The sequence below is a fragment of the Cotesia glomerata genome, linkage group LG6 (assembly GCF_020080835.1).
Source record: "Cotesia glomerata isolate CgM1 linkage group LG6, MPM_Cglom_v2.3, whole genome shotgun sequence".
In the NCBI taxonomy this organism is placed as follows: domain Eukaryota; kingdom Metazoa; phylum Arthropoda; class Insecta; order Hymenoptera; family Braconidae; genus Cotesia; species Cotesia glomerata.
This window is the reverse complement of record NC_058163.1, coordinates 6,872,253-6,944,341: the sequence shown is the minus strand read 5'-3', so window position 1 is coordinate 6,944,341 and position 72,089 is coordinate 6,872,253. Positions and strand designations below refer to the sequence as shown.

At 32.4% G+C, this 72,089-nt stretch overlaps 5 protein-coding genes and 1 long non-coding RNA gene across 6 annotated transcripts; 2 read left to right on the top strand and 4 right to left on the bottom strand.

Moving 5' to 3' along the window:
- Positions 1–237: 237 nt before the first annotated feature.
- Positions 238–4,653, bottom strand: LOC123267319 (CCR4-NOT transcription complex subunit 6-like). The gene is made up of 5 exons (XM_044731885.1): positions 4,539–4,653; positions 2,963–3,344; positions 2,014–2,399; positions 365–682; positions 238–278 (listed from the first exon to the last, which is right to left on the bottom strand). Exons 1-5 carry the CDS (start codon positions 4,651–4,653, stop codon positions 238–240), a joined length of 1,242 nt encoding a protein of 413 aa, XP_044587820.1.
- Positions 4,654–18,434: 13,781 nt separating this feature from the next.
- Positions 18,435–23,648, bottom strand: LOC123267318. Its single transcript, XM_044731884.1, has 3 exons — positions 20,580–23,648; positions 19,329–20,538; positions 18,435–19,279 (listed from the first exon to the last, which is right to left on the bottom strand). Exons 1-3 carry the CDS (start codon positions 23,646–23,648, stop codon positions 18,486–18,488), a joined length of 5,073 nt encoding a protein of 1,690 aa, XP_044587819.1. The 3' UTR covers positions 18,435–18,485.
- Positions 23,649–41,187: 17,539 nt separating this feature from the next.
- On the bottom strand, positions 41,188–44,603 carry LOC123267316 (protein PFC0760c-like). Its single transcript, XM_044731882.1, has 4 exons — positions 44,474–44,603; positions 43,430–43,819; positions 41,306–41,620; positions 41,188–41,213 (listed from the first exon to the last, which is right to left on the bottom strand). Exons 1-4 carry the CDS (start codon positions 44,601–44,603, stop codon positions 41,188–41,190), a joined length of 861 nt encoding a protein of 286 aa, XP_044587817.1.
- Positions 44,604–44,913: 310 nt separating this feature from the next.
- On the top strand, positions 44,914–46,793 carry LOC123267315 (suppressor protein SRP40-like). The gene is made up of 6 exons (XM_044731881.1): positions 44,914–45,079; positions 45,152–45,586; positions 45,650–45,928; positions 46,005–46,163; positions 46,240–46,461; positions 46,546–46,793. Exons 1-6 carry the CDS (start codon positions 44,914–44,916, stop codon positions 46,791–46,793), a joined length of 1,509 nt encoding a protein of 502 aa, XP_044587816.1.
- Positions 46,794–46,960: 167 nt separating this feature from the next.
- Positions 46,961–47,364, top strand: LOC123266634. The gene is made up of 3 exons (XR_006509822.1): positions 46,961–47,018; positions 47,110–47,222; positions 47,311–47,364. It is a non-coding gene; the product is annotated as an uncharacterized LOC123266634 (long non-coding RNA).
- Positions 47,365–56,330: 8,966 nt separating this feature from the next.
- LOC123267314 lies at positions 56,331–68,645 on the bottom strand. Its single transcript, XM_044731880.1, has 7 exons — positions 68,613–68,645; positions 64,867–64,938; positions 64,584–64,787; positions 57,014–57,103; positions 56,885–56,930; positions 56,693–56,719; positions 56,331–56,362 (listed from the first exon to the last, which is right to left on the bottom strand). The coding sequence occupies exons 1-7, from the start codon at positions 68,643–68,645 to the stop codon at positions 56,331–56,333; spliced, it is 504 nt and encodes a 167-aa protein (XP_044587815.1).
- Positions 68,646–72,089: the final 3,444 nt, after the last annotated feature.

Below are 72,089 nucleotides of genomic sequence, written 5' to 3'. Positions count from 1 at the left end.
ACTGGGGCTTTGACCCGACTTAAATACTATGTAATTCTAAATTTTTAAAGATCGAAAGATAAAATGAATTAGTATAATATAGCAAGAATTGCTTTTTTTCAAACTTTTGATATATATTTAAAAAAATATAACAATTGTTACTATTTTACTTAAGATCATAAATAACAACATTTACACAAAACAATTTAGACATATTACGTTAAATTAATATTTTTATATTTATATTTAAATTAACATTCAAGCATTCAATTGAAAAGCCGCTACCACTGGGAAATGATCTAAAAGAAAAATTAAAATTACAAGCAAAAAGTTTCTAGGCTTTCAATAATTGAATTACAAATCCAAGAAACGGAATTATACATACCAGAAGGAACAAAAGGGTGCGGACAGCCCACTACACTAAACATATTGAACCATTCTTGCGGAATGGGGCCGTAGACGCCGAGGCACACCAAATTGGAGGACGAATAAAATATATAATCGATCATCGCCTTGAATCCGTATGTGTAGTTAGTATACGGCATAATCTGCGGACTGCAGGCTGATGATAGTTTTAGCGGGTGGGTAATCCCGCCGTAACATTCCCTTCCCAATATGTTCGAAATCGCATTGAAATAATTAAAACCGTGAAGCTCCGGATGATTTAGCGGCAGCTGTCCCGTTGATAGGAACTGGAATACGCCTGAAAACATATTTAATGTGAATAATTAAACATAAAAATTGATACACTGTCAAAAAAAATCGGAGTGAGTCCATACGGTGTACGGTGTTGAAAATTCCGGTGTTAAATTCAACACCGAAATCGGTATAACAGTAACACAGTTCGCGTTGTAAATATTTTTTTCGGTGTTAACTCGGTGTTATAAATTTTCCGTTTGATAATTAAAAATAAATAATCAAAAAAAGTTAACATTTACTTTAGAAAGTTTAAAATAATAAAATATTAAGTAGATAAAAATTTTAGAACATCATATAAATAATCGGAAATTTCAAAATAGTGCATTTTAGTAATTATTTCATAACTTTTAAGTATTTTTTTTAAGATTTTCGGAATACTTCTAAGATAATTTTAGAATCAATACAATTTATTTAAAGCAATTTAGTTAAAATTTTGTCCTTAAATCTTATGGAGAACCTTTTTTGAATAATCTTAAAACATTTTTTTAACTATTTGAGAACATATTTTGAATACTTTTGAGACATTTTTTGGATATTTTTGAGACAATTTTGGAACATTTCTTGGACAGTTTTAGAGTGTTTTTACAACAAATTTGAAACATTTTTAGAACAATTTTACGATAATTTTTAACGTTTTTTAAATGATTTTCATAGAGATAATTTATTTTTACACAGCTGTAGATTTGTCCCGAAATTAATGAATGAAAAATTTTTTGGACAATTTTAAGACGTTTTTGGAACAATTTAAGAATTTACGAATTACCCATTTACGGTGAAATTCGAAGAATTTTCTTTTATAGTGATAATATAATGCTATTGTGTAAGCTATGGGAGACTATGTGTTACATTATGAGTTTATGTGCAAATGAAATATCTGATAAAAAAAAAAAACAAAGTTATCAAATTATTAATTTATCATGTTTAAAACATCCATTATATTATGAGAAAAATCATGGTTACGATAAAAATAATTATTATATAGTTCCTAAACATTTAATATTGTAAATATTATTTAACTTGTTGTATAACATTCATTAAATCGATTTCTGCGTAATTTTATAAATTGAAAATTCTTAAATAAATGTTACTTGTCTCATTTTGATAAATATTAAATATTAATTGTGTTTTATGGATCATGTAATATTCACACTCCGATACGGTGTAAATTTATTCTACTGTTACACCGGTTTAACACCGTATTTTTAATACCGCAATAGAGCACCGCTACACCGGTGGTAATACATAGGTGTTACATAACGGTGTTAAAATGAGTCCATTTTAACACTGCTTTTTTTACAGTGTATCAATAATAATTGACCAAACTTAGAGACTTACCAGAATTCGTCAGTGAATTGAAATCACCGCAGAGCAGCACCTTGATGTCGTAAAATTGGAGGATTTTGTCAGGCCGACTAAAAGAACTTCTCAAGCTCTCTACCATGGAGATGATTTCCCTGATCATCATCATGGATTGCATAATCTTTACGTCTGGAAACTTTGGGTCCCAATGTAAGTGAGTGTTTGCCACTATGACCAACTGCTCGACATCACTTGGATGAACTGGAGGCCCATGAGTCCAGGCAGCTGCCGTAGTTTTTAATACAGCCAGTAATCCAATATTGTCGCGATTGCAGACACGATTAAGCATGTCCTTAGAATATGCAGTATTTTGCATCGCCAGGTCCCTGTACGATATCATCTTCGTATCAACGACAGAAAATCTGAAATTGATAACTATTATTTTAGACAATGGAATGATCGATTCAACTGCACTAAGAAAAAAATTATCTTTTGAAAAAAACAAGCCATGTTGGAATTAAAAATTAATTTGTTGAAAATTTTCAAGAATTTTATTTCTTAGCGAAATAAATTAAAATTTTTCTCAGAGTAACTTTCTTGTTGAAAAAATGTTTTCTAAATTTGGGAAAAAGAGATTTTTTATGAAAATTTGAAAGTTGTCTATCTTTCACAAAAATGCTCATTTTTTTGAAAAGAAATTGTTTCTTTTAGCGTATGATGTTGAGTATAAATTTTGCACAAATAAAAAAGTTAGCTCGACGCAAAAAAAATTTTTAGTCAAGAAAATTACTTTGACGATTCTGATGGTCTCGAGTTGAAAAATTCTTGAGCTAAGAAATTTTCATTGATTTGAGTAAATTTTACTTGTCTCATAAATTTTTCTACTCCATCTAAGATCATCAATTTCTTCAAAATTATTTTCTTGATTCAATAATTTTACTAATAAATCAAGTTTATTTTTTTGGTGTAAATATTCAACACTTACTTTTGCGCTTTCCAAAAAATAGCACATCCATCGACGAGCCGTTTTTTTGGATCCGACATCGTCGATACTCGTGACTTCGGAATGAAGCAACCACTGTATCCTTTAATTTGAAGATTGGGAAAGAACCAATCGGTATACTGTTCCATCTCGACTTCCTGAAGACTTATTACGTCGCACATGTATTTATATATTTCTGACAACACGTTCTTTCCCCGGACTTGCCAATCTAGGTACTCCGGTTGACAATATCCGTACATGCTCGGATTAGCATAGGAGCTACTTAAAACATTATATGTCATTACCGTGAAGACACACGAAGGTCGCGATACTTGCAATGATACCGTATTGACCCATGGCCGGGGCGGAGGTGGAGAAGATGCAACTGCAAATTATAAATTCATTATGTCATTTTAGATATAATTAGAAAAATAAAATTTCTGTTAATACATTCACCACAGCCTAATACCCTTAAGTTAATACAATTTTACAGAGTTCATTCAATTTAAATTTTACTATATTTTATAGCACTATTAATCATTATAAAGTAAAGGGCTCAATAATTAAGCGTAACCCAGTTTCTGACCTTTTCAGCTTTAATCGAAATTTCAAAAAAATTTTCGTCTTAAATAATGAAATAAATAAGAAATATCAAGTTTTCTAATGACTTTTTCAATTTATCAATCAGAACATTATCATCCATATTTGAAATTGTAATAATAAATTATCAGGGATGGAAAAAATTAACAGTCCCATATTGCACAGACGTAATTTACCGACAAGTTCATAAAACATAACGAAATCGTTTGATTTTTTATTTATAATAAAATGAGATAAAAGTACATAAGTAAAATATACTTGACTATCGTAACGAGGTGGCATAATTGAGCTAAAACCTCTATATATTCAGTCTAATAACAGTTTTTCAATTTATCATTAACTGTTGCTCTTAAAAGGTTAAAAATTAGGCCCTTTACTTTATTTCTTTATTAAATGTATTCTATATTTAATTTTTTTATTTCCTCAAACATCTTATTACAATTTGATCAAAAAAAGATAATATTTCAAACTAAAAAAAAAATTATACTTAATTCTAAATCAAAAGGAAAATTAAAAAAAAAAAATGAACAATGATGCAATGAGAAATTGATTAAAATTGAAAATTTTCAACAATTTTATTTTTTAGCTGAATAAATAAAAATTTTTCTTAAACTAACTTGAGTTGAATAAAAATTCTTAAGTTGTTTATCAAAAATTATTTTTTTCCAAATTAAATAAATTTTTTTTCAACAAGAAAGTTAAGGTAAGAAAAATTTTGATTTTTTCAGATAAGAAATAAAATTATCAACAAACTAATTTCTTATTACAATATTATTGCTCATTTTTTTCAAAAGAAATTTTTCCTCTCAGCGTAATAAAAAAAACTTTAATGTGGACCAGCGATGACCACGTGGAAAAATTCGAAGGTCGACAAAAATTATTTCTCTTTTAGCAACGAATTCAAGAATCACTTCACTGAAATTTTTTAGAATTAAGAATAAAATTTTTCTATACACTTGAAATATGACATATTACTTACCACTTTTTGCCACTTGCTCATTAAACTTGATTCTTTTTATATCTTCTTCAGTCTGAAGTACGTAGAAACAAGTTGCTGCAGATACAACATGGTAGTAAGCTTGTATTTGTATCATTTTAAGTAAACTTTGAAACTTAGGTTAAGAACTTTAAACTTGAAGCACAACCGATCACTTAAAGAATAAAACTTGAAATGACTAAGATACGAAATGGAGCAGAGCATAAATCCTTCTTTCCCTCACCCTTAAGAAATTAAAAAGTAATTTTTGAAAAACTATATTCAAGACTATAGTGAGTAGTATTCCCTTTCGCCGTAGGTCAGATCCTAAATAACGTGCTAATATATTCCAGGTAGTCAGTTAGCTGTCCGCTTCATTTCAAAATAATGTAATGGTCATTTCAATTACCATTAGAGATTTTTGTCAATAATATATAATATGTATAGTACATATATAGGGTCGGTAAATAGTAAATGAGTAAGGAGGATAACAAAAAAGTTTGGAAAATCCAAATGAGCATGCCTTAAGCGCTCATATCATACATAAATTATTTAGATCATAACAAAAATTATTCGTTTTTAATTTGAATTTTCCGGCGAGTAATATTATCCCCTCTGTAGGTCGAACTAAAGAAAAATTTTAACAGATGATAAAACAGTTAGTAATTATACCATCATGTATGTATAGTTTCTGCTTGTTTATAGTTATTTCAATTCTGTATATGAAAAACAATATAAATGGCTGCCGAAATCGCAGAAAAAGTCACTGAACTGACAATCGAAAAAAATTAACTGTATCGAAACGGAATTATTTTGACACGCAATTTTCACAAGGGTTTTGATAAACTTCCTCAGGAATAAAACAAAAAAAAATTAAATCGTGAAAGTGATTTTTGACAAAGTTGCGGTGTTATCAAGCCCATAGCTCCCGTGAATACCACGCTCTTATCCATTTAACTCATCAGAAAAACGAGTTTTTTCTGAGAAATCTTATTTAATCGATAAAAAAATCTTTTTAACGTGTTCTCTAGCTACTATTATTTATTTCAATACGCTTTTTATCCATAATTTTTTTCGTTTAAATTATGAAAATCACGTTTTAATCGAAATCACGATTTTTAGGCAAGAGTAGAGCATACCTGCGCGCTTCGCGCTTAAGGCATGCAAAAGGACAGCTTATTTTCCTCAAGCCTGGAGACTGCCTGCATAAAAAGTACAATTTATAATTACAGTGTAAGTACTTATTGCGATAAAGATTTTGTAATTACGAGAAAAATTTTTTAAAATTATAACTCAATTTCATAATTTATATTTTTATTCAGATGCTGAAAAATGATATTCATCCAAGCAATATAATTTAAAGTAGGTGACCCTCCTGTAAATAAAAAAAAATCGGTTTTATTTTTTTTTGCATTTTCTCAATCGGTATATATAATATACTTTCTATATTTTATATGTAATATACTTTCAAGAATCACCGCCAAAAATTAATTTTCGTAATTTAACATCGTAAAATTCGTGAAAGTTTGTGCGCGCTTCCACACTGAAAAAAATAATCGGTAGAGGTTACCGATTGTTTTTTTCGGTAGAGGTTACCGATTTTTTTTCGGTAGCAGCTACCGATTTCCGATCAGTAGCCTCTACCGATTTTAATCGGTTGCCTCTACCAAAAAATCGGTAACCTCTACCGAAAAATCGGTAACCTCTACTGATTTACATTTACCGAAGAAATAGTTTTTTGGGCCTATAACTAAAGTATAAATGACATGTCATCATGATTTTCATGTGACAGCAACATGATTTTCATGTGGTAGTAACATAATTTTCACGTGACAGGCAATCTTTTATTTATAAATTGATGTAAAGTTTTCATTGCTGTTGCTTTTTGTTGTTATTGTAACCACTTTGGCAACGATTACCATCATGGGAACGGTTAGATATTATTAATTAAAATTTGTAAAAATATTGATTGATGAAATTTTTAATGATAAACATTTTGTCAGAAGCGTACTCAAATGAAAGGTCTCGATGAGAGTAATATCAGGATGAGCTTATATCTTAAGAAATATCAATAATTAGGAAATGACGTTGTATTTTGTCCACTGATGATATTTTTAATGATGTAAGCTCGTCCTGGTGTTACACTTATCAAGATCTTTCATTTGAATACCCACACGAATTTTTTATATATTTTACAAATATCAAAAATATCATATATATAAAATGTATGAAAAGGGGAAATGGTAATAAAATTAATTAGTCACAAAATAATAGGTGTTATTATTGACAATTCTACTAGTTACTATTAATAATGGTATCGATTACTATTGAAAATGATAATTGTAATTATTAAAAATTATAACTGCTATAATCGAAGATGGTAACTGTAACCATCTCAGATTGTAAAAATTCTAAAAGAAAAAATGATATAAATTTATTTAATTTAATTCTTTATTTGTATCCATATTTCAGTTATGAACATTTTTTCCTTTAAAATATTAAAACAAATAATAACACAATCGTTTAAATCCATATATGATAAAAATTTCTAAATATTAGAGCTGTTATTGATTATTTTGAATGATTGACTATGATTATCAAAATAGCAATCATCCAAGATTTGGGTTACTAAAAAAGTCTTATTATTATCAATTATTAATATTTTTTCACAAGATAAAATAATGAAACATCATTTAATAGTTCCATTATAATTGAATTAATTATAATCCTATCATCTATATTATTAAGAGAATATCATTAAGATAAAATACTCTATCTCTAGATTCATAATTAATAAATGAACGTATATCTTGTGAATTATTGACATTTTTATAGACATAAGCTCACTCCGACATTATACTCATCGAGACCTTTCATTTGAGTACCCACATCAATTTTTCATATATTTATATATATGTTAGGGTGGCCCAAAAAAACCGACTATTTTTTTTTTCTTAGTCTCGAGTGAAAAAATGTTAGTTTTTGATGTTTTAAGAGCCCTCACCAAAGGACAGCTCAAAAAAAAATTTTTAAGAGGTCACTCCAAATTTTTTAAAATTTCAAAAATCGTCAAAAATTGAATTTTTTTTTTCTCGTTACGGTATAATTTTATAGACAAAAAAAATAAGTTAATTATAAAATAAGTTGGTATTTTGATTATCAAAATACCAAGTATTATGATTATCAAAATACTTTTTTCTCAGTGTACCGATTACCAATCAGTAGCCTCCACCGATTTTTTTTCAGTGCAGTACTTTATATGGGTGATTCTCTGTAAGGATGTTTTTCGCTGTCCCAGGCATTTTTTTATTGGAAAAATTGTTATTTTGTTACTAAAACAAATTTGTTACGAAAGTAAAAAAACATTTCTATTTGGAGCATTGAAAACTAAAATGAAATAAATTTTGGTTTTTTTGCTATAAATTCGCAAACCACCGAAATAACAGTCCCATTCCCGAAATTAAAATTTTAAGATTAAATTTTAAGTTATTAGTTCATAATACATAATTTGGTTCATAATGTTTATAAACTTAATTATTTAACTAACAATCTTCTTCAATAAAAAGTACCGAAAATTATTTTGTTTCATTAAATTCATTAAACCAAAGTTTGTCCCAGGCATTTTAAGAACAGTCCCCTGCCAGAAGTTCAAAGCCAAAAAAAAATCCAGCGTGTTATTTTACCTTTTGTAAGGTTTATGAGGACCTTACTAGCCTTGAGTTAATAACCATAGGGCTGTTAACGCTTTATCGCCATTTTATTGAGTGTCAAAGCACAGTTTGTGCTGAAAATATGTGTCTGGGCCACTTCAAAACTCAGTCCCCTGGCAACTATTTTTATTTATAATTTATTTATAAAATTGGATCCATAAGTCTTAATATTATTCTAATTAATGTAAACATTCATTGAGAACTTGAAAAGTTGAATGTATTGAAATAGTTTGCTTGATTTTTCTCAATTTGATAAAAAAAAAAACTCTGGCAAACAGTCCCCTGTCATGATATATGGCAAAAGACATACAAATATCGAAAAACAAAAATTAATTTGGCTGTTTATTTATTAACATTAAGCTGATAGTTTTGTAGCCCTTGTTAATTTTTAACTTCCCGCTAAGAAAATCGAGGTGTTATTGGTTTTACCCCGTTTTGAAAAAATCGAGTTTTCATCAGATCTCGACGTTTGAAGGGCACAGCAAGCTTCCCTGACTATCCCCGCCAGGGTGTCACTATGTCTTTATGTATGAATGCATGTATGTATGTATGTATGTATGTATGTATGTATGTATGTATGTATGTATGTATGTATGTTTTGTTTTATTTATCTTAGGGGGGGGAATCTTTCTTACGGATTCCAGGCATAGTTGTTTGGCCTGGATATGTGGCGACTCGACGCAGTGTCATACTAAAACTCGACCCTAACGCCCCTACCCACTAAACCCTAAACCCCTTTTCTTCTTTCCTCTAATCCCTCATGGAAACCGCCGTCAGGCATTACTTCGTGAGGGGAGGATCCAGCTACCGCTATTCCTTCTGGTGGCTAAGGTGTTATTTTTCCTTCCTTCTAGTTTCTGTCATTTGCTCTTTTTCTTTCAATGGAACGCAGCTCTGTAAGCACTTCTGTGGCAAAAGTGCTTGTAGCGTTCCAAGCAGTTTGATTCGACAACATTGCATCTACTATTGTCTCTGGTTGGATTCTCCAGTTCAGGATCCTCTCTAACTCCTCACGCTGAGGATCGAAACGTGGACACACAAAGAAAACGTGCCTTGCGTCCTCAATAACCCCTGGACAAGACGGGCACTCCGGAGAATCGTCGTGCTTAAAGCGGTGCAGATACTCTCGAAAGCACCCATGTCCTGACAACATCTGCGTTAGGTAATAGTTGACTTCACCATGGTTTCGGCTCAGCCAAACGTCGATCTTTGGTATGAGGCGGTGTGTCCATCTTCCTTTTGCTGCGGCGTCCCACTCAAGTTGCCATCGCGAGATGCTGTGCTGCCGTTCTTCTGTTCTTAGTTCTTCAGCGCTCAGTGTAGTTGACCTCTTTCGATGGTAAAGGGCCCGTCTTTCTTTAGCTAAGACTCTAAGCGGCAGAGTTCCAGAAATGACGCACACTGCTTCCTCTGATATTGTTCGGAAGGCGCTGGCTACTCTTAGCGCGCTCAGTCGGTAAACCGGACATGCTTTCCTCCATGATTCTTGGGTCTCAAGTGCGTCCCATCAAATGGATATCCCATACGTGAGGACCGATGTAACTACTGATGATAGCAATAACCTCCTTGTCTGCTTCGGGCCACCGATGTTGGGCATCAATCGTACTAGGTTAGCCACTACTGCTGATGCTTTGGCGGTCACGTGTTCAACTTGTTGTTTGAAGTTAAGTCGGGAATCGAGCATCACTCCCAGATATCGAATGAATGGTTGGGATGTGATTTCTTGGTCTCCGACGTTTAAATTGATCGTTTCCACCACTTTTCTGCTAGTGATAAGTACAGCCTCGGTCTTCTGTTTAGCCAGTTGTAGGTTTACTGTGTCCATCCACTGGTTAATTCGCTCAAAGGTGATCGTGAACATATGATTTATCTCATCAATATGCTTGGCGACGATTACTACGGCTACGTCGTCCGCGTACGCTACCAGTTTGACATTTCTTGGTAGTTTCAGTCTCAGCAATCCGTTGTACATGATATTCCAGAGAAGTGGACCGAGAACAGAACCCTGCGGGACGCCTCCAGTAACATCATACTCCTTTGGACCATTCTTCGTGTCATATCTAAGGACTCTATTCATGAAGTAGCTAGCGACTATCCTTCGTAGATATCCTGGTACGTTCATCTCTTGAAGAGCTTGCATGATGCGATCCCAGTTGGCGGAGTTGAAGGCATTTTTGATGTCTAGGGTTGCCACCAGACAATATTTCTTCGTTCCACCCTTCCATCTGGTACCGGCGATTGCGTCTTTGGCTATACCGACAACCAGGTTGATTGCGTCCAGGGTTGATCGTCCTTTTCGAAATCCGTACTGATTGTCTGCTAATAGTGGATCGACAACTGCTTCTATCCTTTGGTGGATTATACGTTCGAGTATCTTACCGGCTGTATCCAACATGCAGAGTGGACGATAAGATGACGGTTCTTCCGGTGGCCTTTCCTTTAGGAAGTAGTACCAGCCGTTGTTGTTTCCACTTCCGAGGAAAAATCCCTTCCTTCAAGCAGATGTTGTAGACATCGAGGAATAACGCTGGCGCTGCTTTAATAGATGTTTTCAAGGCAATATTAGGGATTCCGTCCAATCCCGGCGCTTTATTATTCCCGACGCGGTTACAAGCTTCCATCAGTTCTTCTTTCGTCACAGGTGGGATATCATTCAGTTCGTCTTGTGTCAACAGGTAGTTGAAAACGCGCTGTCGTGGAAACAGTGCAGTCACGATCTTCTGTAGGAGTTGAGGACACGTAGGGAGACGGCATTGGCTGGTATTTCAAGTTTGCCATGACTACCTTGTAAGGTCTGCCCCACAAGTCTTTGTCCACCTCGTTGATTAGCTCTTTCCAGCAGTTCTTCTTGCTATCCTTGATGGCTTTGTTTAAGTCTCGACGAGCTTTCTTGTATTCTGCGACTAGTTCCGCTGAGTCAGGCCGCCGATAACCACGCTGAGATATTCTTCTTTTCTTGAGACACTCTTTCCGTAGGAAGCTGATGTGTTCGTTCCACCAGTGCACCGAAGGTCTTTGGTTCATGCCCCGTTTACGAGGCATGCAGGTGTCGCAAGCCTGGGTCACTCTCTTCATCAAGTCCTTGGTCATTTCTTCTGCAGATCCAGTAGTAAGCGGTTCACTATTTAGGGCAGCTACTAGAGCACCTGGGTCAAAGGATTTCACCTTCCACCCAACGATGTCAAGTTTCTTAGCCGGTCTTCTAGGATTCTGGTCCTTTGATACTTCCCAGAGAATCGCATTGTGATCGCTGGCCGTGTAGATCTCCATCACCTTCCAGTCGTAGTTTCCTCTGATGAGGCTGCTGCTGACAAAAGTAAGATCCACAATAGAACTTGCGTCTCCTTTAGTGTACGTCGGCGCATCGCCGCTGTTTAACAATACTACATCTAACGTAGAAAAAGCTTCCAGTAGTTCTTTACCTCGAGCGTTGGTGTGTTTGCTGCCCCATTCCACTGCCCAGGCGTTGAAGTCTCCAGCTATTGCCACTGGGTAGTACTGCTTCGCGTCCTCCGTCAGTCGATCCAGAAAGTCCATGAATTCAACAATAGTGAGGCTAGGTGGTGTGTAGCAGCTGTAAAAGCGGATGCCATCTACCGATGCTGCTACAAAGCCGGCGCTGCCATTGTTAACGACACTCTGGAAGGGGAGCTTGCGACAGGACCATATGACAGCTTTTTTGGTGCAGTCAGTTTCCCATGGTTGGCCGCCGAGGTGTTTATACGGTTCCGATATAAGCACAAGGTCAAGCTTCTGTTCACGTACTGTCTGCATGAGCAAATCATGTGCCGCTTCACAGTGATTGATGTTTAGCTGCAGTATTCTCATTTTCGTTTATCAGTTATCTTCTTGAGTGCCTCTTGGTATACTGGGCATCTGCTTGTGCCGGCATGATGGGCGTTATTCTCTGTACCGGATTGATCCGCACACAGTGCGCATTTAGCAGGCTTATTACATTCGGCGATTTTGTGTCCCTCTTCTCCACATTTAATGCAAAGTTTGGAGCGGTCGACTTTACTTGTGCACTGAACCGCACGGTGTCCAAAATGCCAGCATTTATAACATCGGACTGGTCTTAGTACTGTTCTAATACGACAATTGGTCCAGCCGATCCTAATCTTACCGTGTTCTCCTACCACTTTCTGCGCTACCGTTGCTGCCAGAGTCACCGACGCAATTTGTGTTCTGCTACGTAAGACCTTACGAATTTTAATGGCCTCTACTGTTATACCACAATCGTTTCCAGCTGCCTCTTGTAAAGCTGTTAGAATGTCATCTTTAGTTGTAGTATCATCAATATCGCGAATTTCCAGGTCTTCTTCAGGTCCTGTACTAATGACATTTGCGTCCTCCTTAAGTATTCCCGCGATAGTCTTCTGCAGGTCTTTACCTCTATCACTACTGCCTTTCGACAGCGTGATGAGAATGTTCCCTGTCGCGGTCCTGCGTATCTTCTCGACTGTGTTGCGGACCTGATCTGGGCGAACGTCCGCCTTGATCCGTGTAAGTATTTCAGAATACTTATCTTTGTTCGCTGGACGGATAATAAGTGCCTCCGGTCTCGTTGCTGTTCTTCTTGGCTTCTGGTTCGGCTTCGGTGGAGGCACCAGAGGTTTTCTGGGAGCAGTTTCTTGCGCTCCTTCTTCTTGTCCTTTCTGGACTGCACCTTTTCCCAGCCTGGCTTCTTGTTCTGTTCACAAGAGTTTTGTGGAAGATCCTTAACCACTTCCTGCTTCTTGATGGGATGACCAGGTCCAACGTCTTTCAGCTTCTTGGGAGTATGAAAAGCTCCGCCTTCGGGAGAACGAATTTTTCTTTTCAACTTCCTCAGGATGCGGCCGTCTTGGTCAAAGGATTCAGTCTCTGCCGTTGTGATAGTTTCACTTTCTTCTTCAGCGACTGATTCTCCGTCACCTTCGGCTCCAGTGTCCATCGCTTCTTCAACAACCACTTGACTGTTTCTCTCCGATGTAGCACAAGGGGTGCGGTGTAATGATGAGCGCCATTCTTCGTCCAGTTTCTTGAATCTTCCAAGAGCATTGACTACACCGGTTGTCTTGGTCTTTATCTCCTTGTGGATATTGACCTTAGTTTGGACAAACTCTTGCAGCTCAATGGTCAGCTTCTCAAGGCGCTCCAACGCTTGCGTTCTCTTCATGTCAGCGCTTGCTTCAATCGCTGCTTGTTGAGCATGAAGCCCGTTTCTATTCATGTTTGTTTCCTGTAACGTACTCATACTTTTTTGATTTACCAGCGCATCGTACGGAGTGGAGCGGGTTGCCATAACTAGGAACGGGTGTACCCTCGGAGATAGTACTCCTACCCCAGTTCCCTGAGGCCTAGCCGACACTTAGCCAGTCCCAGAATACACGGACGGACTAGACTCGCTCGGAGCGGTGAAGATTCCGATCTCTAACACTCACTGCGTACTTCCTGATCAAGGCCCGAAGTGGCTGGCTCCTGATCCACTGCTGCAACTTTCACCTCGGCAGAGCAAGCTCACATCAGCCGTGGCCTGCATCGTCGGAAACTACGATACAGGTTCCGGACACTCCCAGTGAGTTACAGCAGGAACCAATCGTCTTGCTAGGTCAGTTAGTGTGACCAACCCATTAAAGGGGAGTTTTGTCCACGGGAGCTTATTTTGTTTGGTTATTTTGCTTGGCTCCTACCCGCTGTACCTCATCAACTAAGAGATTAAGTGTCATCCAAGGACAGCGAGCGTTCTCCCATCCGCTCGGGGAGACGCGCCCGGTAGCAGTATCTCTTCTGCCCCGAGTGTATGTATGTATGTATGTATGCATGTATTTTACCTCTATAAAAAAAAAAAAAAAAAAAAAAAAACATACATACATGCATACATGCATTTTTTTTTTTTTTTTTTTTTTTTTTATAAAGGAGGTAAAATACATTTACGTATGCCAGGACTTAGTGTTGGTGCCAGGACTAGGTGTTTGCCTGGGTATGTCGGACTCAGAAGTCAATATTATTTTGCAACAGTACCGACTAAACATCCTCCTCTCTCCTTTCCCCATAGATGTTACAGGGAAGACTGGATTGGGACCGCGTTAGCATTACTTCAATCCAGTCCATGTTGTGTCTTACAACACCTACTTCTTGTTACTACTGGTTTCTAATCCCTTTCTGCGATTTTTTTCTTTTAAAAGGCGCTGCGCGTAGGCTGCGACAGCTGACCAGTTTTCTTCTTTTTTGATCATGCAGGTTACCAAGCTGTCGGGGGAGAGCGTTGTGCCTATTGTTTCTTCGGTGCTGATTCTGTCGTCCTTTCATCGATCACACTCGAAAAACGTGTGCTCGGCGTTGTCAATTTTGTCTGGGCAGTATTTGCACATTGGTGTGCTGTGCAAACCCATCTTAAAAAGATAGGCATTGAACTGCCCATGTCCCGTCAATAGCTGGGTCAGGAAGGAGTCCGTGTCCCCGTGCTTTCGAGAAAGCCAGACGTTGATGTTTGCGATCAGGTGCACTGTCCATCTGCCCGTTTCTCCCGATGTCCATCAGTCCTGCCACTCTTGCTGCGTTTCCGCCTTTATCCTCGTTCTTGCGTCCTTCATGTTTTTGTCACTATCTTTAGCATCATAGAGTTTAGCTCTCTCGAACGCTAATAGATCGATGGGCGCGGCTCCCGCAATGACCAATACAGCCGTTTCGGAAACTGTGCGGTAGGCGCAGGCAACCCTGAGAGCTCCTCGCCGCTGTTCTGCTGCTATCTTTCGCCGGTAGGTCTTCTGCTTTAATATGTCTGCCCATATCTCCGCTCTATAAAGCAGTACCGAGTGGACTGCTTCTAGAAGAACTCTTCTCTTTTTTGTTCTTGGTCCCAAGGTGTTGGTCATAATTCGTGCTAGGCTAGACACCGTCTTGCTGGCTTTCTTGCATGCACTGTCGAGGTGTTCGCGGAAAGATAGTTTCTCGTCTATCATCACCCCTAGATAGCGTAGGGCCCTTGTTGACGTCAGTGTTGTTCCTCCCATGTTCACAGCGTGTAACGGAGTGATCGTTACCCGGTATATTCCCCTATTTCGGTACTCAGTTATTTATCGACAGGTCACAGTGCGCTGTGATCTAAAGCTCGTTTGGAGCTAGTAAGAAAGGCCCCAAGGTGGAGAAGCCGGCGTAGTGATAATGGGGAGAGCAGAGGAAGCAAGAAAGGAAGAACAAAATTTGGTAAGACTCATTGTGACTGAGTGGCTCGACTGGACGACACACAAATTTTTCTAAAACATCCAGCTAAGATAATTATTTTTATTCTGGTTGTTCAACGTGGAACGAAGCGATAACATTTTGTTAATTTAATGCTTGCTAGGCCGAATGCCAGCTTGGTTAGATTAACTTTAACTTGTGATAATTTTTAATGCTGATTTTCGGTTATAGGCGTTATAAATATCCAGAGAGTGAGTGATGATGACCAGAGTTTTGCCGCTAAATCGAGACTACCTCACCAAGGGAGAATTCACATCAGTACCCGAAGACGAGGAGTTGCAGCTCACCGAGTGCAAATAAAATTATAAAAACTCCAGGTACAAATAACGAGTTAATTATCTCTCGGGTCTGCGGCGTCAGCCAGGCAACATGTCGGCTGAAGGTCACCGCCATTTCGTGCTCGGTCACAATCGTTAATTTGTTTAAGTATCAATATTAAGTATTAAATTTAGAATCAAATTATAAAACAATTAATTAATAATACTAGGACTTATTTCGGGTTATTGATTAATTTCTTAAGGAAAATAAAATTTGTCTTTGTCATTACTTATTTTACACATAGGCCTGTCAGGGTTAATAATACCAGGAATTTAATTCGGGTTATTAATTCCATATTCTTATGTCATGTGTAAAATTTATTTATTTGAGAATCGTGTCAAAAAAAATTTGGTTTAAGCCAGTAGAAATAGAATTGAGTAAACCTCTAAACTAGAATTATCTGACAAGGAAACTCTCTCCGGTGTCCCCCTCCGATTTTGATAAAACTGAGATATGTTATTCTCCGTCGAAATCTAAGAGACACGTATTTTTTTTATTTGCGGAAAAACATTTCTAGGGGGTGAAACTACCCCTCAAAAGTTAGCCTCCAAAGGGGTGTTTTTCAAGTTTCGCATACTTGCAGTTTGAATAATCGAATGGGACCAATTGCATAATTTTCAGGGTGGAAAATCATGAAAAATGCTTTTGGTTTTATAATAAAACAATGGATAGAACAAAAGTTATGAGGGTTGAAAATCACAAAACTTTTATAAAAAAAAAACTATTCGATGGATTTCAACGAAACCAACGGCAATCGGAAGAGGAAAAAAAAGTAGAGAATACGTCTTTCGGGGTTTTTCCGAAAAATTAAGTTTAGGGGGTGAACATCCCTTAAGCATATCTACAGTGACCACCAAGAAAATATCGTTTTTTATATTAATTTTGATATGAATTCATCAATAATAATTTTTTCGTACATTTCTAGCATTTAGAAAATAATAATAATATTATATCTTAATATTTTACTTACTTGTTTACTTCGCATCCCAAACTTTATTTTGTGTATCGGGACATCAAATATTACAAATGTCATTTAATGTGAATCTGCTTTGGAAAAAAAAAAAAAAAATCAAAAATGCTTATAATGATTTATTATAATCATAATAATCATTCATCGTTATCTCATACAAAAAAAGAGATAATTATATTTTTAGTATATATGAGTCAGTAATGTGAAAAACAACATAGTATAAATAAATGTATCATTTCGAGATTAGTTTAGTTACTGCGATGTACTTCATCTTTTATAATTCAATATTATAATCGTGTTTTTTTTTTTTTTTTTTTAATAAGTGAATAATTTAAAATTGTACGAAAATCTTTATTTTAGTACATAGAGCAAAATGAAAGTCAATCCTATAAATGTTATAAGACTACTCTTAACAACATTTCAAGTCATGAACATTCCAGAATCGCCAGTAAATGACGAAGAAATACAAATCAAAGAAAGTTTTGAAAATATTTTACTCAATGCTATGAACGAATACTCCGGAGTCAAAATGGTCGAAGAAAGTTCTTTGCATTTCCAAGAACCGTATAAAGATTGGACGATGGAAGTCGTGGAAGATAAAGAGTGGGCAAATGCACTAGTTGATCAAGAAACACCTATCGACGAATGCACTAAGGATGTTGAAGATTTATCTTATGAATATAAATTGAAAAGCCGTCAAGTACTGGCGTAGTGGCTGTTAAAGAACAATAGCTGGAGAGTCAGTTTTATAGGTTAATTTTATTGACAATTATTACAAAATTAACAATAAGTTTAACTTAGAGAACACACAATCTTTTAGATCACAGTTTCGTTTTATGAAATCAATGAGTCACTCAAATGGTTAAAATAGTGGTTAGACACCGTAAACCCAAAGGAGAAGAGGTGCTGGATCTGTTGATTAGGAATAGACTTCTAGAAGGTGTTCAAGGGAGCCTGCAGGTGCACCTTACAAGGTGATGACCAGCCGGGCCTTGGGTACGATGATTTTCTCTGAGGGGTACCACAAGGAAGCTTGTAGGTCACCTAACAGGGTGAAAAGAAGTACCGAGCCTTGAACACGATGATTTTCTTGTCTAGAAGTCGCCAAAGAAGATGCTTTTCGATTAGGTTATAAACACGCTGACTTAGATGATTTTCTCACACTCAGAATAACAAGATTTTACTTGTAGACAAGTTCGTTGCAGTGAAAGACTTTTATCTTAGCTTGATATCACGATGTGAATAGTAAGCGTTTGAAATGAAGACTGACTCGCAGCGCCGGATGGACTGGCTTATATACTTGACTGGCGGGATTCTCGAATTTTCAGCTGAAATTCTCTCGATTGAGTTCGAGAGAACTCTTTTAGATAAATTCACTTTCCAGATTAACAAAATGAATGATTTTGATACAAAATGAATTTTTACTTTATTTTAACTCTTTTGATTATTAATTAATCGATTTTTAATTAATATTTAGCCAAATTAAGAATTTTGATCTAGACTTTTCTTTTACGAGATGTTTCTAGGCGCAGACGCGAGTAAGGCGCAGGCGCGAGCTAAGCGCGAGCTAAGCGACAGCGCCAATGTTGTTGTTTAGAGTACTCATAACGATCAATAGGTGGCGCCACATATTTAATAATTTTGAATTATAACCAACAATTTTGAATTATATCTTTATTTTTAAACATTTTCCGCCCGCCTTTGTTAAATTGATTTAACAAACTATTGTTAATGAATTGGTAAGATTCTTAATTTAGTGACAGGTCTTTCAAAGGTACTCGTAGCCGTTTTTACAGTAACTACTCGAACGTGGCCATCCTTACCGGGGTGAACCTTGATGATACGTCCTAGAGGCCATTTTGTTGGTGGATATCTTTCATCCGTAATGAGAACTAGTGACCCTGGTTTGATTTCAGGCATTGGTTGATTCCATTTGTAAATCGGTTGATACTTTTGAAGATATTCTTTAGACCACTTAGTCCAAAAATCATCAGTCATGCGTCGCAGAAGCTGCCATCGAGAAAGACGAGATATTTGAATATCTTCTAAAGAAGGTTCAGGTACAATATTTAGTGGTCCTCCTATAAGAAAATGACCAGGAGTTAGCACGGAAAGATCATCAGGATCTTCAGTGAGCGAACATAGAGGCCTTGAGTTCAAAACAGCTTCAACTTGAGTCAGGAAGGTACTCATTTCTTCATAAGTTAGTTGTTGTTCTCCTATTACTCTACAAAGATGGTGTTTTGTTGATCTCACTCCAGATTCCCACTTTCCACCGAAATGAGGAGCAGAAGGAGGATTAAACAACCATTGAGTACCGTCATTGGCGAGGAGTGAAGCTAGTTTACCAAGCTGTTTTGATGTTGAAGAAAAGAGGTTTTGAAGTTCCGAGTCCGCTCCTCTGAGATTGGTTCCACAATCGCTTCTCAATGTTGCACAAATCCCACGTCTGGCAGTAAACCGTTTATAAGCTGCTATAAAGGCATTAGTTGTATAATCGGTGACAAGTTCTAGATGAATAGCTGACGTAGATTCACAGACAAATAAGGCAATGTATGCTTTTATATTCACGAGCATTGCGTCCTCTCCAAGTTTTTAGCATGAATGGTCCAGCATAGTCAACACCGGTATGCAAAAAGGGACGAGAAGGAGTAACTCGATGAATTGGTAATTGACCCATTAGTTGTTGGCTCTTGATTTGTCGGAATCTTGCACATCTTACACAGTTCCAGATTGCTGATTTGACTGAAGTTCTTCCTCCAATAATCCAGAATTCATCTAGAATGAAGGATAAAGTCTTTTGGATTCCTCCATGAAGAGTTTTTTGATGAGCTTTATCAATGATCATCTTAGTCAGTGGAGAATTTCGTGGAAGAATAGCTGGATGTTTGGCACCAAATGGCAAGTGAGATGACTCTAATCTTCCTCCTACTCGAAGAATCCCTTGTGAATCGATAAAAGGTGTTAATCTTACTAGAGGATTAGAGTTGGACAGATGTTCTCCTCTGGATAGTTGTTTGATTTCTTGATTGAAGGCATGTTGTTGCGTTATCTTGACCCAGTAGAATTTAGCGTCGTTTAATTCTTGTACAGTGATTGGCTCAGTTTTAAGATTTGCTGCTTTCTTCCGTAATCTTAGAATGAATCTTCTACAAAGGGCAGTGATACGAAGTAGTCGAGTTAAATTATGATAAATGCGATTTAGTTGATCAAATGGTTTCGGTGTTGTTCTCCGAAGAAACTCTTCAATTGACATAGGTATAAGTTTGGTTGTCATTACTATAATTGGACGTTCTTCCAGATTATCGTTGACCGTTGGAATTGTTGAACCATTAGGCCATGATGATGATGACTGCTTTAACCATTCAGGACCAAACCACCAAATAGAATACTTGGATAACTGAGTTGGAGTTAATCCACGTGTAGCGCAGTCAGCAGGATTTTCTTTACCTGGTACAAATTGCCATTTTGCTGCGGGAAGAGTTTTTTGGATAAAGAAAACTCTGTTATGAATAAATTCTTTCCAACGAGATGGATGATTATTTATCCAAGTATATGTGATTGCGGAATCTGTCCAAAGATGAACTTGAGGTTTCTTTATTTCAAACTTTTGAAGAACGTGATGAACTAATTTTGTTAGTAGTACAGCAGCTGATAGTTCTAATCGAGGGATAGTTAGCCTCTTGATAGGAGCTACCTTGGTCTTCAAGCACAATAACACAGTCTGAGTTTTTTCATTTGGATCTTTTGAAAAGACGTAAATGACAGTAGCGAGAGCTTGCTGAGATGCATCACAAAATCCATGAATTTCACAAGGATTACTGCGTGATGTTGAAGCCAGCGAGGAATTGACATCTGGTTCATCTCTTGGAAACTCTGAATCAAATCTTTCCATTGATTTGAGAGAACTGCAGATAGTGGATCATCCCAGCCCAGCTGATTCGTCCAGAGTTGATGAATAAAGATCTTTGCCGTGATTACTACCGGAGCCAGAAGTCCAAGTGGGTCGAAGAATCTAGCAATAGTTGATAGGATTGTCCGTTTTGTAATTTTTGAATAAGCAGGAATATTCCATGTGAACTGGAACTTATCAGTAATCGGACTCCAATTCATGCCAAGAGCATGTACAACTGTACTTTTATCAATTGTTACTGAAGAAGCCAGAAGTTGATCCGCAGATGAGATTGATTGAAGAGTTGAAGGTTCATTGCTTATCCATTTCTTAAGAGGGAAACCGCCCGCCATGCAGAGATTGTTTACTTGTTTCACCGTTTCTTGTGCTTCTTGAATGGAATCTTCACCACCGAAAACATCGTCAACGTATCGGCCTTTTGTTAGAGTTGATATAGCCAGAGGGTACTTTGGTCCTTCATCTTCAACTAGTTGCTGCATAACTCGCAAAGCTAGAAAGGGAGCACAAGCCATCCCATAAGTGACAGTCATTAGTTGATAAATAATTAATTCATCCTTTTTGTTTTTCCACAAAATTCTTTGGAGCTCCCAATCATTTGGATGGACCATGATTTGTCTGTACATCTTCTCAATATCCGAGACGAAGACATATTTAAAGAACCGGAATCGTAAGAGTACATCGATTAGTTCAGTTTGTAGCTTAGGTCCAGTGTGAAGAATGTCATTTAAAGATAACCCACTTGAAGTCTTACAAGATGCATTGAAGACCACTCGCAATTTAGTTGTTAGACTTTGTTCTCGTATTACTCCGTGATGAGGTAAGTAATAGCTGTGCTTAGGCTCAGCAGTAGACTTAGATACCAATCTCATATGTTGTAGTCGTTGATATTCATCCATGAATCCATGATAAGCTATCCGCAATGATGAGTCTTTCAGGAATCGCTTAGATAAAGTAAATAACATACGATGTGCTGCACTCTTTGATTCTCCAAGAGATTCGACCGGCTTTTTAAATGGTAATCTGACGATATAGCGGCCAGTATTATCTCGAGAATGTGTTTCCTTGAAATGATCTTCACATTCTTGGTCATTTGGGGTTAAAGAAGATTTATTGCTTACAGGAATATCATCGAGCTTCCAAAATCTTTGTATAAGTTCGTAGAGTTCTTCATCAACAGAAGTGTGAAAACACTGTATTGAAGAGGTAGAAGAATTTCCAGTGGGACCGAAAAGGATCCATCCGAAGATCGTTGATTGAGCCGTAGGAGAGTTAGTTGGTCCCTTTCGTAGACCTTCAAGACAAATTTGACCATAATAATCTGCTCCAATGATAACATCAATTTTACCAGGTTGATTGTAGCTAGGGTCAGCTAGTTGAAGTTGTTGAAAATGACTCCAATTTGCAGATGACGTAGCTTGAATCCTTGCTGTTAACTTAGGAAGAACATGAGCTTGAATATTTACTTGTTGAGATGACTTGAAGTGAGGTCGTAATGTAACTGATACCAGACCTTGAGTTCTTCCGGCATTTACCGCGCCGATTCCATGTAATTCGAATATTACTGGTTTCCTTTTAAGATGAAGCTGCTGAACTAATCTTTTAGATATAAAAGATACTTGAGACCCAGGATCAATCAATGCTCTTGCTTGGACTTGATATCCTTGTTCCGAAACGACTGCGACTTGAGCAGTGGCGAGCAGAGTTTGATTAGCTGTTGAAGTTGAATAAGATGTTAAATTGGCTTGAACATTTGGTGTTGAATCTGCTTCATCTCTATGGATAGCTGTATGATGTCTTTTTCCGCAATTCATACACCTTCTTGTCGAAGTACACTTGTTGACTAGATGATTTCTCAAGCAATTATAACATAACTTCTTGTCTTTGATAATTGCCAATTTTTTCTCAAGTGGTTTATTAGCAAACTCTGGACATTTAGCTGTATAATGATCTGCGGAGCAAATAGAACATTTCTTGAAATTACTTGGATCTCCAGATGCATGATGAACCGTAGTTACTCTTGGATTATGCTGAGACCCAGGCTTTCTTGATTTTTCGACTGCTTGGAGAGTTAGTAATCGACTCATCAGAAACTCTATGAACTGTTTCCAAGTTGGAGGATCTTTGGTAGAACCTAGATGGAGTTCCCATGCCTTGACAGATTCTGAATCCAGACGTTGAACCGTAATAAACACCAAGAAATCATCCCAAGTGTTAACTGGTCGTCCAAGTGTCTCTAAAGTTCGATAGATTTGTGTAATTGTAGAATAGAGACCTTCCATTTCCACAGCTGATTCTTTTGTCATCCTCTTCATGGTAATTAATGATTGAAGCGCTGAATTTACCAACAACCGCTTATTTTCGTAGAATGAAACTAGCGCATCCCATGCTTTTTGAAAATTATCAGTTGTTAAGGCTGTATTCTTTAAAAAATCCGCTGCTGGACCAGTAAGACTCTGCTTGAGATAATGAAGCTTCCATATGATGGATAAAGAATTATTGTTGAGAACCATGGAGGTGAACAGATCCTTGAATTGCAGCCATTCAGATGGATTACCATTAAACTTTGGTAGATCAAGATTTGGTAGACGAGGACCGAAATGATGAACCGGTAATTCCGTATTCGTGACTGACGATGCTCTGCTCTCAGCCTGTCGTAGCTGATAATACAAGGTGTTCATCTTTTCCAATGCTTCTAGGTATGCATCATAGGTAATTCGGTAGAGATTGTCCTGGAGATAAGGGAGCCTTAATACCTTTCGCTTCTTATGATCACTTAACTTTCTCATAGCAATTTTAATTGCATCATGAGTAGCTGAGAATTTGTTCCAGGTGTCACGCAAAGCAGTTTTCCTAGCCTCCACACGTTGAAGCGAAATATTTTCTTCCCCGACACGAGTTAAGTTTGTGATGGTCTCGTTGATGATTTTGATGAGCTCCATCTGCTCATCAATATGATTCTTGATATGACTGACTCTCATCTTGACATTGTTTCACTTGAAACCACGCTCTGCTACCAAAAAATGTTAAAAAACAATAGCTGGAGAGTCAGTTTTATAGGTTAATTTTATTGACAATTATTACAAAATTAACAATAAGTTTAACTTAGAGAACACACAATCTTTTAGATCACAGTTTCGTTTTATGAAATCAATGAGTCACTCAAATGGTTAAAATAGTGGTTAGACACCGTAAACCCAAAGGAGAAGAGGTGCTGGATCTGTTGATTAGGAATAGACTTCTAGAAGGTGTTCAAGGGAGCCTGCAGGTGCACCTTACAAGGTGATGACCAGCCGGGCCTTGGGTACGATGATTTTCTCTGAGGGGTACCACAAGGAAGCTTGTAGGTCACCTAACAGGGTGAAAAGAAGTACCGAGCCTTGAACACGATGATTTTCTTGTCTAGAAGTCGCCAAAGAAGATGCTTTTCGATTAGGTTATAAACACGCTGACTTAGATGATTTTCTCACACTCAGAATAACAAGATTTTACTTGTAGACAAGTTCGTTGCAGTGAAAGACTTTTATCTTAGCTTGATATCACGATGTGAATAGTAAGCGTTTGAAATGAAGACTGACTCGCAGCGCCGGATGGACTGGCTTATATACTTGACTGGCGGGATTCTCGAATTTTCAGCTGAAATTCTCTCGATTGAGTTCGAGAGAACTCTTTTTAGATAAATTCACTTTCCAGATTAACAAAATGAATGATTTTGATACAAAATGAATTTTTACTTTATTTTAACTCTTTTGATTATTAATTAATCGATTTTTAATTAATATTTAGCCAAATTAAGAATTTTGATCTAGACTTTTCTTTTACGAGATGTTTCTAGGCGCAGACGCGAGTAAGGCGCAGGCGCGAGCTAAGCGCGAGCTAAGCGACAGCGCCAATGTTGTTGTTTAGAGTACTCATAACGATCAATAGGTGGCGCCACATATTTAATAATTTTGAATTATAACCAACAATTTTGAATTATATCTTTATTTTTAAGCAGTGGCAAAAAAAAAAATTTAAGTTTAGACAGTGTTAGACAAAAATTTAGAAAGGTACAATCTGTGCGACAGTTACGGAGATGGGCTCATACTTTAAATCAGGGAGGGACTTATAAGGAAAAATTTTGCATTTCACGGATCATGCAATTCTCATTGTGAGGTTCCTGGTTGTCAAAATAAAGCAATTATCCGCTGTTCATGGTGCAAAAGTCGTTGTGTTTTCAACATTTTTTCATGAACATCACGATTGCAAAACATATATTGAATAGATCTGCATATGACAAAATGATGAATTTAAGTATTAAATTTCATAAACATTAGAAATATTAAATATTTTTGTAAAAAATCATTTGTAAATTATTTTTAAATTTAATTTGATTATAGTAAAACATATATTGTAAGCATTTTTTCTTTTTTTTTTTTTTTTCCAAAGCAGATTCACATTAAATGACAATTGTAATATTTGATGTCCCGATACACAAAATAAAGTTTGGGATGAGAAGTAAACAAGTAAGTAAAATATTAAGATATAATATTATTATTATTTTCTAAATGCTAGAAATGTACGAAAAATTATTATTGATGAATTCATATCGAAATTAATATAAAAACGATATTTTCTTGGTGGTCAATGTAGATATGCTTAAGGGATGTTCACCCCTAAACTTAATTTTTCGGAAAAACCCCGAAAGACGTATTCTCTACTTTTTTCCTTCTTCCGATTGCCGTTGGTTTCGTTGAAATCCATCGAATAGCTTTTTTATAAAAGTTTTGTGATTTTCAACCCTCATAACTTTTGTTCTATCCATTGTTTTATTATAAAACCAAAAGCATTTTTCATGATTTTCCACCCTGAAAATTATGCAATTGGTCCCATTCGATTATTTAAACTGCAAGTATGCGAAACTTGAAAACACCCCTTTGGAGGCTAAACTTTGAGGGGTAGTTTCACCTCCTAGAAATGTTTTTCCGAAGATAAAAAAAAAATACGTGTCTCTTAGATTTCGACGGAGAATAACATATCTCAGTTTCATCAAAATCGGAGGGGGACACCGGAGAGAGTTTCCTTGTGAGCAATATCTGTGGTGAAAAAAAATTTCAGATAGTAGCTAGAAAAATCCAGATTATACTGTGTGATATCTGGATTATACTCATTGTAATCTAGATTATACTAGCTACTATCTGAAATTTTTTCACTCAGTATAATCTGGGATGATATCCAGTGTCACCTTGTTCTTCCCGGGTAAAAGCACTATTGTTTTTTTTTATCTTTCACGAATCATCAATACTACTGATATTTATTTTTTCTTCCTCGGAAAAAATCCTGTCGTTGTTTTATTTATTCCTGTTGGTCTACCTTTTACTCGTACAGGACTTGGCATTATAATTTCTTGTAATGTTAATTGTTTTTCCTGTCGTTCCTTTTCTGTTTCATCCTATTTTTGTCGCGAACATCTTGGTTCAAACTCATCTTTAAAAACGATTTTACCGATACGCCCTTGACGCCATCCCTCTATAAGTTTATCCAATAGTTCTTCTTTCTTCTTATATGTTTCACCTGTTGATAAACTACTGATTTCAATCAAATCATTAGCGCGTTCACTTAAAGCTTTCCGTCTCTGCGATACTATTTTAATACTTCTTACAGGTATTTTGCTAATTATGGTGCTGCCCAAGCTCGAAGTTTCGTGAAGTTGTACTTCATACTTCTTCGACCATTTATTAGCACATAGGTTGTGATCAAAAATTGGTTTATTTACAAACGCACGATGAGCCATAATATGACGACATGGCAAGTTATTGCTCTGAAAAAAGTGACAGCTACATTGAGAAGATGATGTTACGTAAGTACTCAATTTTGTAGCTATTGTGGATTCATCTGTATCTGGAGAATAATTACTGAGGACGATTCTTTTATATGTGGACAGTTCTTTATTTATTTTTTTATATGCATACGTAGTTAAATAATCTGCATATTGTTGTTGAATACTGTTATCTTCCGTATCATTTAAATTCAACCGCTTCAAATAGTTTGTTGCACTCTTCAGGTTTGTTTCTTGGTTTTGAGATTTTAATAATGCGAAAAAATTTTTGCCAAAATTACACAGAGTACTCCGCAGTTCAGTTATTACTTTTATTTGCTTATTCATACTCTCCACTATGTTGTTTGTTAAATTCCCGAAATTTCCTTTGATCATACTGTATTTTGACCACTCATGTCTGTTTGAGTGCCAATTTTTATTAAAATAATTTAACACACAATCTGGTGCTGTCTTACATAAGATTTCATAAAAATGATTGTATTGATCTTCGGTTTCAGACCACTAAATTTTCTAATGTTGCTAAGATTTCTAATTCCTCTTTTTTTTTCAGATTCATTTTCTCAATTGTTCGACGAAATGTTTTTAATGTATGAAACAAACACAAATAAAATGTTACGTTTTGAGGAAAAACCTTAATAAAAGCATTTCGTTCGTTTAGGTCCTTGTCAGACATGAAACATCTAATTTTACTGCAAGCATTTGAATTTTCTTGTTTAAAGCACTTTGCCACCCATTGCAGTGTACTAGCATCTTCATTTTTTATGATAGCTGCTCCAACTATTTCTCCTCGGCCATTCCCCGTCTGGACCATCAGTAAAAATAAAACAAAATTAAGATTAAATAATTTATAAGTGCCGTCCATAAAGACAATTTCTGGATGCGCTTCCATAGATCGTTTCATATTCTTGTAACGGGGTGGTTAGCCCTGTCCAATTGGTCACCCCTTTCCTCTTTGAAAAGGGCGCCACTGGGATTTTATACTCGGTGTCCCAGAAACCGGGGAGCATGAGAAGGAAAGATCGGGTCGTGAGAAGTTGAGAAAGGCTGAAAAATTAATACTGAGAAACAATTATTAACAATTTAATTATTTATTCAATATAAACAATTTTATTTTAACAAAATTCCTTAATAATATTACCCTTAAAATTAACCTATCAATTACTTAATTGTGAGGACCTCTCACCTACGCAGGCACTTGCCAAAACTTATAACTAAATATCCTTAAATTCTTTCAACTATAGATCATTACACATCTATCTTCTTAATTTCTTAACTCTACATAGACCATTACGCATCTATCCTTAATTTCCTAATTCAATCATAGACCATTACGCATCTAGATTCCTAATTTCTAAATTTAATCATAGACCATTACGCATCTAGATTCTTAATTTCTTAAACCCTCGTCCAACTGACGGAATAACAAACAACATGTTTTACCCAATAAAAACTTCTTAATTATTCAATTATCTGAACTAATTTCACATAAACAACCTCGTCTACCTGACGGAATACCATATAATCTTATTCAATTCCATATAAAATCATCCACCGGACGTTAACTTCATTTCTCAAATTTTCTTAAATAAAATTTTTAACCAATTTTCCTTAAATAAATTTAATCTCCAGATTAACTAAATTTACCAAATTCACCAAATTTTCTTATCGAATTTATCTAATAAATTATCCTTAATTCAATCAATTATTTAATAATTGATTTAGCACTTTTCTAACTTAAACAATTCAATTACATTTATCCACCGGCCTAAATTTAATTTTTCAAAACTTTACAATACTATCATAATCTACTAAATTTTACGCCAACACTTGTTTACTGCAAATAAATTTTACTACATTACATAATCACTAAATTTCTGTACTAGTTCACTTACTAAATTTTCTACTAATATTTTCAATTAATAAATTCTACTGAACTCATTACAGGATTTACTAAATTTAATCTTCCTAGACAAAATTCTAAACATCAACTATTCGAATCCTAAGCGTCTCAATACAACTCTTAACTACATACATTCTAGAATGACCTTCACTGACTTAATTACGCATTTTCATTTCTTATTCAAATTTACTTTTCTTTGTATCTCGAAAATTCTTAACTAAAATTAATTTATCATAGCCAACAGGCCTATAATAAATTACTTATAAATTCTCTACAGTAAATTCACAAATAAACTATTAATCTCATTCTTTTAAAATAAATATCCAATAACAAAAACTAGCTAAATGACCTTGGCGCATGAATTTCTAAAGTACAAAACTTGCTAATATAAAATGACCGCTCGAGAAATTAATTTTAATTATTTCAGCCTCTTAATTAAATTAATAATCAATTTTGGCCTAAAAAAATCGAAAATACCTGGAGACTCAATTATTGTTTTATCCAACGACGACTGATACTCCGGTCCAACTTGGCTGGCTCCGCCGCTTGACGTCTTGTCGTCTCAAACCACTATGTTAGCTTCCGGTCAGGGCTTGTCCAATTCCAAATACCGTAATAAACTCCTCAGTAGTTGCTTTCTATCGTCGGCGTTCAAAACTGCACTCTCTTGACTTATCTAATCTCAACAAGGTCACTGATTCACAAAAGGCAAAAGGCCACTGGCTTCCAGAAGGGAAAAAGCCTCGATGTTTTTCGTGCTCGCTCTTTTATAACCCTCAGCTCAGGCTCTCGAACTTTCCTATTGTTACGCCCCGCTTCATTTTCCGGGAACAGTAGTGGGGAATCTTGATTAGCACGCCCGGTGACAAGTCGAAACTCTTGTCAAAAATCGAAAAGTAAGGGAAAACCCTTACCTACCGTGCGTCAATTATCGGGGTCGATAATGACCCCGGGAAGTTCGATTTTCCCTGTTACATTCTCATTACAAAAATAAATGCCTTTGAACTGATTAGTTTCCTCTTCTTTAAGAACATGAATTAATTGTTACAAAATCCCAAAATTATATGTGTTTTAAGATAATATCAACTTACTGTAGTCTTGTTTCAATAAAGTTATGAAAGACTCTAAATCATTGTCTGACTTTCCTTTACTTAAAGCTTTCAAATTTTGCAAGTCTTTGTTAGTCAATAATTTTCCTTTTCTTTCAGCTAGATCATTTTTTATTAGTCTCGTTTTAGCACCCACTGACAGCATTTTAATCGTTTCTTTTTTAGTTTCCTCGGATAGGCGTCGGTGTTCCGGAAGAGTAGCTTGTAGCTCCTATAAAAAATTATAATAATTGAACGTATTTAGGTTAATTAATAATAAATAATTATAATAACTATTATTATTAAGTCTTACCTTGTAATGAGTAGGGTGATTGGTATGATTTAAATTACTGTCAGCGATTACAAATTTCAAAACAGCTACATCAAATTGAATTCTGATGTAAAAACCGCAATAATGATTGTAAGTACTTGAAAAAAAAATTATTTTAACTAGTTATACATTTTATAATATAATCAGTCAGTAACAACATATCCTAAATTGCAATATTTGCCTAGAAATTATAAATAGAAATAGCATTTCGCTAACTCGCCAGAAACTTGCATTGGAGTAAATCGATATTTCTACAGAAGGTAATCCAAAATAACAATAATTCAATTTACAATTAATTAAATGCTAATAAGGCCAGAATACAATAAACTATTATTAGCAATAAAATTGTTTAACCATTTATTACCTCGTTATTCGCTGGCCAGTTGATTGATGGGTTTTTGTGGCAGGTCCCAATTTGCATTTATAGGTAATATTTTTGTATTGAAATTTAATAATGATTTTTTGTTTCTCTGCATTGTTTGCATTTATACGTTTTAAATTAGAAAGATATAAACGATCAGCACGTAACGTTGTATACGTACCTTCTGTACCTTTACTCCAGTCTATGAAAAAACTCGACAGATCATCATAAGAATCAAATGATTCCCGAGATATGCTGAGTGTTTGCATTTATAGTGGAAACTCAAATGAAAATAATTATCAAAAATAATCAACACATACGTGTTGGCGTCACTATTTTATTTTTCAAATGAATGAGATGTAAGTAGTGTATAGATGTATCTCTGACATATTTATTTCTTCGAGTAACGGCGAGAACAAAAACTTATGATACGTAGTAGGTAAAAGAAAATCCTAGCTGATATTTTCGGTAGAGGTCGCTGTACATAGAAGATTGCACGTAAATTTACTGGGATTGAATTTTTAAAATTGTTACCTCTTGAGCTGTTTCTGTTATCTTCTAAGCATATAAATGTATATACTCTTACGAATTCCAACGTATGCGCTGATACATCGGTGGATCTACTATCTATAAGGATTTTACAAAACTATTTCAGAATTAAGACGATATTTTTACTTTAGACCGCGCAAAGGCGGCATTTTGCAGCGTCACTTCGGGACAATTGCGTCAAAAAATTCATACTTTTTAAATCGTAAGTCGAGCAGATTATTAGTTATCTTAAATTAAAAATTGCAATAGTCACCTTATTTTATCATGTAATGCATTAATTTCGTCTATAAATTTATGTTATAGATATAATCATTATGAGTGAGAATACATTAAAAGCGATCTTCAAAGCCGGTGGAACTTTCGCTTCTCTTGAAGCCGTTATAGGAAAATTAAATGCCTACAGCCAGAAAACGGGATATGAACTAGCAAAAGGGCATTCAAAAACATTAAATTATGTTAACAACTCATCAAGTAAACCGCAGCAACATAAGGATAAAATTCTGTATAATGAAATTAATTTCGATTGTAAACAATATGGCGTATATAAGCCCAAAGGACAAGGGATTCGCAATCGAAAGTAAGTCATCACTCTATCGCGAAATAATCCAATGAAACTAATAACGTTCTATTCTTCCTTTTTTCAGATCTAAAAAAACAAATTGTCCTTTTACTATTAGATTCTACATAGATCGTCAAAAAAAAACTTTAAGAGTCACCAATAAGTGTAACTTTGAACATAACCACCTTCCAGAGGTATGTTATCTTAAAAAAAATATTCAAAAGTATATAAATATTTGTACATGTAAATTTTTGAATAATAAAATAAAATTATTAATCTAAAAAATTTTAGGTTAAAGCTGCAGGACAAGCCATTAAGAAATTGACGAATGAACCATCGAAACGTTCAAGAAAGAACTTAACAGCTCGCAAGTCATCACCGGAATTTCCCACTACACCTAAACGAGAAGATAAATCTGAAAATGAAGATGAATTTAATGAGATAACTGACACTGATGACACAGCATCATCTTCGGAATTATTCGACCATAGTCGCCGTCGTATTAATGTCTCTGAAAATAATAAAATAGAAAAAATTATTAAAAAAAAGAAGAAAGAAAAAACTAAAGTTGACTTACCTGCTGACCCGCCATCACCGAAAGTTCCCGCCGCGCCTGAACGAGAAGATGAATCTGAAACTGAAGAATTTCCTGAGACGATTGAAGACCCTGATGACACATCATCTTTGGAAATATCCGATCACAGTTATTATCGTAATACTGTCCCTGAAAATAATGAAAAGGTTGAAGTAACTAAAAAGAAGAAATTAGAAATAAATAAAGGAAACTTGCCTGCTAAGATTTCAACACCAAACATCACAAGGACAACTGGAACAGCAGATAAGTCTTACAGCGAAGAAGGTTTCCAAACTTGGACTTTAAAACCGGGGGAAGTTGAAGTATCAAATATGCAAGGACCTAAAATACCACTTTTTGCAAATCCAACACGTCCGAAAAAAAGAACCCGTGCAATCGGATTGACTTCTACGACTGTCAACAAAGAAACTAACCTGAGCCCCAAGAAGAAAAAGAAAAAAATTGATCAAGAGCTAGAAACACGTGGAAAAAAATTTTCCTCATTAACGGTTGAGCAAAAAAGTAGTTTCTTGCTTAGTTTACTAATAAAAAAGAATATAAAAATTACTGAAGATCGAAAGGTATCACTGGAAAATATAAAGAAATTAACGGTCAAAACAATGCCACATCCAATAACGGCAAATCGTCTCAAACTAATAAAAAATAAATTAGAAGAAGATGTGTACAAAAACATACAAAAAATAACAAAGATGAGAAGTGACAAAAATACATGGTTCTGCAGTAAATGTCCGGAGTCAATCAGTAACAAATTTGCAACTGAGTGTGAGTGCTGTTTTAGGTGGTTTTGCGGAAAATGTGGAAAATCCGAAGAAGATAAACAAAAAGTATGGATTTGCGCAGAACGCGAAAAAATGGCTTAGAAATATCTATCGTAAAACTATAATCGTAAATTATAACTATATTTAGTTAATCGTTTTTTAATATATATTATCATTCTATTGATATAAGTTTTTTTTATTAACTTTTTGAGTTCAATTCTTCAACTTACTCATGACTTTAAAGACTTACTTTTTTTGGGGTAATTATTATATTATTTTATGTGCAATGGTTATTGATAACCAAAGAAAGCAATTTTCTATTGTTGTATTATTATTAACACATAAATATATTAATATGATTGATGAGAGTTTTTTTTTATTTACTGTTTGAGTTTAATACTCACCTCTTACCCGTGACTTTAAGGATTGATTTTTGTACAGCGTTATCGTTTAATTACCAACAGTATATCTTCAATATAACAACAGTATATCTTCTTCGCAAAAGAATTTTTAAATTAATTCATGTTAAATAATTTCATATTCGTTCTTTTATTAACCAATTGAGATTGTAACTCACGTTTTACCCGGGGCTTTGAGAATTTACCTGTGTTGAGAGTAATTATTTAATTATCTCATGTAACTGGATTACTTATAACAATAATACATAATCGTTGAAGTGAAATTCTCGAATTAATTTGCTTGAAACAATTGGAAATAAGTCTTTTTATTAACCATTCCAATTAAATACTCATCCTCACACATGCCTTTAATCATTTACTTGTTTCTAAGGTAATTATTGATTTACCTTATGTGACTTGGTTATTTAAAACCATAGTACGATAGTCTTCTAATGTTAATCTTTCATAAATATATTACCGTTTTACTTTAATTGAATATTATTTTTTTTTTAATAACCATTTGAGTTTGATAATTATTTGTTACCCGTGACTTTAAGAATTAATTTGTATTTAGGGTAAGTATTAAATTACCTTTTGTGATTTAATAATCTATATCCACAGCATACTATTCTTCCAATGTTAATCTTGTAATGACACATTTACGTTTTACTTTCATTGAATATAATTTTTTTTATATTAATCACTTGCATTGAATACTCATACCCACCCGTGTCTTTAATAATTTACTTGGTTCTTAGGTAATTATTGAACTACCCTATGTAACTTGATAAATAGTAACTATGGTTCATCATTTCTCTGCTGTTAACTTTTATTAACACATGGATATTTTAATTTTAGTAGATACAAAATTTATTTTATTAATTACTTAAATTAATACTCATTTCTTTTCCGCGACTTTAAGAATTCATTTGTGTTCAGGGTGATAATTTAATTACCTTATGTGACTAAATAATCTATATCCCCAGTATACTATTGTTTTAGTGTTAATGTTTCATTATATATATAAATATACATATATAATTTTTTAAATAAATTTTTGTTGTTTTGTACTCATAAATTTATTTATCTGTAATGCTTATTACGATATGTATTAATAGTAGTAATGTTCTAAATTTTGCTTGAGATATTTTCTTTGACGTGATTATTTAATTCAATGATCGCGATTCATTATTTATAAGGACAGTATATACATCTATTGCATCAATGTTGTTATATAATGTATGCTAATTGAATAAATATAATTTTACAGTATATGTAATAAGAGAGTGATCCGAACAACCCGTGACGATGAAGAATTACTTATCAATACGGAAATTATTCAATTATTTGCAGTTATAATTAATTCTAACGATGGTATGCATCTATACCATCGCTGTTGTTACATTTATTTATGCTAATTAAATATATATAAACCAATAGTGATTCATATTTATTATTTAAAACGGTTGTAAGAAGCGGCATGATGGCCGAGCGGACTACAGTCAACGCTCTCTGTATTTGACTCGCCCGTACAGGACCATTCTCTGTATTTGACTCGTCCTTGTCCATAAGAGCTGTATAAAATCGTCAAATACAGAGGAACCCTGTTTAAAATTTCCAATAGGATCCCATCAAAAGCGACAAAAGCCACTTAGAAACCCATAAATTTTATTGGTTTCTAAGTGGCTTTTGTCGCTTTTGATGGGATCTTATTGGATCTTTTCAACAGGGAAGAATGTGGTCAAATACAGAGAGCGGTCAAATACAGAGAGGTCCAATACAGAGAGCGTTGACTGTAAGTCATTATCCCAATAGTTCGTTCGTGCATCATGTCGTGAGGCGAGGGTTCGAGCCCTGACGGTTATTCGAATAGTTTCAACACCAACCGTCGGGGGTCGCTCCGGTAGCCGAGCTGTACTGGTATGGGTTTTCTCTGTGGTTTCCCCATCGCCACTATTCCAACAACCGATAGAAAGGGGTGAGGAATAGGGTTAATGCAGTACAGAAAGCACTAGTCGGTCCACAGCCGCATTGGAATGAAATTATATGTGCGAAAATTATATGTTGATTATAAAAAGTGGAGAACATGTTGATAATAAAAAGTGGAGAACGTGTTGAGTATAAAAAAAAAAGAGTGGAGAATATGTTGATAATAAAAAAGGGTTGAAAAACTGAGTTGATAATATAGAGCGGAAAGTAACCTTGTAAAAACCAGAAAACGGTATACAAGTAAAACTCATAATAATAATAATAATATTTAAAACGGTTGTATGCATCTATGTTGTACCTGTATATATATTTTTATTCATGCAAATTAAATACATCTAATTTTATAACAATTGTTATAAGATATACTTGTACGAGTAACCCGTGACTATAAGTTTTTATTTATTATTAAGGCAAATATTTATTTAAATGATTTATATTTATTATTTAAAACGGTTGTATGCATCTATGCTGTCCTTGTAGATATATATTTATTTATGCAAATTAAATACATCTAATTTTATAACAATTGTTATAAGATATACTTGTACGAGTAACCCGTGACTATAAGGTTTTATTTATTATTGAGGCAATTATTTATTTAAATGATTTATATATATTATTTAAAACGGTTGTATGCATCTATGTTGTCCCTGATGATATATTTATTTATGCAAATTAAATACATCTAATTTTATAACAATTGTTATAAGATATACTTGTACGAGTAACCCGTGACTATAAGGTTTTATTTATCATTGTGGTAGTTATTTAATTATTTACGGTGTTATAATTATTTTTAACGACGGTATGTATTCATTTCGTCGCTGTTATTATTTTCATTCATTTAATTAAATTAATTCAATGTTATAATTAAATATTTCGGTGAAATTTATGGATTACCCGTGACTGTAACCATTGAATTTATTTCATCATAGGACTGCATTATTTATTGTAATGCCTGCATATTAATTTACATAATTATTCATAAATTTATTCAAGTTTTGATATTTTTTTATTATGGTAGTGTTTATTTTTACGATAATTTTATCTAAATCGAATCTTTGTACGATTCCTTCAATTTTTGAATTCCCGCGAATAATTTATTTTTAACGGTATTATACATAAGTCGGTTAAAGTTTGTGGCCTTTATTTTTATAAGTAACCTAAAAAGCTTACGACATCCTTTTCATTTCCTAGCGTTTAGATTAAGAACAATCTTCGTCATGTTAATCAATTTATAACTATTAATTAATCTATTATTTTAGTGATATCAAATCTTTTTGTCTTATAGTCACAGGTGAGGTTGATGAAAAACCGTCATTTTTTTAAGTTGTTTCCCGTGACTTTAACCACCCGTGGACGGTGTCTTTAGTCACTCCGACAGTTATCGAGTTATTTATATAGTATAATCGAGATATTTATAAATATATATATATATATATATATAATATTTTCTTCGTTAAATTCAACGTCACAATAATACTTTCTGGGTATAATTAATATTTAATTGCATGGATTCTTTATCAAACTTACGATTTATTTTCATAGTACTAACCCTGATTAAGAAATCTAATTCGAAATGATTTAAAATGATTTGAAATTATTTAAAAGCATCGGATTTTAATACTATATAGATATACAATTAACATGAAGGTAATCATTCCAAATCATCTTTCTGAATCAGGGAAGGCTGCTTACGAGAACATTTGAATTATATATTTTGGCTTTTTATAAATTTAGGCTGGTGAAGATGATACTGTTTTAATGGTACCCGATATGCTACAAAATACTAACTCGTCGGAAACAATGTCCGTAGGACATACAGAAGCAGAATCAAACTTTAATCGATCATTTGACACAAACCTAGTAAGTCTTGTAATCAATTTTTTAATCCCATTAAAAATATATATATACACTATGGTTTATTTCTATTATAAAACTTGGATTTGTTGTAGGACAACAGCTACATCGATTCGGAGCATGACACCATAGCATTTTCAAGCTGTGATGAGTCAAGTGATAGTTCAATGAGACATTATACTATCGATAGCAATGATGAGTCTTCAGATGAATCAGTTGATTGGAATTTTGATTGTAGTAACCCGAATGAAACTTTATTATGTGATCAATTTTTTAAAAATGCCCCAGCAGAAGAAGATGAGCAGAGTAAGGAAAGCTTTGGCAATTCGACACACGAAGAATTAATGATTGAAAAATATATAAAGGAAGTCATGATTCGATCGTTACTAATACTTGCTTTTAAACTGAAGTTTAATGTTACAAATTAGGTGGCAGAAAATGTGATAAAATTAACTGACGTAATAAAGGGTGAATCTTTGGGTTTCGGGACATCGTATCATCTAAAAAAGATAATCAATTAGTTTTCTACACCAATAGAAATTCATCACTTATGTCCAAGTTGTTCTTCCTACATTGGAAAAGAATGTAATGTTGAAAAACCAAATGATAATGGTGATAATGCAGGAGAAATATTAAAATGTTTAATATGTATCAAAGATATCAATGTTCATGATAATCGCTTGTCTGGTAATATATTTTTGTACTTATCATTAGCTAAGCAGCTGAAAGATACTTTCGGACTTTATCACGATACTTTACTTTATAAGAATCCACGAAATAAAACAACTTCTTATGCAATTGAAGACATTTGTGATGGTAAGCTGTTTAAATAACTGTTACAATTAGTCTTTATTTTAGCGTAGATGGGGCTCCATTATTCTAAAGCTCGAATACCTCCATAACACCTATCGTTTGTACAATTAATGAATTAGAAATTCAAATTCGCAAAAAAAACACCTTTTTCTCTGCAGCTTGTACATTGGATCCAAAAAGCCAAAAATGAACGAATATATCAAGCCATTTGTTTCAGAAGCAATATCTTTGAACAATGATGGTTTCGAATATACTTATAATGCAATAAAGTATCGTAGAAAATGTCGAATATTAATGGGAATTTGTGATTCAGTCGAGCGTCCTGAACTTCGATGTTCTTCACTGTTTCGTGGTTCATATGGATGTGGTCTCTGTAAACATGAAGGACAAATAAAGCCAAAAGGCAACGGGCATGTCCGAGTCTACCCGATCGATGATGAAGGTAATGCTTTTGGTGAAGGTCTTAGGTCTCATTATGAAACATTGCAACATGCAACAGTAGGCGTTAAAGGCATCAAGCAACATTCCAATTTGTGTGATATTCCAAATTTTGACATAATCCACAACTTAGACGTCGATTGGATGCATTCCGTTCCCCTTGGAGTTTGTCGACAGTTTGCGAAACTTTGGTTTGACACCAGCAACTACGGTAAAGAATATTATTTCAGTGAATTTCTAACAAAAATCGATGATTATCTACTCTCTGTGAAACCTTCCAAAGACATTTCTAGAACACCAAGAAAAATGTCCGAAAGATCGCATTGGAAGACACATGAATGGGTTGCATGGCTTCTATACTTTAGTTTACCGATTTTAAAATTAGTATTCCCAAAAAAAATATGTTGACCATTGGAGCTTACTAATTGATGCAATTGCAATTTTATTGAAATCATCAATACTAGAAATCGAAGTTTACTATGCTCGACGATGTATATTTAAATTCGTAAAATATATTGAAATATTGTATGGCATCGAGAATATCTCATTTAATGTACATTTGCTCACACATTTACCTCAAAGTGTCTTGAATTGGGGTCCATTGGGAACGCATAGCGCATTTATTTATAAAGATTATTACCAGGTTATACTAAATTTTGTGAAGAGTTCCAATACAGCGAATCTTAAAATTTTAGAGTCGTTTCGATCTAAACTTGCTTTTGAGAAACTACTTGTATTATATAAGCCTCAATTATCATTTGACCAACTCAAATATTTGAATGAAACTCTCAAGTTGAAGAAATTATCAAAGCCATCACTCATACTTGGCAATGTAAACTTTATGGGCAAAGCAATTATTAAAAATAATTTATCCACAGCGTTTTATCTTGCTTTACAAAGGATAAATATTACGCCTGACGCGAATTGTTTGATACAAATGTTCAGTCGTATTATTATTAATGGTGAAATTATTCATAGCATCAAATATACGAGAGTAACAAAAAGGAATAGTTATACAGTTGTACTTACGAATGGTGAAGTCTTCGAAATTCTGATTTACTTAGTATTTACAGTAAACAAAATTTTAAAGTCTTATGCAGTAGGACAATATTATAAAATATGTTCAACAAGACTGTTTCCTGAAAGAAGATTAAACCACATGATTTTTGTGAAGAAGTCAACCACGGGATATGCAGCAATCGATCTTACAACGATAAAGGAGAAGATTACTATCCTTCAAATACCAGAAGGAGACTTAATTGTAGAATGTATGCATCCCAATCGATATAAATTATTATCATAAAAAAATTCTATGAAGTTGTAAAAAAGGCTTGATTAATAATGAAGGTGATGCAAGATATCTATACTAATAAATGGATAGCCGGTTTTTTTGACCGATTATACTGCAAAAACGACTGAACCGATCGGAATAATACTTATACCATAAGATGCAGCGTGTTTCGGAGAAGGTTTTAGTATACGATTTGTAGGTGATTACTTATCCGGAGCCTATATTTTTTTGACTTATTGTTAGAATTAATGAATTTTTATTGTAACTAAATTTATTCTATTCGATTGTCATTTGTTTGAAATAAATTTTTAAATTCTATTGGTTATGTTTATATACTAGGCAGATTTCTTCACTTATGAGACCTGCAATTTCTTTAACTGAAAATTTCAATGCTCATTACAAATTTTTTTTACAAGTTGGTAGCAGTGAAGCATTACAAGTTGGTAGCAGTGAAGCGGGATGTAAAGGTAACAACTTAGATTCACACTCAACTCACAGCAATTCCTTTTGACCGCTAGACGATCGCAAGCAGAAAGATTATGAAGACAATATAAGTAAAAAATCCAATTAATTGTAATTTGAGAACGTAAGTTATTAACTAATTCTAGAAAAATAATTATATTAATATCCGTTGCTTCTGAATAGTATAAATTTATCATAATTACATGTAAATCATACGATTTAATAATATAAAATTATTGCGATAGTACTGTGCATCAATAAATATAAATAAAATAATATTTAGGATTCGTGAAATGAAAAATATAACTAAATAAATACCTAAAAAAATATTTGTTACATGTAAAAACAAATAACATGTCAGATTAACCTAAAACAATAGCGATTACTATTTGTACATATATATCTACATATATGCATATTACTTCCACATATATGTCTACAGGATGTCCAAAAAACTTTTTGCTTTACTCAAGTGGATAGGAGGACCCGATGATAAAAAATACACAGTTGGAATCAACGTTAAATGGATAAAAGAATTTGATGATGTAAAATTTAAAAATGATTTAGAAGAGCCTGACAAAGTATATGTGGTAGAGTGGCGTGATTCTAAGAAAGAACCCCTTGGTGGGTGGGAATGTTTTAATGCAATGATCATCCCGTGCAAAAAAAATTATAATTTATAATGAATTTAATTTTGACTTTGATAAGTAAATTCATTATTTGACACAAATATGAATTTATTTTTGAGTCAATTCGACTTTGTAATTACTTATGAGATAGTTTGCAGAAAAATCATTTTTTAAAATCATTTTCTATATGTGTATATAATTTAAGTTAAGTATCAATGTTCTTCAAATTGATTGTGAATTAACACTTGTGAATTTCAAAATAAATAAAATTTCAATTGAGTCAATGTTTTTGGGGAAATAATGAGTAGTTAAAATAATTTTGAAAAACAATTATTTTGAAATTCGAATAAACTTAATACAAAATCATATCACTATTTTTATAAATTATTAACAATTTATAATCGATTTATATCAAATATGCTCTTGGATGGTTAATTTATTTTAAGCTTAATATTGAATAGTATTGAATTTATTGAATACTTACATGCTTACTCCTGTATTTACTCCAAAAAATAAAGTAAGTATACAAATTTATTTAAGTTGAAATTCTTTTTTTATTATACGAAAAATTAATTTTAGAATTTAACATTAATTATAAATTTAATAACAATTCAACATAAAATTATTTTAGCTTAAGATAATTTTAACATGTGTCAGGTATTGCTATGCATTATAATTATGTCATACAAAATTGATATAATTGTAATCTGCATAATTATATTTTTAATATTAATTCCAGTGTATTTTAATCTATTTTTGTCAAATTAATCGGTCTCATAACAAAAAGTATTATTCTCACCATTATCATTATCAATAGAAAAACAAACAGTTATCAAATTATTTATGTTAATAGCTAGTTGAAGCTGATCAGATTTTACACAGAGATCAACCATATCAATTAAAGCATTAGGAATAATAGACTTTATCGACAGGCACTTAGTAATAATTGCAAAAACATTACTAGTTATGCAATTAACATCACATGGAATATTTTGACAGGAACAAACTTTGAGAAATTCGCTAATAACACCAATATAATTTCGATTGTTATGGTTGTACACAACAATCGATGAATTTGTTTTTCTTTTACGTTTGTACAGTTCAGAATCGTAAACTAAATTATTTTTAAACAATCGTGCAAATTTATAAATGTTATTAAAAGCTGGCAGGTTGATGTCACTGTTTTCAAAAATAATTTGGAGTGAATCGGTAAGATTGTAAGGCGTTATTTTACCTAATATAGAACACTGATCTGAGAGATACACAAGCTTTCGTTTTCTTAAATGAAATAATTCTAACTTTTTACAAAATTCTTTAACATTATTATTTTCTTGCCTTGCTTCTGACTTTAATTCTATAAAATTAGTAAAAAGTGACAGCGATGAACAAATTTGGAGTTGTGCATACCGAGTACCTTGCACCAAACGTCCAAATGACCCATTTAAATTTTCATATGCAAAGCAAGAAGTTCCAGGTAAAGGACCAAATTTTCTAACAGCATCCGGAAGATGATATAAACAGTGCAAATTGCAAGTCATGTGAGTTAAACCATATAAGTCATTAAATTGCGAAATATACATTTTGATTGAAGTAAGTGCAACCGATATCATTTTTTGGCTGATAGATGTGGAGCTTAAGTAGCTGATAGCAGTCACCAGGAGTTTGTGGTGCTCTAAATATTCATCTGACATTATTGAACTCAAAATAGGAATCGAATAATATAGCAGCCATTGTTTCCACTCTGATGCTTTCCAGTATTTGTAATCATAAACTGATCGCGTTAATCGAGATACAAATGCAGGAGGGGAAATAGATCGAATCTTTTCATCGACCCAGTTCAAATGTTCGTGGAGAGAAAAGACATTTCCACTGTAACAGCTGTCAAAAAGTAAACTAAATACTTTTCTAACTACACCTAAATACACACAGTGCATGGAATCAACGACAGTCGTCTTAAAAACATCATGAACGATTATAGTTAAAACTGAAGGACCTTTGATTCCATTTACGGCTTTTTTAGTTCTAACTGCTTTTTTACTGTCAGCAATAAATTGTTTGGTTGTTCTAACGACCAATTTTTTTTTAAATGGGTAAATACGTCTTTTATTGAAATACTTACTCTGAATTTTACAATGACAACAACCAAATACTGACATATGTCCTTTCATATTTAAAAAGCAGCTTTTGCTGGTAAATCACAAGTCCCACAAATAATCATACCTCGAACTTTTACTCGAGAATTTAAGTCAGTTACTTTTACACCAAATACCTTGAAAAATTATTATCAAATCGTTCCAGAAACTTTTTAAAAATAAATTTGGTTGTGGCTTTTACTCCAAACCAAATTCCTGCCAACAGTAAATTTTCTTTTTGGTTCGATCTTTAAATGGAAGTTCATTTATTGTTAAATAAAATGGCCATAAGCTAAATTTTGAAGACTTAAAGAGAGATATACCGTCTGTGTTCCAGGTAAATGAGATATTCGAAGGGATCGATAAAAATTCATTATTTTTAAAAAGCGACTGGTAAACACTCCCGTCCCAGATATCTTCTAAATTTTTTTCATTAATTTTTTGCCTGTTAAATCGGCCTTGTAAAGAATTGTAGAAACCAGGTCGCTTAAAAAGATTCAATAACTGTGTCACTAAAGGAATTCTAATAAAATAACTTGCTTCCTCTTTTTTATTACAGTTTGGACATAGACTATTTTGATCATTTAGTTTAGAAAAGCATGCAGAGCAGAAAAAATGACGAGTAATTGGGGCCTGAATATTTTTGAAAAATTTTCGAAAATAATGGACTGATTTTATGCAAAAATTAGGCTGTGCACAATGTAACCTTAAGAGCCATAGTAAATCAGCTAATGCAGCTTTTGTTATTTTATGACGAATCATATATGCCAAAATGCATAAGACGCTCTCGCCTAAAGTTAAGGGAGAATTTGGATAAAGAGGAGAATTCAGATTCTCATTATAAAAACTAGAATCATTGGTTGAAACATCAGATTCATCGCTATCAGAACCACTAGCATTCGATTGGCTTTCATTCCATTCCTCGAAATTATTTTTATCTGAACTAACGGATTCAGTATCTTCGTTATTATCCGGACCAATAGATTCCGTTTCTTCATTATTATCCGGACTAATAGATTCAGTTTCTTCAGTGTAATCGGAACAATCCATGAAGTTATCATCTTGTTCATCATTGTCGTAATCATCACAACAACCATTGATAGTTTCGCAGCAATCACTGTCATCATCTGTACTCTTAAGATAGTCGAATCCAGGACAGACACTATTTGTATCACTACCGTCTGAAATATGTGATTTTTATAAATAAAAGAGCATTTACAAATTCGAAAATAAATAAAATTCAATTGATTAATAATTCAATAATTCAAGCATTGAAAAAAAATATTTTCAAATTAAGTGATTTCCTGCTTCAAAACGTATTAATTTTTTATTCAATATTTCAAATCGTATTTTAAAAATCTTTGAGAAATTTTAAAGGATCTTAAAGAATTTTAAAAGATTGTAACGAATCATATTTTTAAAAGTTTTGAGAAATTTTAAAGAATTTTGAAGAATTTTAAAAGATTTTGAAAAATTTTAAAAGATAACTGTGAAAAATTTTGGTGTAAAGTTGGACCCGACGACTTTTACACCACCGTGTAAGTGTGAAATTTCGGTGTAAAATTTCCTTCGTTGGGAGATTTCTGATGGTGAAAAAGTTTTTTCGTGACTGTACAGGAGACTGTACTTCTGCGGATCAGAAGACGGTCCATAGGTCTCGTATATATGAGTGAAGTACTTCTGTCCATCAGAACATTTTACACCGAAATTTCACACTTAAATATTAATTAATCTTATTATAAGCCTACGAGAAATCTCACACAGATAATCTATCATCGTTTTCGAATCAGAAACTCGCGATAAATTTATTTATTAGTGTCAAATAAAATCATCACCTGTTTCTCGAGAAACATTGGATCCCCTGTTGGAACAATCTTCGACTTCGTCATCAGACTTGAATAATATTTTGCGAATTCGATACTGCGTCGATCTTGAAAGTTTTTCATAGGGTTTACCACCGAACATTTTTCTAAATAATTGATAATTATTTTATTTTATTATGTTTAGTTCCTGAAAAATATTTTTACATTCATTAAAATACTCACGTAGAGTCGTAAATTACATTGATAACCACTCAATTAAGAAGCAACAGCAAGCGTCTAAGATTATATTAAGTTGAACAGTTTCAAATCTTCCTTTTGTAAAATAATTTATATTTTTTCCTCAATAAATCGCTTAATTGAAATTTAGCTTGTTTATTTTATGCTAATGTCATTTGTTTACATAAATTAGTCATATGTTTATAACTTTTAACCTGCAAACTTCAAATAGCGAGATGTCACGAAAAATGTCAGATAAAATATTTTCTCTTGTATTTTGGGATGATTTAAACTCCCACTCTGTAATTAAAACGAGCTCTATTAAACGAGCGATCAGAACTGGAAAACTTACGGCCAAAAAAAATAATAAAAATGAAGCGGTAAAAATTTTACTCCAAGACGGTAAATCTATTTTATTATTTTATCTACTTTATCTTTTTTTTCTTATTAAAATATCAAAAATTGTTTTTTTAGATGATAAAGAATACTTGGAAATGGTCGATGTTGATCAAAATGGAAAGATTTTGCTAAATAAAAGAAAGAAAGATGTTAAGAAAGGAGGTAAGAAAGGAGAAAAAATCAAGACATCTAGAGCTGTTGGCCGAAAGGTAAATGATGAAGATATTATGCAGACCAAGTCTATTTTTGATGAAGATTCAGATGAACCATCATCACCATCTTCGAAATTAAGGAGAGTAACTAGGAAAATCATTTCGAGTGATGACAGTGAACTTGAAGAAGAAAGAACCAAAAATTATTCCAAGAAAGTATCTTCGTCAACCATCAAGCCAAGAGCTAGCAACCGTATGCTTATTTCAATTAATTCTGAGGATGAAGACAATGAACCTGAGACAAAGAAGAAAGTGATAAGCTTCAAAAGACACGACCAAACTAATTTGAAGCAAAATAGTATATTTATTTAGAAATTTTTACTATCCAGAATCAAATAAAAATTAATTATAATTTTTTCAGATGATGAAGAATCTCGAGAACTAATTAATGTCAATAAATATGAAAGAGCTGTAAGCAAAGTAAGACCAAGAAACGAAGAAACAAACAAAGGAACCAAAGCAGGCAGCGTCGAAAATTCACCAATGCGTAACAAAAGGAATCCCCGATCGACATCCCCTGTTGGATTTTATTATGGGAAAATGTCTTCTTCAATGCTCAAACAAAGAACTAGCGATCTTGTATTTACATCAAGCGATGAAGAAAGTGAACCTGTTGTAAAGAAAAATCTTATCCAAGATGGTAAGTGTAATTTTTTTTATTTTAATCGTGTAAAACAAAATAATAAATTCATAGTGTGATTTTATCTTATTTTCAGATCGTGGAACTCGTTCAAAGACAGCAGATATCAATGATGTTACAATCAAAGTCAAATCAAAAGCTGGAAATTCAATCCTTACCTGTGATGATTTTGAAGAGGATAGTGACTCTGTTTTTAATCCAGTGAGAAGAATGAAAAAATCTCTGGTGGATAATGGTATATTAATTTTGAATTTTTATTAAATAATTGGCTAAAAAATACTTATTATATTTTTTTTCATCCCAAATAATAGTTCAAAAAGGTCTTGTTCAGTATTCAGACTCCTCAGATGATGCAGAAGGTAATTATGAGACCAATAATTCGGGTAACAGTGAAGTGATCAATAAAGAGGATTCAGAAGGTGACAGTGACATTAACAGACGACGTTATCATAAAGTGGACAACAAGGAGGAGTCAGAAAGTGATAGTGACGCCAACAGTCGCAATAACGACCAAGTGGCCAACAAACAGACTTGTATGTAATTTTTTTAATATTAATTAATTGCTTTCTATGATCTATAACTTTAAGAGCTGTTTATGATTTTTTTTATGTTTATAGCTAATACCTTTTCCAAAATAAACGATAATACTGAAGAGATTATCATTCTTGACGGACAAAAGGAATTAAACACAAAATTGACCAAGAAAAATTACCTCGAAGAAGATGATAGAGGTAAAAAGCAGAAAAATCGACAGGAAAGCTTCTCGGCTCATTTTTCCGGTCCTTTAAAAGGTCAAGAGAGCTCAAGCTTAAAGGCTGTAACTGACTTTAAATCTAAAAATCAATCAAAGAGCAAGGGTTTGTGATTCTTATCTAACAATAATTGATTTAACCTAAGAATAATTATAAATTCATAAATAGCTCCAAGAGTCTTTAATGCCTATTATACCGTAGCTTTTCATCTAATTTAGATAATTAATATTATTTATTTTTTTCTAATTATTTAAGTAATTAATTGTGATTTATTCTTACAGACTCCCCTGGAACATCAAAAATTGATGAAGTTGACAATGATCAATTCTCTGCAGAGGGTAAAATTAAATTTTTTTTATCTCTATTCTATTATCTATTATAATTTATAAATCACAGAATTAATAATTGGTTTTTGTTTACGACTTACAGATTTAAAACTATTCAAGCAATTTTTAGAACTTCGGAAAGCCAGTGTTCAATCACCGATGCAAGTTGCTTCAAGTACAAATAAACAAGAAAAAGTGACTGATAACAAGGATGAGGTAATAACAAATATATAAAATTTTGCAGCCGTCTGTCTAATTTTTAATTTATTAATAAACTTATACTAAAAACTGTTTTGTGGAGTAGAGGGAGTTAATCAAGGGATCAGAGATTATGGTCGATCGGTATAAATTGAGATTATTAACAAAAACTATCAGAAAAAGCAGGGCAAATGGCACGCGAATTATTGAGATTGATCATCGGAGAGGAAAACCTAGCTGAGATGGTTCCCCAAAAAGAGAAAGAAGGCAGAAAGTTGATTCCCCAAAAGATATCAAACGCCATTTTGAGTAATTACATTACTGATTTTTGAAAATTATTACACACATTATTAATCAGTGTTTAATTAATTGTCAAAAATTTCTATTAATAGTTACTAATTTTATTTCAACTTAATTAATATTAATATCGAATAATTAATTTTATCGTAGATATAATTTTCCTTCTCTGATGGTTTCAGGCTACGTTAATGCACATGTTATCGGTGGTCATCAACTTGAAATCGATGAATTTCAGAGCATTATGAGATCGTTGTGTTGCTCCGTTCGTAATAAATACAAGAAAAAACTCACCGTTAAAAAGGCATAATTTAATGCACATTAATACATAAAAACATGTTCACATTACTTTAAGTTTAGAATAATTTTTTACAAAATTAGATTAAATTTATTTTCAATCTAGAATTATTAAATTCTAGAATAAATTTTTGTATTCTCATAACTGATGATAAATAAACTGAAGCTTTTACATGAGCGAAGAATTATAATACAGATTTTGTGTGTCGTAGTTAATACATATTAACTAATACTTGATTACAGGTTGAGATTACTTTAAGTTTAAAATGATTTTCTCCGAATTTAGATTAAATTTATTTTTAATTTTGAATTATTATTATACTCTAAAATGAATTTTTTTGATATAAAAGCTGATACTAAATAAACTGTAACTTTAAATAAATAGATGTACTTACTTTATTTACAGGAGTGAATCTAAGAGTAAATACGTAAGTACTCATTTAACTTAATCATCAAATTATTGTTATTAAATATTTAATTAAAAATACATCAATTATTTACAAGAAAAATGAATATTAATTTATTCTCAACTCTGTTATAATTTATAAACTGATGCGATTTTGTATAAATTGCATTTAAATTTCAGCTAAAAACGGTGATTTTAAGTTTTTATCATATAATTATAATGCATAGCAATACCTGACACATGTTAAAATTATCTTAAGCTAAAATAATTTTATGTTGAATTGTTATTAAATTTATAATTAATGTTAAATTCTAAAATTAATTTTCGTATAATAAAAAAAGAATTTCAACTTAAATAAATTTGTATACTTACTTTATTTTTTGGAGTAAATACAGGAGTAAGCATGTAAGTATTCAATAAATTCAATACTATTCAATATTAAGCTTAAAATAAATTAACCATCCAAGAGCATATTTGATATAAATCGATTATAAATTGTTAATAATTTATAAAAATAGTGATATGATTTTGTATTAAGTTTATTCGAATTTCAAAATAATTGTTTTTCAAAAATTATTTTAACTACTCATTATTTCCCCAAAAAGATTGACTCAATTGAAATTTTATTTATTTTGAAATTCACAAGTGTTAATTCACAATCAATTTGAAGAACATTGATACTTAACTTAAATTATATACACATATAGAAAATGATTTTAAAAAATGATTTTTCTGCAATCTATCTTATAAATAATTACAAAGTCGAATTGACTCAAAAATAAATTCATATTTGTGTCAAATAATGAATTTACTTATCAAAAGAATCAAAATTAAATTCATTATAAATTATAATTTTTTGCACGGGATTGCAGTCTCAGGTGAATTTTTAAAGTCTTTTAGATTAGAAAAATATTCATGTTGTTTTACTACTTGATTTTAGTGAAGTTGTATTACATAAAATTTATAACAATATCACCAATTGTATTTGTTTTTTATTTAGAATCGATTAAAGTGTTGGAAAAAAAACTTGAGACCCTTGATGGAATCAAATCTCCAATAAAAGTTATCGATGGTGACTGTCATAATCAGGAGGATGATGATGATGATGATCTAACTATGTCCAACAATGCTCATTCTTTCAAACGTAAAACCAATCAGGTAAAATTAAGCAATTTTGTTTTTTAAGTATTATTGTTAAAAAAAATTAAATTGAAACGTATAAGACGATAATAACAAAATACATTACTCACAGAACTAACGATATTCATTTTCAGGTCGACAATTCTGAGCCATCAGCGGCTAAAAAAAATTAACTTTAGCGATAATTCTCTAGACGATGATCAAGTTCAAGTAATGCTTTCATAGGATCTTTTTATAATTATTTTATCAGACTTTACTTGAAAAATATTTTATGTAAGTATGAGCCAACAGTGAATAAATATTAATAGTTCAATTGGTTTCAGAATAATGGTAAATCTGACGTAGAAGTATCTGAAGTCATCTAACTCCAAGATGATGACATTAGTACGAAGATTTCGCCGACTATTTCTAGTGTTAATGAAAAGAAGAAGTCCAACTCTGACTCTTTAGAAATTGTAGACGTCGAAAGTGGATTAAATAATAAAAGAAGTCTCCCACCATCCTCCGAAGCTAAGACCTTCTCTTCTTCTGACATTGGTAGACCACTACAAACTCAAACGTCTCCAAATCAGTTCGTAACAAAACATGACTTGAGTGCAGGTACTTATCATCTACAGTATTTTAATATTTAACACATGTTTAAATACAGGTATAATTTTGTTCGTGTATGTTTAGCTTTAGCGGAGATGAAAAGTTTTCTTACTAATAGTCAACGAAAAAAAGATCATAAATGTCAAGCAAGTACTAGTAAGCCCGAAGAAGTTGAAAATAAGGATCCTGATTTAGTATATTATTTTTCATTTTAATTTAGTATTAATGGGCTTATATCAATTAATATTAATCATCATTATTTATATTTTACAGAAGGAAATAGGAAAAAATGGAAGTAAAATTTACGTAACCAGAGAGCAGTGGGATTGCATAAAATCAAAAACTACATTTACATCGATGGGAATTGCCTTAGTTGTGGTATTATTTAAAAAGGAAACACTACTTAATAGCAACTACAAGGGTGGTTAGTCAAAAATAAAAAAGCCCGAAGGTGAGAGTATTCAATATAATGCGTTAGATTCAACAATTATTGAAGCGATAAAAGGTAAACGTTAAATAATTATTTGATAGTTAACTAATCAATATTGTGGCTTATATCAAACATGTTTTGATAGTAACTGTCAAAGCTCGATTTAAAAGTAGTTTCAACGAAGGTAAATTCGGTGCAGCTATAAACACAAAATTAGCTTCATTGAGAACCGAAAATCGTCGTCATACTGTGAGTTGACAATAATCAAGATTTTACTACGGCCATCAATTAAAACTTAGTTACTATAATTATATTAATTATTTAATGTTACAGGAAAAAACCAAGGAAAAGCCGAATAAAGATACTAATAATAAAAATTGATAAGGCCTTTTTTTAATTACTAACGAGTTTTATAATATTTTTTTGTCTACTATAAAAATAATAATTTATGAAATTAATAAAATATTTATACTAAGTACCACAAAAAAGAAAAAAATAGTTAATTTTTATGTGTATCAAACATTTTTTTACGAATAAACTCAAAATTTATAATCATACAATATTGCAAAAATATTATTCCTAAAAAATAACAGTAATTTATGCTTACCTATAATCTATATTAACTTAATTGAAAGGCTTTTATTTTTGATAAGTTCAGCAGCGTTCTATCTCTACAAATATTTTTACTTATGTTTCTGTGTATACTTCGATGGATTTTTTTGATTATATGCTGTATATAACTCCGCGCATATTTACGCATATACGCGTACATATATTTACGCATATACGCGTACATATATTTACACATATACGCGTACATATATTTCTCTATATATTTAACAATGTATTTAGACATATATGCTTGAAATATATTTTTGGGCAAAATTTGATGTATCGTGCATATATTTTTTCTATACACTACATATATTTTTGCATATATTTGAAAATATATACAAAATTATATACAAAAATATATACTTTTTCGGTGTGGTGACCGCACCCTGGTTCGAGACGACAAGACGCCAAGCAGCTGAGCCCGCCAAGTTGGACCGGAGTATTAGTCGTCGTTGGATAAAACAATAATTGAGTCTTCAGGTATTTTCGATTATTTTAGGCCAGATTAGATTATTAATTTAATTAAGAGGCTGAAATAATTAAAATTAATTTCTCGAGCGACCATTTTTATATTAGCGAGTTCGTACCTTAGTTATTTATTGTCAAGGTCAATTAGTTAGTTTTGTCGTTGAACTTTTATATTGAAAATTAAATTTAATTGATTAATTATTAATTTATTGGTAGAAAATTTATTAGTAATTTATTATAGGCCTGTTGGCTATAATAAATTAATTATCGTTAGGAATTTTCAAGACAAAATTTAAATAAAAAATGAAAATGCGTAATTGAGTTAGTGAAGGTCATTCTATAAGGTTCTATGGTTGTAAATCTTGTTGAGACGCTTTAGAATTACAGTAGTTGAATTTAAGAAATTGTGGTAAATTAAATTTAGGCCGGTGGGCTAAATTTAATTAATTTAGTTAATTTAGCGAATGTATTTATTGAGAAATTTAGTCAATTTAGAAAATGATTACTGAACTTGTTAAGAAAACTATGTAGTGAACTTTGTTAAAGATTATTTAGTGGAGATCAAGAAATGAAATAAATCAGTGGGTTTAATAGAATAAATTGATTGATAACTTTAGTAGAAAATTTGGTTAAGTAAATTGAAAATGAATTTAGTTAAGAAGATGTATTAATGAATTAAAATCGAAGCCGGAATTTCGTGTTAAGTAATTGTTAGGCGTAATTTTGGTAATTTTGGAGAATGCGTAGTTTTGAGATTCAGTTTTATTGGTAATTAAGATGTATGAATAAATTGAGAATTTTGGGAAATTAAGGGGTGACCAATTGAACCGGGTTAACCACCTCGTTACAAATTTATTAAAAAATTACCAGCATATCCTCGTTGGCAGACACAATTTTTGTCTGGCTCTGATGGATCTTTAAAGTACTCCCCGGCTTTGTAAATTATACCATCAACTTTACACGTAGGGACGCTTCTGGGTTTTCAGCTGCAAAATCACAACAGATACGTTTTTATTAATTAAGTAAGATAATTTGTTGTGACATTTTTAAAGACATAAGCTCACCCCGATGTTACACTCATCAAAACCTTTCATTTGAGTACCCACATCAATTTTTTATATCTATATATATATTATACATATGTATGTATGGGAAATATATCAAAAATGCATGTGGGTACTCAAATGAAAAATCTTGATGAGTCTAACACCGGGATGAGTTTACATCTTTAAAAATATCAATAATTAAGAAATGACCTTGTATCTTGTGAACTATTGCCATTTTTCAAGATATAAGCTCATCCCGACGTTACACTCATCGAGACCTTTCATTTGAGTATACCCACATCAATTTTTTATATATTTATCTATATATATACTCTCTAAAATAAAATTAGTGAAATTTTCACTAATTCAGGTAGTGAAAATTTTTTCACTGTAAAATTAGTGATTTTACTAGATTAATCAATGGACTTTTCACTACCTTAATTAGTAATTTTAAATTTCACTAATTCAAAAGTCTTTTTTATCAATTAGCAGTTACTTTGTCACTAATTCTACTAGTGGTTTTAGAATTCACTAATTACGCAGTTATTTCTACTCGGTTGTCAGTGATTTTGTCACTGTATCAATGACTTCAATGTTCACTAATTTAATAGTAACTTTTCAGAAATCGTGAATAAATAAAACACTGATATTATTTGTGATTTCTTTTTTCACTGATTTAATAGCGCTTTCACTTAAATTATTACTGGAATCTTCACTAATTTTCGAGTATTATTTAATATCGCTAATTAAAAGTTGAAAACTACGATGCAGTCAATGAATTTCTCACTAAAATTACCTGTAATTACAATTATTTTTTCTCAACCGATTGTGTATATATAAATTAAAGTTATCTCGCCTTATTGGTCAAGTGACTAGTGAATTTTAATTCAAGCCAACAGATGGACATTCCATTAACATGCCCATTCCAAACATGCCCATTCCAAACATGTCCATTCCAAACATGCCTTTCAAAATTTTCGTTAAAATGTCATATGATGACACTGATCAATATAAAAAAATTGACATTAAAAAAAAAGGAAAAAATTCACTTGCTACGAATATTTTTTCTGATAGTTTGGAGATATTATGGCCTAATGATAAATCTATAGCTCAAGCTAAATTAAATGATATAAAATCGTATATGCATCTGATTCCTGAAGTTTACCATGAATTTTACAATAATTTAATTGGTGATGATACATTAGAAGAAGATGTTGATGGATACAATGGAGAATTGGATTTTCAAATAAAAGTAACTCGAGTAGAAGATGAAATTAACTAAACTTGAACGTTAATAACTATTTGCATATTTGTTCAATTGTTGTCTTTCGTTTTAAATTATTTTTATTATAGTTAAAACAATTTTAATTAGAAACAAAATCAAAAATTATAAAAATTTAACTGAAAATAACCGAAATTATAAAATAGTGATTATTAGAGTTTAATTTTTATTTTAGTTAAGCCGTTATTGCATAACGCTTTTCAAAGTACGCTCTTTACGCAAAAGTGAATTAACTGTTTTTTTAATTAGTCATTTGCTTTTTTTGATATTTTAATAATTTGTACTTCTTTCTTCTAGGAAATAACAACATTTAAATGAAAAATATTTTTTTAATTGTTAAGTTTATTGTCATAGAAAACTAAATTGAATAAATTTAAAAACTCGCTGAAATCTTGATTTTTGAATTTTGTTGGTTAAGCCGTTATTGCTTAATTCCACCCAAATTCAAAAAATAGTGTTCTATGAAACTTTTATCAGACTTTTGAGCTCAAAAAGCTCAAAAGCATAGAAAAGGTATCTTTTTGAGCTTGGAGAGCTCAAAACAACATATAGATTGTATTTTTAAGCTCGAAGAGCTCAAAAACTTCGGAGGTGCAATTTTAAGCGCCCAGGTATTAACGGAATTAGCGGGAAGTTGCAGGGATGGCCTTTAGAGTCAACCGTTTTCCTAATTTTTTTTCAAATTTCTAATGCTCACCCGGCTTTTACAATATTGCAAATCGATTTGATAGACCTTGCGGGTAATTTCACGCTCTTCAAAATAGCCTTTTAGTTTTTTTGTGTAACTCGCACTGGTTCACCAGTAGGACTTTGAGTCGTCAAAGTACAGTTTTTGAAAAAAATATATTTTCTTTTAATTTTTCGAGCAAACCGCCAAAAGTAGGAAAAAAAAGGACTTACTCATAAAAAAAAAGTTATATGACCAATATTTAATGAATTTACAGCCATTTTTATACCAGAAAATGTAAGAAATTGATAAATACTAACTCATAATATTATTTAGATTCATTTTTTCTATTTATTACCATTATATTTCCCTACGCTAAGAACTTTTTTAAAATTATTATGATTTTTCACTCATAATAAATATAAAAACATCACATGAATTCATAAAAAAGCAACAAAAATTTAATCACAATATACAGAAGGTTACGTTATTATGTAAAATACTTCAAATGTGATAAACATCTAAATAGTTATAAAAAACAAGTTAATAAATTTCAAATAATTACTAATGTTATTGAAAACACATCAAGATTTTGAAGCTGAATATAGCTTTTTGGCACACAGTGGAAATTCTTTTCTACATTGTTGAACTATTAATAATAAATATTCTTTCTGATCTTCATCATATGTACCAAACTCATTACCGATAAACTCGATTAACGATTAACGATTATATCGTTAACGATAAATCATTATGCACAAGTGACAGCGAAAAATTGATATTAAAATAGTAATTTGAAAATATTTTATTAAAAAATTGGCTTATTCTGTCTTAGTATCAGCGTCACTTGATTCTCGGACTAATCACTCAATACAATAAACAATGAGAAAATTATTTTGAGGTTAGGTATGCCATTAAGCATCAAACCCGTCAACAAAGACAATAGAGACGGCAATATCATGCTAATTAATTAGAGCACGGAAAATTGATATAAAATACATCATTTCTAATTTGTAAGTAAAAATAATATAAATTTTACTATTATTTTTATTTTATAAATTGATTCTGTTTCAATCGAACCAGATCTAAACAGATCAGATTTGATCTAATCAGATCAAATTTGATCTGGACAGATCTGGCCAAAATGCAGATCTGCTCAGATCTAATGAATTTGATCTGATTTGATCAGAGCAGATCTAAACTTTTTTTCCCGGGATTTCACTTATTTTGTTTTTGAGCTCTTCGAGCTCAAAAGTACAATTTCTATGTTGTTTTGAACTCTCCGAGCTCAAAGAGATAGCTTTTTTATGCTTTTGAGCTCTTAGAGCTCAGAAGTCTGAGTTTTTTATCAACCTGTATCAGACGCAAAATTTTTTAGTGTGTATTCCATATTTGAAAATTATATTCCACAGAATTAGAAGACGAAATTATTATTTTTTTTTGTTACAGAATTGCTATTAAATGTCTGAAGAAGTAATCGATTTCTAAAATTGTCAGTAGATATATAAATTGATAATGTGTAAAAGCAAAAATTGCAAAAATCAAATTAAATAATAAAAAACAAAAAAAAATAAATATTTATAAATTTTTCTGACCTTTTACTAATTTTTTTTTTATTTTTACTTTATATTGAGAATAGAGAATACATAAAAAAAGAAATGGTTTATTTGATAGATTTTTACAATGCGATAATGCTTCGTTGCGTGGCTGAAATCATTTGATCAGCAATTTATTGATTTGATACTTATAATAAATTAACTTGCGGTAAACTAGACTATATTTTGTATCAGGTAATCTTAATAAATTGATTCCGCGACGGTTAAATTAGAAAGGATTTAATTATCTAACAGAGCTTTGTGGTAGTATGTTACAAAACACAATAAATGTTCATCTATTTTGAAGAATATGTATAATTCTGACTGTATAAAATCAAAAATTGAGTTTATTATAGACAATTTTGTGTATAGCTTCATCATTTATTTATCTAATTTGTCATTTCACGTCTCTTTTCTGTAACTTTTTTATTCGGTTTGTAATTAGTCGACTGCTATAATGGCGGGATTTTTGAAAAAATGAGAGCGCGCGAAGCACGCATGATGTGTATAGTTTTGGTAAAAGTAAAAAGTCTACAATATTAATCTTGATGAAAATAAAAGAACTGATAATTTAGGATGTCCAATTTTAACTCGGAATAACTTTTAAACAGTAAATTTAGCAGAAAATAAAAAAACAAAACTTTTTTTGTGTACAAAAACTCTTTATAGAGAGTTCAATTTCTTATGCTGTTTTTCGGTACATATTTTATTAATAAATTACTTCGTAACAATAAAAAAGAGACAGGTTATTATAATTTTTAATATTCTTACAAACGATACATCCTTTTCATATGGAAAATTGATTTCTTGAAAATTTTGATGTTGAAAAAATGACTCTCAGCTAACGAAATTGTACTAAAATTACAAGATAAGTTACTATAGTGCCAGTCATCTGCAAATTTTAGATCGTTAACTGTTTTCTGCATTATTAATTCAACCAGATTTATACTAGAAAAAGTGTAAATTTATACTCACCGTCTCAAGAAGAGAACCATCGAAGGATATAATCCCAAATGCACTGAATTCCATTTTTTGATGCAGAAGCTCAATAGAAAATTCTACTAGCTAAAAAAAAACCAACGAAAAGACTCAAAATAAAAAATTTTGAAACGAATCAAATCCTACAAATTGAAAAAAAAAAATTACATGCTTACATTTTCGTGAGTTCGCTCCTCTAAGGTGCATCGATCTAAAAGAAGATAAACTGCATGTGCCGTCTTTTTAGTCTGAAAATAAGGTAACGGAACAAATTTTTTGTGCGCTGATGAAAGAATTCACTAAATGTTGATAAATTCATCTATTTAGAGATAATTTTTTCACTTATTAGTTATAATTAATTCAAAATAGAATTGAAAAATACTATTAGAGTCACGTACAAATATAAATAATGCTGTGAAGCGGGAAAGAATAGGAGTTATGGTAATTATTACGTGAAGCGTTCCACATTCACGTAACAGGATATTGGTAGGAACGGATTGAGAAAGGAATGTGGAGAGGATCATCTTAATGTGAGTTTACAGAATATGCGAGAAAAAATTATTAGATAGCTCGGACTGGGATTCGAACCCAGAACCTTCCGAAGACATGTCGGCTACTCTACCATTTGAGCTATCCGGTCTATACTAAATTTCCTTTCGCTTATTCTATATACATTAAGCCACACCGTCCATCTTACGGCAAGCATTTTTACAAATATAAATAATGCTGTGAAGCGGGAAAGAATAGAAGTTACGGTAATTATTACGTGAAACGTTCTACTGAGAGTAACTGTGCGCAGTGCACTATATAGAAGGATTTAGTTCTATTTAATAAGATTTAGTAATAGTTACTAAATCATTTATTAAAGCTCATTTATTTCCACTAAATAAATATTTAGTAGTATTTAACAAATGATTTATTGCTACTCAATAAATCGTTTATTGGTATTAAAGAAATTAATTTTTTAATTAATTTTAGCGTAGAATCTAACTTTTCCACTCAAAATAAATCAACAAAATTAAAATAAATAATTTTAAGTAAAAATATAAGGCATTATAAAGAAAAAAATTTCATTAAATTATAATTATTTACTTGAAATACCCGTGCAAAAAAAATTCTGATTCAAAATGAATTTAAGATTGAAATTCATATTTTGACACAAATATGAATTATTTTTGAGATAAATCCAAATTTGAAATTGATTTTTAAATAGAAATTAGCACGTCTGTAAAACTTTCGATCCTGTTTCAGAATTTTAATGAAGACTTAAAAATATTTAGAATTAATTTTATGAATAAAATATTTTTAAGTCTTTATTAAAATTCTGAAGCAGGATCGAAAGTTCTACAGATGTGCTAATTTCTATTTACAAATCAATTTCAAATTTGGATTGATCTCAAAACTAATTCATATTTGTGTCAAAATATGAATTTCAATCTTAAATTCATTTTGAATGAAAATTTTTTTTGCACTGACATTTATAAAATTTTCAATTAAACAAGTTTTTAACATTTCAATAATTGACAAATTGAAAAATTTAAACTCAACTCCATTGAGAAATGACATATAAGCAATTTTGGAGTATGTTTTCTAAGGTTAGATAAATTTCCCAAAATCAAGCTGAATAAAATAATCTAAGTCAGTGAATAGGTTATGTATCAGATTGGAATTGAAGCCTAGACATCTACTGACAATACTTACCAAACAAATATTTAGTACCTACTATTAAATATTATTTGGTGGAAACAAATATTTATTTCCATGTAATAAGGCTTTGTTGATATTAATATAATTTATTTACAGTAAAAAAATCATTTATTAAACTGTAACAAATAATAATGATGAGTAAAAAATATTTTTTCCTCCCAATTAAATGAGTAAAAATTTTGTTACTAAATCAGTTTAGTACTCCGTACTAAATCCTTTTATCAGTGTGTAAGTGTGCACAACCCCTTTATTTATAAATGGGGAGGGCGATGACTCTATACATTACCTGTGCAACGGCTTGGCCAACTTTGGCAGTCATTACAATAAATCCATAAACCATAATCAAAAACCAAGAACTAAAACTGTAATAATTCACGGTGATTTCTCCCTTGTCATTTGCGAAAAGTGAAAGAATAATAAAGTACAAATAACACACACTCGAAACGCCAAAGTAAACAATGGTCATCAAAATCGGTGATCCATAAAAATTTGAAATCAGCTCGGTGATTTTGAACAGTTTCCCGTGAACATCTCTAATCTTGGTGATTTCATGAGTGATTGGTCTTCGTAGCGGCACTTTAGTGACAAATAACGTGTGTAACTTTATATCACTGTTCACACCACCCAACTTTAAAATGGTTGATTGAATGCTTTCGAATTGTTTGATCACAATATCTAACAAAAGTGAGTACTGCATCAAAACCCAGAAGTGTATCAGAGCAGGAATAAGCCTGATAGGAACCAAAATTGGCTTGTACACAAGTATTTCCAAGACCACCAGAAAAGTGGTCACTAAAAAATTGCTAAGAAATATCCAGTAGATAGCATGGTTGTCTCTGAAGTTGTAAAGCTCGCATCTTTGCAACAGACTGCTTGAAGTTGCTAATTTATTAAGAATTCTGATCATCAATTTTTGACGCACCATGAAAAATTGCCATACTGAAGCTGTAGCGACTACCCCTAAGATGTGCACGTTGTCTCCGACTGTTTTTGCAAAAGCGGAATCAGGTTGATCTTTTTGCGGAATTAGATCTTCATAAGACCACACGAAATATGAACAATAAGCGATTATCAATGCAAGATTGTAAACTGTTCCGGAAAGTGAGTGTTGAATAACATAATTTTTTTTTCGTGTACGTTGGAAGTTCGTCCATGGTGATAGTCCAACAATTTTAAAAATTATGTATTGAATTGTTAGTGCGATGCGGTATGAGTGATCATCAAACTTGCTGGTGTATTGTAAAGTTTTTGGCTGTTGGTTAGTCATGGTGTAAGCTATTTGCAAAGTGTTAGGGATTTTGCACGATGGACATAATGGAGTGAATCAATTGGATTAGATGTGACGATAAGATTGATGGGTTGTAGTTGAATGTTCAATATTCATGAGGTTGGACGCGGAAAATAATTTATTGAGCTATCGTAAGTCTGATCGGATAGAAATATGGAAAGTTATTACGTTAACATTAGTTTGTGTGCTGATAAAAAATAAGTGTTGGATAGCAATAAACAAATTCGATATATTTAGCAGGAGGGGGCAGACGCAATTGGTTTTTCGTGTGTAAAGAAAATACTTGATTTGAAAGAAATATAGTCCTGAAAAATAGGAAAGGTTTATTAGAGGTCTTTTGAGTGCGGAAATGATGCATTAACGATTTTTGGGAAGTTGAAAAAAAAAGTTTGGAAAATCCAAATGAGCATGCCTTAAGCGCTCATGTCATACACAAATTATTTAGATTGAATGTTTAGATTACGATTTGTTAACTTTTTCATAAAGACTTCTTTACTTTTTTTATTGGTTTTTTTGAATTTTCCCTCGAGTGGTGTTATCTCCTCTGTAGGTCGAGCTAAAAAAAATCTTAATAGATGATAAAACAGTTAGTAATTATACCATTATATATAGTTTCTGCTTCTTTACAGTTACTTCAATTCTATTTTATGAAAAATAATATATATGGCTGTCAAAATCGCAGAAAAAATCACCGAACTGACAGCCGAAAAAAATTAACCGTATTGAAACGGAATTATTTTGACACGCAATTTTTACAAGGGTTTTGGCAAACTCTCTAAAGAATAAAACAAAAAAAAATTATATCGTAAAAATGATTTTTGAAAAAGTTGTAGTGTTATCAAGCCCAGTGCTCCTGTTAATAACACGCTCTTATTCACTTAATTCATCAGAAAAACGAGTATTTTCGGAGAAATCTTATTTAATCGATAAGAAAATTTTTTTAACGTGTTCTGTAGTTATTATTATTTATCTCAATATGCTTTTTATACATAATTTTTTTCGTTTAATTTATGAAAATCACGTTTGAATCGAAATTATGATTTTTAGGCGAGTAGAGCATACCTGCGCGCTTCGCGCTTAAGGCCGATTTTCTCATCAAAATTCAACTGTTTTCCTTCAAAAAAAAGCAGAAATTGCTTCAATTAATACTGCATAAATTTGTCAGAGATGAAAATTATTCTAATTAAAAAATTTTTGTCATCCCATTGTTCCGGTTTTGAACAAAAAGCGCCCATAATTTTATTCAACTCATGTGCATTATTCACGTTTTATTAATTACCTAAAAAGTTAAGTCTAAATAGTTTTTTAGCAATATGGTGATAATTTTTTTCAATCATAAATTTCGACACAATACCAATAGCACGATAGAATCTTCTGATTTAAAGGTTAGGTGTTTATGAATAAACTCTACGTTAAAAACATTCAGCATCGCAATCTTGGCTACTCATAAGGTAACAACAGGGAATTATAAATAGCCTCTGTTTCGTTGTGGACCGAAAAATATATTTTACTAACTGATTTATTTTAAAAACTATATATAGTTATACGTTTATTTTTTATTACATGATAACAGCCGAGATTATAGGCATCTTCGTTGCAATTTGACAAATAATTTATCAGCAGTCGGTAAACGGCCATTTAGGATTCAGATTAAGGTATGATAAAACGTAGATAGCGCCCATAAGTTAAATAAAAGCACTTAAGAAGCCTTTGATTTTGATGGCAATTACATTGAATTTTGAACTTCCCGCTTAGAAAATTGAAAATTTTCAAAAAAAAATAAGGAAGTTGTTGGTTTCACCGCGATTTTCGAAAATCGAGTTTATATCTGATCAGATCTCGACGTTTGGAGGTCCTAGGAAGCTTCCCCGAATGTTTCCGCGATGATCCCGACTAGAAATTTCGTGAGGCATTGCCGAACAATCAATTCGGGGCAAGTTTGGCTTTCCGAACTTTGGCAAGCCTAATTCACGCCTTATTAATTCCACTATAGGTAAGCCAAACTTCGTTCTGCCGTAGGTCTTCCAAGCTACGCCCAAATTTGGCAAACCGAACTTCGGCAAATCTTTGGTAACTGTGATTTCATGCAAGTCAGGCATACCAATAGTATGTCAAACTTCGAACTGCCGTAGGTTTTCCAAGCTATGCCCGAGTTTGGCAAACCAAACTTCGGTAAATCTTCGGTAACCGTAACTTCATGCAAGTCAGGCTCGAGTATGTTATATACTAATAGTATGTTAAACTCCTGACTAGAAATTGTAGTGAGGAATGCCGAAGAACTAGTGAGGGACAAGTTTGGTTTGCCTAACTTAGGCCTGCCTAAGTTGCACCTCATAAAAACCAAGGTAGGCAGAACGAAAATTGGCATGCCGAAAATATTCCAAATTTGGTTGTGACCCTAAAACTGTGTGGCATTGCCGAAGTCTGGCATATTATGGAAATGCCGGACTGATTTGTAATAACGGTAACCATAAATAATTGCTGAAGTTCGGCTTGCCAAATTTGGACGTAACTAGGAAAGTCTCATGGATTCCTTAAGCCTAATATATCATGGGAATGCCGAACTGGTTTTAAGTAACAATAACCTGAGTTTTGCTAATTTGGAGCGAGCTTGGCTTTCCGAACTTAATAGGCTAGCCCAATTCGAATCTTATTTGTTTTAAATTAGGCAAGCCGAACATTGGTCATGCTTATAAGTGTCTTGAGGCAAGAGGTCGCTCATCATCGGCGTAGCGTCGCGGTATGGTATAGGGCCCTCGAGCGTCGGGTACGGTGTTCGAGTCTCGCGTTCGACATGTACGATTTTTATTAATTAATAATTACTAATTATAATTACTATTAAGGCGAGTGTGAAGTAAAGTTAAGTGTTATGTGTGACTAATGTATCTAACTCCTACATCACCTCCTTCCCTTTGACTTATCAAATCTACCAATCAAAAAAAACTTCTTCCCATGTAAAAACGCTCCGAAAAATTAAAAACAAAATTACTGAAAAACTAAAATTAAATAATAAAATATAATATTAAATAAAAGCAAAAAAAAATTTGTTTTTTTTTATTCACGAAATATTTGAAAAATTTAGTCCTAAATTCCATTTTTATACTTAAAATAGTAAAAGTAGATAAAAAAATAAGCATTTGTTATTATTAATTTTCGCTTGATAATAAAAAAACTAAAAACCAAGAAAGAATAAAATTTGGATTCATCTTTGTGAATTTGGTTTCCGAAATACTGCCTACTTAAGTAGCCAAATTCGGACCGAATGAGGTTTAGATAATCACCAGTAAGTGTGGTTTCCAAACTGCATCCTAATCAAGAAGCCAAGTTAGGCTGAGCCTCGCAACTGCGTTACATCCCAAACTTCGGCCAGGTTTGGATGCCTCATTTACCGCAAGTTTGGAATTCGGCATGCCTTACTTGCACCAAATCACTGCCTCCCTGAAATTTCTAGTCAGGATGTCCGTACGACTGTATGTATGTGTGTGTGTGTGTGTGTGTGTGTGTGTGTGTGTGTGTGTGTGTGTGTGTGTGTGTGTGTGTGTGTGTGTGTGTGTGTGTGTGTGTGTGTGTGTGTGTGTACGGCCGTATGTAAACCTTCCATAACTTTTGAACGGCTTGACCGATTTCATCGCGGTTGGCACCATTCGAAAGGGCTTGACCAAACTTAGATTTTGACTATGATTTGAACCGATTCAAACCAGTAGATTTTGAGAAATCTCAAAAAAACTGAAAAAAAAAATTTTTTTAAATGTGGTTTCTTTGGAATAATTTCAATTTATAATTTTTTGGATCAATTTCAAAAACTAATCAGCTCTTAACGTCAAAAAACCACATCGATTGCCACCAGCCCGGTCAGAATCGGTTCATTCGTTCGTGAGTTATCGTTAACGAAAAAAATCGAAAAAATCGTATTTTAGGAATTACTTCGAAATTCCTTGTTCGATCAATTTAAACCTAAAGGTTCTTCCTGAGGCTTTAAAAATTACGTTGAATGCCACTAACCACTTGAAAATCGGTTCATTCATTCAAAAGTTATTTCGGTTTAAAAATTCGAAAAATAGTGTTTTATCCAACTTCCAGCAGATGTTTGAGCTCGGAGAGCTCAAAATGATACGAAAATTATATTTTTGAGCTCGAAGAGCTCAAAAACGTAATAAGTGCAGTTTTGTGCGCTTAAGTATGAAATGAGCGGGAAGTTACAGGGATGGCCTTTAGGGTCAACCGTTTTCGTAATTTTTTTTTTCTGGTGTGGTTCTCGAACATTAATCTCAAAGCTTATTTTATTTTCAAAATTGCCTTTTTTCGGGCTGAAAAAACTGCATTAAATATCACTAAGCGAATCAAAATTGAATAATTTGTTGCGGAGATATCGGTAAATAATATTCAAATTTCCAATATGGCTGTCAATAACAAAAGAAATTTTATTTCGATTCTTAAATTTATGTTACAGAATTAAGGTGACAAAATTTAATAAAATATTTAATCACATATAGTAATTGGAACACACGATTTTATTAATTTGGGGGAAACGTCTGTAATTTTTCAGGGAAATTCGAACTTCCACTTCTATAAAATTGTATAAGTATAACAAGATAGGTAACGATAGTACCCAAAACCTGTTAAATGGAAAAATAACTTATTGTAAGTACGAAAATAGTCAATAACCATGAGAATTTTTGCGCTTACTGATTGGAGAAGAGAGCCATCTAGTGATATAATTCCACAAGCAGTAAATTCGACTTTCCGATGGAGAAGACCAAGTGAAAATTCAATTAACTGAAACATAAATTGATCATTGCGATAAACTAAGGATCTGCCTTGATATAATTTAAAGTGAAGAATAAGGATTGATTACCTGATTTTCTAATTTATCATCCATTGTGCAGCGATCCAAAAGTAAGTGTACCGTAAAACTTGTTTTTTCACTCTAAAGAAAAAAAAATATTCTAACTTGGTGGATTGGTAATAGTTAAAATAATTATGACAATGGTTATAAGAATTTTAGTAATGAAAAATAATGAAGAGAGAACCATTCTTTTAATATAGATCAATAGGAGAGACTATAGGCTGAAGAATGTGTGCGTTGGTGTGTTGTCTAATAAAACGAGGAGTATCAGTATAGATGTATAACAAGATTATCTGAATACTTCTGAATTTTAGTAAGTTTTGATGTTAAAGGCATTCTATTAGCAATTATGATATATAATACACGTAAAGATTAGAACCTGACTGGTTCGTGTTCTGCACCAGACTCAGTCGTGTGCAAGAAAAAATGGAAGAAAAATTAGTTTACACCAGAGTCGTGTGCGCACACGACTCACTCGTGTTTTGCACCAGACTCAGTCGGGTGCTGCACCAGAATCCGTGCATAATAACCACTCTGGCACCGCACACGACTGAGTCTGGTGCAAAACACGAACCAGTCGGGTTCTAATCTTTCCGTGTAGCATATATATCGATTAGTGTAATGCATTAATATGTATTTAATTGATGACTTGTGTGTCAGTAGATCTGTTGATGTATTAACTTTAGTGGCAATCGATATTACAGTGTGAAAATTCAAGTGATTTTTGCAGAGTTCAGAAGTTCAATTTTTATCAAATTTCGATTGTCATTTTTCCGGAAATGATTCACAGTTGAAAGTGAAACTCGGCATTTAAACACGCAAACTATTTGTACCATGACATTGTTGTTATTTTAGTACAGTATTATTGATTACATACGACATTTAAATAATAATCATTCGTATTATCGACTGAACTTGCATTTTTAAGAGTGACTTTAGCGAACTTAGTGTTGAGCGCATTTAAATTGAAAACAAACGAAATTATAATCGTAAATCAAAGTGTGAATTACATTTCCGAAAATTGAAGGTTTTTGTCAAAGAAAGATGAAAATATTCTCATTGCAAAGATGCATTATTTATATTATGTTGTATTTTCATCAAGTTTTGCACGACTCATGATGCAAAACATCAGAGAGTGCTTTACGATCGAAAAATTTTATTCATCCTATTCGGCAACTATTTTTATTATTATAGTCTTGATAGTTCACGGAATTAAGATATTTTGCATACTATTGTTAAGATAATTTAATGGAGATTAATTTGACACTTTTCATAAATTAATTTAGTGCAATAGAAACAAAAAAAAAAACATCAAAATAAGTAAAAAAATTTTCCTGTCCGTCATGTATGAAACTCTGAAAACACTGTAACTTGCGAAAAAACGCATTGAGTTAAATTTTTTTTTTTAATTCTTTCAGAGAATTGTAGTTCACCGAATGCGAATGGCTAGATAATTCAGTGTCGTTTGTGTATGTAAGGTAAAAGCCCCAATAGATGATCATGTACCAGTATATGATCACTCCATGTATTTGTATACCTATATTTGTAAATATAGATATACACTGATCATCTATTGGGGCTTTTACCTTACAATTAATAAAATAAAACAAAAACCAGAAGACTGTATATCTTTATATATTGTGTTCATTTATCCCACTAGAGACGCTTGCGCATTATCGTGCTATTTTAGCTGTTTTATATATATTTTTTTCACATTCATTATTTTATTAAGGGGGAACACCACTGTGACGATCGAAAAAAGGAGGTGATTTTCGGGAATTTTTTTGACAGGGAAAATAAAGGAATTTGGGAATCGGGTTTTTTTTAATTTTATTAAAGGTACATTAAAGATTATTTAAAAATGGCGACATTGAAAATTTTCTCACTATTCTTACTGTTTTTTTTTGTTTTAACCCGGCTAAAAAAATGTTTAAAATTAAAATTTTCAAAATTCCGTACGTGCGATGATAACTACGTCCTTACTGATTAAAAAGCAATTTAAGTTTTTATTTTCAGATGATTCGTTTTTGAGTTATCGAACCGACCATGGATGGGGAAATTTTTTCTAGTGCTCTACGAGATTGTTAATAACTTTGTAACAATTAAATATTTTTTAATAAAAATTTAGGGTAATAATCTTTAATGTACCCTTAATAAAATAAAAAAATCCAATCCCCAAATTCCTTTATTTTCCCTGTCAAAAAAAATCTGGAAAACGGTTGACCCTAAAGGCCATCCCTGCAACTTCCCGCTAATTCCATAAATAAGCTCTTAAAATTGCACTTATGACTTTTTTGAGCTCTTCGAGCTCAAAAATATAATTCATATGTTATTTCGAGCTCTCTGAGCTCATAGAGTAAGCTGTTCTAAGCTTTTGAGCTCAAAAGTCTGATAGAAGTTTAATAAAACAGTGTTTTTTGAATTTTCAAACTGCTATAATTTCTGAATGAATAAATCGATTTTCACGCGGTTGGCAGTAATCCACGCAGATTTTCAGAATCTATGACATAATTTTAAACACAAACTGATCGAACCGAAAATCTTAGAGAAATTTGAAAAATTCACTTTTTCCGAATTTTTCGACAACGATAACTCACAAACCAATCAACCGATTTTTACGTTCTTGGTGGCGATCGACGTGATTTTTTGGATTCTAATAATTATTTTGTCTCGTCAAAAACGATCCAAAGAGAAATGTCGAAGTTTTGTGAAAAAAACACGTTTTTCGAAATTTTTCGTTTTCGATAGCTCTCGAACGAATCAACCGATTTTGACGGGACTGGTGGCAATCAACGTGGTTTTTTAAACTTAAGAGCTGATTAGTTTTTGGAATTGATCGGTGGAGCCGTTTAGAAGTTATTCCAAAAAAACGATTTTTTGAAAATTTTATTTTTGGGATTTCTCAAAATCTAGCGAACCGAATCGATTCAAATTTTCACGAAATTTCATGGCAATGACACTCTTTGGATCGCCACCTATTTCGATCTGTTTGGCCGAGTCGTTCAAATGGGCTACCCCTCTTTATATCTCAGAAATAACATCTCGAGACAATAATATCTCAACAATAACATCTCAAAAATAAATGTCTCGGTGCAATTTTGAATTTTTGTGCCGATTTTATGCTCGAAAATAGACCAACAAAAACGCCCGTAATCGTGTTGCGCCCTTTTAACATGGTTTTTGGGAGTGTTTATGCTCAAAAATAGGCCAAAACACACGAGATATAATTGTCTGAGGTATGATTGCTGAGATATATTCACCAAGATATTAAAGGCTGAGATATAATGAGGGGTCATCGTTCAAAAGTTATAAGAGGTTTACACACACACACACACACACACACACACACACACACACACACACACACACACACACATCCATACATACAACTTCCCGATTTTTGAAAATTTTCAATTTTTTTAGCGAAAAGTTAAAAATTACCGAAAATCACCTCTTTTTTTCGATCGTCACAGTGGTGTTTCCTTTTAATATTTCATAATTAAATGAGCATTATGAGTCGTGCACTTTTGGATTTTCCAAGCTTTTCTTTTTTTATCATCATTTATTACAATTATTTCAATCACAAATTTTGATCATTAGATCATCGTTATCATGCAATAATTATTCACTGTTATCATGCTGATTAAAATTCAAGTCATCATTCAGCATCATCATTATCATGCTAATCACCATTTAGAATCATTATTGATAATCATCATGCCAATTATCATGATATCATGAATTAAATACATTACCTCTTTAATAACTCTATTCACACTGAAAGTCATTACAATAAAACTAAAAATCACAATTAAAAACCACGCCGCATCTCCTAAATAAAGAAACATCTGAAACCAAGTCAACGGACTTGACAAAAATATAAAAATAAAATACAAAACAAATATACTCGATATACTAAAGTATAATATCGTCAGCAAAACAGGTAGTCCATAAAACTTCGAAACTTTTCTACACATATCACACAACTCGGCATGAAATTTGTTGAGATGATCAATATCAACTCCAATATTAGGTCTACGTAATGGCACTTTTGAAACAAAGAGCTTTTGTAATTCAATGTTGGGGTCTACGCCAGATAACTGCAAGATAATTAAATTAATATTATTGAACCGTTTATAAAATGCGTCCAAGATCATTGAATACTGCATCAGTATCAAACTGTTTATTATCGACGGTATAGATCTTATTGGTACTACTATCACTGGGTAAGCGCACGTTAAAGAAATAACAAAACAGTTATACAGCACAAAATTGGTCAAAAGTATCAAGAAAACAAGATTGTTTTTTATAGACAAATATGCAGAGTATCTGTGAAATGTCTTGTCTATGCGCATTAATTTGTTGATTACAGTGGATATTATTCTTCGATGCACTAGATAGAAAATCCATATGAAAATCGGTGATAATATGCTAAAAAAAATGAGGTTCACTGCGACTGTTTTAGTGAGTAATGAGTCAAAATTTTTTTTTTGATAGACCACAATTAGCGATGAATAAACATTATAAATGATCCAAGTTATGATTAACAAAAGATTATAAGCCGCACCGTAAAGAGACGAATCAAGAATTAAATAATTCTGAAGAGTAATTGGGATATTTTTTCCAATTAATTTTGAGACTTTCATCGACCATGGTGCTAAACCAAACAGTTTGAAGAAAATTAATTGGAAAATTAAAGATGCACGATAAGTTGTGCTTGATGAATTGTTACATTTTTTAGTGTTGTAGCTATAGAATGAGTTTGGTTGCATTTTACACTGGACTATAGAAGTGTGAGATGATATATAAGTAACAATAAATTTTGGTCTGATGAAGAGTTATTACGGAAATAGAACGTACATTAATCCGGAAAATGTGATGTTTTTATTAAGTTTATCAGTTGACATACGTTTCATTAATTTAGTAACCTTCGTGTCAATCGATAATGAATTATGAAAAGTGCTCGTCGCGCTGTTACAGAGCTTTTTATTATATTAAGCTTTTATTTTCACTAGGAGAGAAATTAATTTCATTCGTAATGAATGATAGAGTATAAGTTTAATGAATTAATGATACAAATATTTGAAATCGAATAAAAATGTAGGTAATCGGAAAAAATGGTTCCGCGCTAATTGACCCCCCGACAAAACATCCTGCGGTGTTGTGTCAGCGTCATAATGTCCGCGACAAATTTGGGAATTGGGTGAGTAAAGGATGAAAGGGGGAAGGGGGGACCTTTTTTTTCTTACTTAGTAGGAATTTTTTGGTAACTGAAAAAAATATAATTCAGACAGCCCGGACTGGGACTCGAACCCGGATCGTTCGGTTACGCGCCAAAGGCTCTACCAGTTAAGCCATCCGAGACACTGTCCGTAACTACTATTCAGTCATCTATTAAGACCTGACTTGAGTAAACACCATCGTCCATCTTACGGTAAATAACAAATATTAATTTGTAGTTAAATTTGTCGTGTAGATAAGTCAGTGACACAATCGAAGGATATAGTGTCGAGGGATCAATTGTCGTGGAACCGGAAAAAATAGACCCGGAAAAAACGTTAAAAATGTCATTGTGTATTTAAATTTTTTTAAAGTCCTAGTAAATAGATTTTACGAATTTCATTAAAAGTAAAATATTTTGCAACCACGCACACTAAATACGTTCTAAAATTTTTTTTTTAATTTTTAAATTTACAATAAGATTTTTTTTAATTTCCCAAAATCATAAACAATCATATCGGTTACTTGGATTTTTTTATTTTTTTATTTTGTATCTTTTTGTAAAGAAAAAAAAATTTTTTTTTCCTAATAGTCTTATGAACGTGGACTTGGCGCGATTTTTTTACAGTGAAACTGTTTTTGTTCGGATTAAGATTTGCCTCAATTCATTTGTAATTTTTCTATTTAAATAACACGAGAAAACTTTTTTTTTGTTTTTGAATTTTAATTACTTCGGAATGGCTTGTTTACGCAATATCCCAGAGAGAAGTCTTATAGGAAATTTTACGCTCTACAAAAAACGTTTAAGGGTCAAAGTTTCTCAGATCAACCGTTTCAAAGATATTTGCAATCAAAAATAACACCAATCAAAAATTTCAAATATTTTCCAATAAAATTGCAAAAAAAAATCATACTTTATATTGATATTGTTTTTTTTTGTAAAATCAATTGAATTCTGTTAATTTGAGATTTTAATTTTTTTTTTTTGCTTATTTACTCCATACGTAACTCACAAAAAATACAAATACATAAATATAAAGGTTAAAATTATCAAACAAATGATTTTTGGGTCTCTTTTATAACAAATTAATTTTATATTTCATAGTTTATAAATTTTTGTAAGATGAAAATGTAAAGTTCCTGATCACACTAACTAAACAAACACTCATCATTGTATTTTATTAAAAATGTTAAAAAAATTAAAATATATTAAATCAATTCAATCAACTATAAAATTTGATTAATTTTTTTCATTTAAAAAATATTGAATGAGCTTTATTCAGCTCCATCGATAAAAGTAGTATATTCGTTTGATTTGAGTAATGTAGTTAGTAAGCTCTGTGTTGGTAAGCTTGGTCGTTCAGTACCAATTTCTCTTTGTTGCTCTGCTTTCAATGCTTTGTTCTATCTTCTCATCATTGTCTTTCTTTATTGATACTGATTGTTATTTAAATTCGTTATATTATTAATTTAATTTGCTTATAATTAAAATATATAAGTTATAAATTTTATGATCACAATGGTGAAAACAGTGTACTTGATTGGTGATGTATTAAGTGAATTTGGTGGAAAAAAATTACCTTTATTGAAAGAGGTTATGTCACTTTTATTTTATTATCTCAAAAAGAAAAATTTTTCAGTGAAAGAAAGCATATCAACCACTGTCGACAAAGTTTTCGAAATTTGGTGTGTGGCACAAATCCCGACAAGAGAGAAAAGATCTGCTTTTTTAAAACTAACCTCAAATCACAATCGATGGAGGAATTTACAAAAAAACTGTAAGAGGAAAAAGTCAAAATCTCAAAAAAAAAAATGAATCCCTTTTTCGGGACGAATTAAATAAACTATTTGATATAGCTCATGCTGATGTGCTAAATTTACTGGATAAAGAAAAAAGATTATTTTATTTGGGACAAAAATCTTCCAGTCGACGTGGTTTTATTTCATATAATTCTCAACCAATTCCAGAAGATGTTGAAGATGTTACGTCCCCACCTGCGTTCGCAGATGTC

Excerpts from the sequence above, each read along its gene's own strand:
- LOC123267316 (XM_044731882.1), bottom strand. The coding sequence starts at position 44,603 with ATGTTCGGTGGTAAACCCTATGAAAAACTTTCAAGATCGACGCAGTAT. Across the intron at positions 43,820-44,473 it reads CAATGTTTCTCGAGAAACAG|ACGGTAGTGATACAAATAGT; the intron begins GTGATGATTTTA and ends CACATATTTCAG. Across the intron at positions 41,214-41,305 it reads TTCTATTGATAATGATAATG|ATTACAATTATATCAATTTT; the intron begins GTGAGAATAATA and ends ATAATTATGCAG.
- LOC123267314 (XM_044731880.1), bottom strand. The coding sequence starts at position 68,645 with ATGACTTTCAGTGTGAATAGAGTTATTAAAGAG. Across the intron at positions 64,939-68,612 it reads TGAATAGAGTTATTAAAGAG|AGTGAAAAAACAAGTTTTAC; the intron begins GTAATGTATTTA and ends TTTTTTCTTTAG. Across the intron at positions 56,363-56,692 it reads ACTCTCTATAAAGAGTTTTT|TCAGAATTATACATATTCTT; the intron begins GTACACAAAAAA and ends GATTTTATACAG.
- LOC123267315 (XM_044731881.1), top strand. The coding sequence starts at position 44,914 with ATGTCACGAAAAATGTCAGATAAAATATTTTCTCTTGTATTTTGGGAT. Across the intron at positions 45,587-45,649 it reads AACTAATTTGAAGCAAAATA|ATGATGAAGAATCTCGAGAA; the intron begins GTATATTTATTT and ends TAATTTTTTCAG. Across the intron at positions 46,164-46,239 it reads AAAATCTCTGGTGGATAATG|TTCAAAAAGGTCTTGTTCAG; the intron begins GTATATTAATTT and ends CCCAAATAATAG.
- LOC123267318 (XM_044731884.1), bottom strand. The coding sequence starts at position 23,648 with ATGAGAGTCAGTCATATCAAGAATCATATTGATGAGCAGATGGAGCTC. Across the intron at positions 20,539-20,579 it reads GCTGGCTTCAACATCACGCA|CAAGCTCTCGCTACTGTCAT; the intron begins GTAATCCTTGTG and ends GATGCATCTCAG. Across the intron at positions 19,280-19,328 it reads TTGGAGAGGACGCAATGCTC|CTATTCATCTAGAACTTGTC; the intron begins GTGAATATAAAA and ends AATCTACGTCAG.
- LOC123267319 (XM_044731885.1), bottom strand. The coding sequence starts at position 4,653 with ATGATACAAATACAAGCTTACTACCATGTTGTATCTGCAGCAACTTGT. Across the intron at positions 2,400-2,962 it reads ATTTTTTGGAAAGCGCAAAA|ATTTTCTGTCGTTGATACGA; the intron begins GTAAGTGTTGAA and ends TATCAATTTCAG. Across the intron at positions 683-2,013 it reads CAATTCACTGACGAATTCTG|GCGTATTCCAGTTCCTATCA; the intron begins GTAAGTCTCTAA and ends ATATGTTTTCAG.